Genomic DNA, 59,727 nt, shown 5'->3' on the forward strand with positions numbered 1-59,727 from the left:
AGAGATTAATGTAATTTGGTGCGAAAAGTGCAAATCAATCCCAGAACAACAGCAAAGGACCTTGTGAAGATGCTGTAGGAAACAGGTACAAAGGTATCTTAGTTTAAATGTATTTGGCTAAGGTGTAAGTAAACTTCCGACTTCAACTGTATATAGTTATATTTATATTGTTGTTGTTGTTTTTTCACTTAGTCCTGCATGTTAGAGCTCAAAGCCTAAGATTTTCACTGTACCCTGCAATCACACCTGCAACCCTGTACATGTGACTATTAAACACGGTACCCTACAGTCACACCTGCAACCCTGTACATGTGACTATTAAACACGGTACCCTACAGTCACACCTGCAACCCTGTACATGTGACTATTAAACACGGTACCCTACAGTCACACCTGCAACCCTGTACATGTGACTATTAAACACGGTACCCTACAGTCACACCTGCAACCCTGTACATGTGACTATTAAACACGGTACCCTACAGTCACACCTGCAACCCTGTACATGTGACTATTAAACACGGTACCCTACAGTCACACCTGCAACCCTGTACATGTGACTATTAAACACGGTACCCTACAGTCACACCTGCAACCCTGTACATGTGACTATTAAACACGGTACCCTACAGTCACACCTGCAACCCTGTACATGTGACTATTAAACACGGTACCCTACAGTCACACCTGCAACCCTGTACATGTGACTATTAAACACGGTACGGTACCCTACAGTCACAGTCATGTGACTATTAAACACGGTACCCTACAGTCACCTGCAACCCTGTACATGTGACTATTAAACACGGTACCCTACAGTCACACCTGCAACCCTGTACATGTGACTATTAAACACGGTACCCTACAGTCACACCTGCAACCCTGTACATGTGACTATTAAACACGGTACCCTACAGTCACACCTGCAACCCTGTACATGTGACTATTAAACACGGTACCCTACAGTCACACCTGCAACCCTGTACATGTGACTATTAAACACGGTACCCACCTACAGTCACACCTGCAACCCTGTACATGTGACTATTAAACACGGTACCCTACAGTCACACCTGCAACCCTGTACATGTGACTATTAAACACGGTACCCTACAGTCACACCTGCAACCCTGTACATGTGACTATTAAACACGGTACCCTACAGTCACACCTGCAACCCTGTACATGTGACTATTAAACACGGTACCCTACAGTCACACCTGCAACCCTGTACATGTGACTATTAAACACGGTACCCTACAGTCACACCTGCAACCCTGTACATGTGACTATTAAACACGGTACCCTACAGTCACACCTGCAACCCTGTACATGTGACTATTAAACACGGTACCCTACAGTCACACCTGCAACCCTGTACATGTGACTATTAAACACGGTACCCTACAGTCACACCTGCAACCCTGTACATGTGACTATTAAACACGGTACCCTACAGTCACACCTGCAACCCTGTACATGTGACTATTAAACACGGTACCCTACAGTCACACCTGCAACCCTGTACATGTGACTATTAAACACGGTACCCTACAGTCACACCTGCAACCCTGTACATGTGACTATTAAACACGGTACCCTACAGTCACACCTGCAACCCTGTACATGTGACTATTAAACACGGTACCCTACAGTCACACCTGCAACCCTGTACATGTGACTATTAAACACGGTACCCTACAGTCACACCTGCAACCCTGTACATGTGACTATTAAACACGGTACCCTACAGTCACACCTGCAACCCTGTACATGTGACTATTAAACACGGTACCCTACAGTCACACCTGCAACCCTGTACATGTGACTATTAAACACGGTACCCTACAGTCACACCTGCAACCCTGTACATGTGACTATTAAACACGGTACCCTACAGTCACACCTGCAACCCTGTACATGTGACTATTAAACACGGTACCCTACAGTCACACCTGCAACCCTGTACATGTGACTATTAAACACGGTACCCTACAGTCACACCTGCAACCCTGTACATGTGACTATTAAACACGGTACCCTACAGTCACACCTGCAACCCTGTACATGTGACTATTAAACACGGTACCCTACAGTCACACCTGCAACCCTGTACATGTGACTATTAAACACGGTCACCCTGCACAGTCACACCTGCAACCCTGTACATGTGACTATTAAACACGGTACCCTACAGTCACACCTGCAACCCTGTACATGTGACTATTAAACACGGTACCCTACAGTCACACCTGCAACCCTGTACATGTGACTATTAAACACGGTACCCTACAGTCACACCTGCAACCCTGTACATGTGACTATTAAACACGGTACCCTACAGTCACACCTGCAACCCTGTACATGTGACTATTAAACACGGTACCCTACAGTCACACCTGCAACCCTGTACATGTGACTATTAAACACGGTACCCTACAGTCACACCTGCAACCCTGTACATGTGACTATTAAACACGGTACCCTACAGTCACACCTGCAACCCTGTACATGTGACTATTAAACACGGTACCCTACAGTCACACCTGCAACCCTGTACATGTGACTATTAAACACGGTACCCTACAGTCACACCTGCAACCCTGTACATGTGACTATTAAACACGTCACACCTGTGTACATGTGACCACGGTACAGTCACACCTGCAACCCTGTACATGTGACTATTAAACACGGTACCCTACAGTCACACCTGCAACCCTGTACATGTGACTATTAAACACGGTGTCACACCTGCAACCCTGTACATGTGACTATTAAACACGGTACCCTACAGTCACACCTGCAACCCTGTACATGTGACTGAACACGGTACCCTACAGTCACACCTGCAACCCTGTACATGTGACTATTAAACACGGTACCCTACAGTCACACCTGCAACCCTGTACATGTGACTATTAAACACGGTACCCTACAGTCACACCTGCAACCCTGTACATGTGACTATTAAACACGGTACCCTACAGTCACACCTGCAACCCTGTACATGTGACTATTAAACACGGTACCCTACAGTCACACCTGCAACCCTGTACATGTGACTATTAAACACGGTACCCTACAGTCACACCTGCAACCCTGTACATGTGACTATTAAACACGGTACCCTACAGTCACACCTGCAACCCTGTACATGTGACTATTAAACACGGTACCCTACAGTCACACCTGCAACCCTGTACATGTGACTAGTCACACACACCTGCAACCCTGTACATGTGACTATTAAACACGGTCACCCTGCAACAGTCACACCTGCAACCCTGTACATGTGACTATTAAACACGGTACCCTACAGTCACACCTGCAACCCTGTACATGTGACTATTAAACACTCTGAATCTCTGAATCTGAAATCTATGGAAATTCCATATATTCAGGTTATAGTACGTGACTTTCCAGATTTTTTTTGCACTTTGCTGCATGTATGTGGTACATTTTCACAACTCTTAGTACAAAACTTGGTAAAACTTTATTTGGATAGTCCACCCATGTAGAAGCGCCACAGACTATCAGTAACATTTCAACTAACTAGCTCCTAACCCTAGTCCTAACCTGCTACTAACCCTAGCCCTAACCTGCTACTAACCCTAACCTAACCTGCTACTAACCCTAGCCCTAACCTGCTACTAACCCTAGCCCTAACCTGCTACTAACCCTAGCCCTAACCTGCTACTAACCCTAGCCTAACCTGCTACTAACCCTAGCCTAACCTGCTACTAACCCTAGCCCTAACCTGCAGCTAACCCTAACCCTAGCCCTAACCTGCTCCTAACCCTAACCTAACCTGCTACTAACCCTAGCCCTAACCTGCTACTAACCCTAGCCTAACCTGCTACTAACCTAGCCCTAACCTGCAGCTAACCCTAGTCCTAACCTGCTACTAACCCTAGCCTAACCTGCTACTAACCCTAGCCCTAACCTGCTACTAACCCTAGCCCTAACCTGCTACTAACCCTAGCCCTAACCTGCTACTAACCCTAGCCCCTAACCTGCTACTAACCCTAGCCGAACCTGCTCCTAACCCTAGCCCTAACCTGCTCCTAACCCTAGCCCTAACCTGCTACTAACCCTAGCCTAACCTGCCCTCCTAACCCTAGCCCTAACCTGCTACTAACCCTAGCCCTAACCTGCTACTAACCCTAGCCCTAACCTGCTACTAACCCTAGCCTAACCTGCTACTAACCCTAGCCCTAACCTGCATCCTAACCCTAACCCTAGCCTAACCTGCTACTAACCCTAGCCCTAACCTGCTACTAACCCTAGCCCTAACCTGCTACTAACCCTAACCTAACCTGCTACTAACCCTAGCCCTAACCTGCAGCTAACCCTAACCCTAGCCTAACCTGCTCCTAACCCTAACCTAACCTGCTACTAACCCTAGCCCCTAACCTGCAGCTAACCCTAACCCTAGCCTAACCTGCTCCTAACCCTAGCCGAACCTGCTCCTAACCCTAGCCCTAACCTGCTCCTAACCCTAGCCCTAACCTGCTACTAACCCTAGCCTAACCTGCTCCTAACCCTAGCCCTAACCTGCTACTAACCCTAGCCCTAACCTGCTACTAACCCTAGCCCTAACCTGCTACTAACCCTAGCCTAACCTGCTACTAACCCTAGCCCTAACCTGCTCCTAACCCTAACCCTAGCCTAACCTGCTACTAACCCTAGCCCTAACCTGCTACTAACCCTAGCCCTAACCTGCTACTAACCCTAACCTAACCTGCTACTAACCCTAGCCCTAACCTGCAGCTAACCCTAACCCTAGCCTAACCTGCTACTAACCCTAGCCCTAACCTGCTCCTAACCCTAACCTGCAACCCTGTACATGTGACTATTAAACACGGTACCCTACAGTCACACCTGCAACCCTGTACATGTGACTATTAAACACTCTGAATCTCTGAATCTGAAATCTATGGAAATTCCATATATTCAGGTTATAGTACGCTTTCCAGATTTTTTTTGCACTTTGCTGCATGTATGTGGTACATTTTCACAACTCTTAGTACAAAACTTGGTAAAACTTTATTTGGATAGTCCACCCATGTAGAAGCGCCACAGACTATCAGTAACATTTCAACTAACTAGCTCCTAACCCTAACCTAACCTGCTACTAACCCTAGCCCTAACCTGCTACTAACCCTAACCTAACCTGCTACTAACCCTAGCCCTAACCTGCTACTAACCCTAGCCCTAACCTGCTACTAACCCTAGCCCTAACCTGCTACTAACCCTAGCCCTAACCTGCTACTAACCCTAGCCTAACCCTAGCCCTAACCTGCAGCTAACCCTAACCCTAGCCCTAACCTGCTCCTAACCCTAACCTAACCTGCTACTAACCCTAGCCCTAATCTGCTACTAACCCTAGCCTAACCTGCTACTAACCCTAGCCCTAACCTGCAGCTAACCCTAGTCCTAACCTGCTACTAACCCTAGCCTAACCTGCTACTAACCCTAGCCCTAACCTGCTACTAACCCTAGCCCTAACCTGCTACTAACCCTAGCCCTAACCTGCTACTAACCCTAGCCCTAACCTGCTACTAACCCTAGCCGAACCTGCTCCTAACCCTAGCCCTAACCTGCTCCTAACCCTAGCCCTAACCTGCTACTAACCCTAGCCTAACCTGCTCCTAACCCTAGCCCTAACCTGCTACTAACCCTAGCCCTAACCTGCTACTAACCCTAGCCCTAACCTGCTACTAACCCTAGCCTAACCTGCTACTAACCCTAGCCCTAACCTGCTCCTAACCCTAACCCTAGCCTAACCTGCTACTAACCCTAGCCCTAACCTGCTACTAACCCTAGCCCTAACCTGCTACTAACCCTAACCTAACCTGCTACTAACCCCACTAACCTAACCTGCTACTAACCCTAGCCCTAACCTGCTACTAACCCTAGCCCTAACCTGCTCCTAACCCTAACCTGCTACTACCCCTAGCCTAACCTGCTCCTAACCCTAACCTGCTACTAACCCTAGCCTAACCTGCTACTAACCCTAACCTGCTACTAACCCTAACCCTAACCCTAACCTAACCTGCAGTACTGAAACTGCATTGACCAATGCAGTAACATAATACCAAATATGTTTTGCCCAATGGATTAACTGCTAGCTATTAAAATAGCTAAATTGAGAAGATTTCATCATGTTGTGTTTTGGTGATTAAACCAATGTACTCATTATATTTCACAGGCCATGTATATTTTGGATGAAATGGTTGTGTGGTGGACTGATGTCTACAAACAAACAAAATGAATGCACAATCAAAGGTTTTGAATGTAAGACTAGCTGCGTTACAAGTTTGGAGTTTCGAAATTTCATCACATACTTGTGAAAATAGTTCCAATGTGATGAAAAAAGCCCTGTATTTCACAGTCCACTACACACCAGAAATGACATGGTAAACAGGTAGTTAGATCAATATCAACTAAATGAATACCATGTTACAATAAACAATCTGATGATGAAATCAATGCAACCAGTGTATGTGTGTGTGTGTGTGTGTGTGACTGTGAGAGTGTGTGTACAGTGACGGTTCTAGCTTGCAGCCCCACTCGTAAATATCAAAAATAAATAACAAAGGACCTCCCGGGTGGCGCAGTGGTCTAGGACACTGCATTGCAGCGCTAGCTGTGCCACCAGAGACTCTGGGTTCGCGCCCAGGCTCTGTCGCAGCCGGCCGCGACCAGGAGGTTCGTGGGGAGATGCACAATTGGCCTAGCGTCGTCCGGGTTAGGGAGGGTTTGGCCGGTAGGGATATCCTTGTCTTGTCGTGCACCAGCGACTCCTGTGTTGGGCCGGGTGCAGTGCATGCTAACCAAGTGTTTCCTCCGACACATTGGTGCGGCTGGCTTCCGGGTTGGATGCGCACTGTGTTAAGAAGCAGTGCGGCTTAGTTGGGTTGTGTTTCGGAGGACGCATGGCTTTCAACCTTCGTCTCTCCCGAGCCCATATGGCAGTTGTAGGGATGAGACAAGATAGTAATTACTAACAATTGCATAACACGAAATTGGGGAGAAAAGGGAGTTCAATTTTTTTTTTAAAGAAGTAACAAAGACAAATAGAAACAAATTGTAGTATATAAATAAAGAGGATCAAACTATAACACTATTACTCTACTGCTAACAAAAAACACACAAATAAAACTAAATTGCACAATTCGTTTATCACACAAATAGAAGAACACACTTATAAAGAAGAGACCCTGAATAGTACACTATTGCATTTCAAACAAGAAACACACAAACTAAATTGCACAAATATTTGGTAGGTTCCCCCGCCCGCTCCCCCTACCACGGGCTTCCAGTAGGGAGACCTGAGGTCAACTTTCCCCCCCGCCCCCCTCCCCGTCTCGTACTTCTGACTGGGGGACCTGAGGTCAACCCCCTGCCCCCTCCCCGTCTTCATACTTCTGACTGGGAGACCTGAGGTCAACTTCCCCCCGCCCCCCCTCCCCGTCTTCATACTTCTGACTGGGAGACCTGAGGTCAACTCCCCCCCGCCCCCTCCCCGTCTTGTACTTCTGACTGGGAGACCTGAGGTCAACTTTCCCCCCGCCCCCCTCCCCGTCTCGTACTTCTGACTGGGAGACCTGAGGTCAACTTTCCCACCCGCCCCCTCCCCGTCTCGTACTTCTGACTGGGAGACCTTCCCAGGCAGTAGCCTGTCTAGCTCACAAACTAGAATCAGGGCCACCACTCCGACAAGGTTAATTGACCCACAGTACCACAAGGTGACATGATATCATTGACGTGACATGCAATAGAAAACCGACCGCGCAAATGTCACCATTCCGAATGTATTTTTCTATTATTATCATTATAATTTTTTAATGCGGGCACCCTGTGCCGCCCTGGGTGGCTGTCCTCGGCAAGATGCCGCCCCGGGTGGCCGCCCTCGGCAAGATGCCGCCCCGGGTGGCCGCCCTCGGCAAGATGCCGCCCCGGGTGGCCGCCCTCGGCAAGATGCCGCCCCGGGTGGCCGCCCTCGGCAAGATGCCGCCCCGGGTGGCCGCCCTCGGCAAGATGCCGCCCCGGGTGGCCGCCCTCGGCAAGATGCCGCCCCGGGTGGCCGCCCTCGGCAAGATGCCGCCCCGGGTGGCCGCCCTCGGCAAGATGCCGCCCCGGGTGGCCGCCCTCGGCAAGATGCCGCCCCGGGTGGCCGCCCGGCAAGATGCCGCCCCGGGTGGCCGCCCTCGGCAAGATGCCGCCCCGGGTGGCCGCCCTCGGCAAGATGCCGCCCCGGGTGGCCGCCCTCGGCAAGATGCCGCCCCGGGTGGCCGCCCTCGGCAAGATGCCGCCCCGGGTGGCCGCCCTCGGCAAGATGCCGCCCCGGGTGGCCGCCCTCGGCAAGATGCCGCCCCGGGTGGCCGCCCTCGGCAAGATGCCGCCCCGGGTGGCCGCCCTCGGCAAGATGCCGCCCTGGGTGGCTGCCCATGTCGCCTTTACCTAAATCCGCCACTGCGTTTGTGTTAATATGTTGGCATGTTTCAAACGAAGGGAGGGAACTGTTTACTTTAGCTCTAGACTTCCTGGAGCTGCGGAGGGCTGATGAAGTATGAGGAAATTTCATCACACACACAGTTTAAACACACCTCTCACATTTCCAACTGATTAGAGACATGCTTTTGACTCAACACCATCAACATCCTCACCTCATCCCCCTCTACTCTGTAGGACTAAGATGCTTATCGTGTGTGAAGCACCTCACTCACAAGAGCGGTATATCCGTCAATGACTAAATGTATCGTTGTGTTGCAATGCACATACCGGTAGCTCTGGCAAGGGTTCCCTCAATCTGACTTCTGTCTCAGCAATGATCCAACTTGTCGGCTGTATTTGAGGCGTAGTGCACCACACCCACATCCTCTCAAAGGCAACAGTTGTTTCAAATCCCTTTTAATTTACACACCGACTTGTCACATCAGGGAAAGTGGATCGATGTCTGATTACTCTCAAACAATTGCCTTCCTTCACTTTTGAGTATGACCACTGACATGAGAATATGGTAGCAGGGGTGACCAATTAATTAATGGCAAACCAATTCAGGGACTGAAAAGTGTTTCTGTTCGCAAGAGATGCACATTTTTTGTTCCAGCCCAGCATGAACACGTTCAACTAATCAATTGATTATCAAGCCCTCTGTTTATCAAGCCCTCTGACTGAATTGACCCCGACCCTGTTTGAGGGGGTTGAAGGCAGTTCATTCAGCAAGTGATGATGAAATAATGAAATTTTGACATAAATAGCTTCTCGTTTTCAGCTGATTGAGAACGTATTCATTTTTAAATTAAAGTCCTGAATTGACTACCTTCAATTCAAATTGACCATGATCCTGACCCCAAGTCAGTTTTCCATCATATTGCTTTCACCTACTGAAAAAGGGCAGTGAATTGGACTGAACAGGGAGATAAACTCACAGATGATGAAAGGCAGTAACATGCTTGTTCCCAGAGAAAGGTCCTTTAACTTGTTATTATTGGCTCAGGGAATGGAGCAAGGCTCCATGACTCACCCCTAAGATTCAACATACCACACACATAAATAAGGAAACGTGTGCATTGCATGAAATTAGATCTGCCTTGCCAATGTCAACTCCTACAAATGAGGACAAGAGTTATCATGCTGGAACCTCAGCCTGGAATGTGAAGACTGTTGTCATCAGTGCTTGACTTGAAATACATGTTTGTACTCATTTTGGGTGGTGGAACAGTTCATATTTAGGTGCTATCTCATTGATAGAAATCTGAATGCATTACCAGCACATTGAAAAGTTGATGTAATACTTTCCTGTGAATATATTGTCTACTGCCAAAAGGACCAACAGCATGAACAAGTGGTAAAGTACAGTAAAATGTCATTTTATTCAACCTTCTGGCTTGTAGAGGTTGTGCGAGGAAACTTTCCTTATTCAAACTAATTTCTGCCTGATGTAGAATTCTGTGCAATTCAATGTTGGGTTTCCAGGCAAAGCCCTGGTGAGCTCCTGCCCAAGTCAAGCAATGGTTGTCATGGTTACCCTGTTGACGTTCTGTTTTCCAGGATGCACCAGTTCCCAGCCATCAAACTCTGATAGATGACTAATTCATTAATTCATTAATTAGGCCATTCCACTGTCACAGACACAGACCTGCATGCCCCCTCTCTCACACAGCCTCTAACACTCTCTCTCATACACACACTTACAAAATGGCCTGAAACTCATGACAAAACCTCATGTTCCTTCCAAGGGACAACATCCTTGCCATGTCTGTCATGTCAAGGTTTAGCCAACATATAATGATACAAAATTGTAGTACTTTAAATGATTGGCCAATAGGCTCAGGAGAGTATAAGAAAAAATTGGAAATAGCGAGATATTTGACTAACTTTTCATGCAAATATGCTGGTTTCTTCACTCCAGCTGGTTTCTGATTGCAGAAGTTGCAGGTGTTGCAATCGACTCCCCTTACTTTGCCCCAGTCTCCCCCCAGTGTGGGACGTCCCGATGGGCGGATTTCAGGAGGGTTTGACAAGTAAAACTCCCAGTGTCGATTCTCTCGTCAAGTGTTGTCGCGCGTGTTTATCACTTGGCTGGAGTATGAGCGGACCGAAGCTACAGGTAGGTCGACTGCATTGGTGTTTCCGGTGATATCATGCGCAGCGTCAGCGACGCACTCACAGCGCGTTTGGGGCTTGGTACGCGTGGATGGGGAGACGGGAGTAGGAATAGTTGTAATGCGCGCCATGTAAACATTTTATACGTTCCCATCGGTTTTTAATTGGACATTGAAGAGAAAACGTTTAATTTGATGATATAGCCTACTCCAGTATTTTGGATTTGAGAGAAAATGTGTTTTATAGGAAGCTATAGTATAGTACAGAATGTCACATTTTATTCGAAGGTATCTGTTTTACCGTTTAGAAATGAAAGCACTGTATCTAGTTCCCCATTTGAAGGTGTCATATCATACGTATTTGGACAAATTCACTTAGTGTTTTAAAGTGATCAAAAGTTTAATATGTGGTCCCAAATAGAGCCCCACAGCGGTAAAGCTGCAATAGCGTACCACAGTATGAGTCATAATACCCATAAAGCATAGCGGTCAAACAGTGAAACGTTTCCAATCGTTTTTCCACCTTTCATTTTTTCCACGGGGGATGTTAGAAACACTTAAAATAAGGGGTGTGTGACTTATACAATTTTCTCTCTGGTCCCTAAAAGAAACAGACACATTTAAAAGTGTTAACTAGATGTGTTAACTAGAATTGGTGTTAACTAGAACCACTAATGGGGTGGCAGGTAGTCTAGTGGTTAGGGCATTGGGCCAGCAAGAGAAAAGTTGGTAGATCAAATCCCTGAGCTGACAAGGTAAACATCTGAACAAGGCAGTTCCCAGATAGGCCGTCATTGTAAATAGGAATTTGTTCTTAACTGACTTGCGAAGAATGAACAAATTATTTTACCATCACCCCTTTTCTGGTGAGCACTACATTATTTAGTCTTCTGGGGCAACAAGTTATGACAGAAGAGAGGCTGCTTATATCTAACTATAGTTGGCAAACAATGGCCTCCCAAATGTCACAAATTATAAGCAGAAAGTTGTCTAAATTTGGGGTGAAAATAGCAAGTAGGCTATACGGTCCAGTACGGTGTATCAGCTAAATAAATGATTGTGGAATTATTATGGTGGATCAAACTGCTTGAGTAGTCTACTTTTTGAAGTGATTTGTTTGACAGTCAGATGAAAACATGATCACACAACACCCATGATACGAGAAACTGAGCCTGCGCAGACCGTAAAAACAACAGTAAACGGGATAAGATAGTTACATGCCGCTGTATCCCGTCTAAGATCAGTATATACCATGCATCTTATCTGGGTTTCTCATAACCGGGTTACAAGCTTTTTCGGGTTATTGTAAATGGGATATGATGTTTATATGTGCCGACTCAAAAACAAAATACTTGAGTATCCCGAATAATAAAAGGATATTGGCATGTATGTAAACATGGTCTTTGACATTCTGATTGAATCTATTCCGTTTGTGTTGGAAAGAGTTAATACTGTGGGGGGAAAAAAGATCCAATCTTTTTCTTTGGTGGTCTCTGGAGAAAGAAATCTAGCAAGCTAGGGACATTTCCATCTAAAAGGACCCATGAGCAACAACATGTGAAGTTCATAGAAGCATGGTAAATTGGGTGTCAAATCAAAGCTATTAGTCTATAAAAACAATGTTTTAAATGAAGACATATACAAAATTAGGTGGAAACCCCTACAAAAAGGGTGGCTACTTTGAAGAATCTCAGATACAGCGGGGCAAAAAAGTATTTAGTCAGCCACCAATTGTGCAAGTTCTCCCACTTAAAAAGATGAGAGAGGCCTATAATATTTATCATAGGTACACTTCAACTATGACAGACAAAATGAGGGGAAAAAATCCAGAAAATCACATTGTAGGATTTTTTATGAATTTATTTGCAAATTATGGTGGAAAATAAGTATTTGGTCAGTAACAAAAGTTTATCTCAATACTTTGTTATATACCCTTTGTTGGCAATGACAGAGGTCAAACGTTTTCTGTAAGTCTTCACGAGGTTTTCACACACTATTGATGGTATTTTGGCCCATTCCTCCATGCAGATCTACTCTAGAGCAGTGATGTTTTGGGGCTGTTGCTGGGCAATACGGACTTTCACCTCCCTCCAAAGATTTTCTATGGGGTTGAGATCTGGAGACTGGCTAGGCCACTCCAGGACCTTGAAATGCTTCTTACGAAGCCACTCCTTCATTGCCCGGGCGGTGTGTTTGAGATCATTGTCATGCTGAAAGACCCAGCCACGTTTTATCTTCAATGCCCTTGCTGATGGAAGGAGGTTTTCACTCAAAATCTCACGACACATGGCCCCATTCATTCTTTCCTTTACACGGATCAGTCGTCCTGGTCCCTTTGCAGAACAACAGCCCCAATGCATGATGTTTCCACCCCCATACTTCACATTAGGTATGGTGTTCTTTGGATGCAACTCAGCATTCTTTGTCCTCCAAAAACGACGAGTTGAGTTTTTACCAAAAAGTTATATTTGGTTTCGTCTGACCGTATGACATTCTCCGAATCTTCTTCTGGATCATCCAAATGCTCTCTAGCAAACTTCCGACGGGCCTGGACATGTACTGGCCTAAGCAGGGGGACACGTCTGGCACTGCAGGATTTGAGTCCCTGGCGAGTAGGATGTTACTGATTGTAAGCTTTGTTACTTTGGTCCCAGCTCTCTGCAGGTCATTCACTAGGTCCCCCCGTGTGGTTCTGGGATTTTTGCTCACCGTTCTTGTGATCATTTTGACCCCACAGGGTGAGATCTTGCGTGGAGCCCCAGATCGAGGGATTTTATAAGTGATCTTTTATGTCTTCCATTTCCTAATAATTGCTCCCACAGTTGATTTCTTCAAACCAAGCTGCTTACCTATTGCAGATTCAGTCTTCCCAGCCTGGTGCAGGTCTACAATTTTGTTTCTGGTGTCCTTTGACAGCTCTTTGGTCTTGGCCATAGTGGAGTTTGGAGTGTGACTGTTTGAGGTTGTGGACAGGTGTCTTTTATACTGATAACAAGTTCAAACAGGTGCCATTAATACAGGTAACGAGTGGAAGACAGAGGAGCCTCTTAAAGAAGAGGTTACAGGTCTGTGAGAGCCAGAAATCTTGCTTGTTTGTAGGTGACCAAATACTTATTTTCCACCATAATTTGCAAATAAATTAATTAAAAATACTACAATGTGAATTTCTGCATTTTCTTTTCTCATTTTGTCTGTCATAGTTGAATTGTACCTATGATGAAAATTACAGGCCTCATCTTTTTAAGTGGGAGAACTTGCACAATTGGTGGCTGACTAAATACTTTTTTGCCCCGCTGTATATACAGTCGAAGATGGAAGTTTACATACACTTAGGTTGGAGTTCTTGTTAACAAACAATAGTTTTGGCAAGTTGGTTAGCACATCTATTTTGTGCATGACACAGTAATTTTTGTTTACAGACAGATTATTTAACTTATAATTCACTGTATCACAATTCCAGTGGGTCAGAAGTATACACACACTAAGTTGACTGTGCCTTTAAACAGCTTGGAAAATTCCAGAAAATTATGTCATGGCTTTAGGAGCTTCTGATAGGCTAATTGAGGGCATTTGAGTCATTTGGAGGTATACCTGTGGATGTATTTCAAGGCCTACCTTCAAACTCAGTGCCTCTTTGCTTGACATCATGGGAAAATCAAAAGAAATCAGCCAAGACCTCAGGACAAAATTGTAGACCCCCACAAGTCTGGTTCATCCTTGGGAAAAATGTCCAAACACCTGAAGGTACCATGTTCATCAGTACAAACAATTGTACGCAAGAATAAACACCATGGGACCACACAGCCATCATACCGCTCAGGAAGGAAACACGTTCTGTCTCCTAGAGATGAACGTACTTTGGTGCGAGAAGTGCAAATCAATCCCAGAACAGCAGCAAAGGACCTTGTGAAGATGCTTGAGGAAACAGGTACAAAAGTATCTTTATCCACAGTAAAATGAGTCCTATTTTGACATAACCTGAAAGGCTGCTCAGCAAGGAAGAAGCTACTGCTCCAAAACCGCAATAAGAAAGCCAGACTACGGTTTGCAACTGCACATGGGGACAAAGATCATACTTTTGGAAGAAATGTACTCTGGTCTGATGAAACAAAAATAAAACTGTTTGGCCATAATGACCATCGTTATGTTTGGAGGGAAAAGGGGGAGGCTTGCAAGCTGAAGAACACCATCCCAACCGTGAAGCGCCGGGGTGACAGCATCATGTTGTGGGGGTGCTTTGCTGCAGGAGGGACTGGTGCACTTCACAAAGTAGATGGCATCATGAGGGAGGAAAACTATGTGGATATATTAAAGCAACATCTCAAGACATCAGTCAGGAAGTTAAAGCTTGGGTCTTCCAAATGGACAATGACCCAAGCATACTTCCAAAGTTGTGGCAAAATGGCTTGAGGACAACAAAGTAAAGGTATTGGAGTGGCCATCACAAAGCCCTGACCTCAGTCCCATAGAAAATGTGTGGGCAGAACTGAAGACGTGTGTGTGAGCAAGGAGGCCTACAAAATCTGACACCAGCTCTGTCAGGAGGAATGGTCCAAAATTCACCCAACTTATTGTTGGAAGCTTGTGGAAGGCTACCTGAAACATTTGATCAAAGTTAAACAATTTAAAGGCAATGCTACCAAATATTAATTGAGTGTATGTAAACTTCTGACCCACTGGGAATGTGATGAAATAAATTAAAGCTGAAATAAATCATTCTCTCTCCTATTATTCTGACATTTCACATTCTTAAAATAAAGTGGTGATCCTAACTGGCATAAAACAGGGAATTTTTAGGATTAAAGGAGTTGTGAAAAATTGAGTTTAAATGCATTTGCCTAAGGTGAATAAACTTCCGACTTCAACTGTATATATATATTTATATCTATATCACATCGTGGCCAAAAGTTTTGAGAATGACACAAATATTAATTTCCACAAAGTTTGCTGCTTCAGTGTCTTTAGATATTTTTGGAATTCGGAAAGTATAATAACAAATATTTCGTAAGTGTCAAAGGCTTTTATTGACAATTACATGAAGTTGATACAAGGAGTCAATATTTGCAGTGTTGACCCTTCTTTTTCAAGACATCTGCAATCCGCCCTGGCATGCTGTCAATTAACTTCTGGGCCACATCCTGACTGATGGCAGCCCTTTCTTGCATAATCAATGCTTGGAGTTTGTCAGAATTTGCGGGGTTTTGTTTGTCCACCTGCCTCTTGAGGATTGACCACAAGTTCTCAATGGGATTAAGGTCTGGGGAGATTCCTGGCCATGGACCCACAATATCGATGTTTTGTTCCCCGAGCCACTTAGTTATCACTTTTGCCTTATGGCAAGGTGCTCCATCATGCTGGAAAAGGCATTGTTCGTCACCAAACTGTTCCTGGGTGGTTGGGAGAAGTTGCTCTCAAGGATGTGTTGGTACCATTCTTTATTCATGGCTGTGTTCTTTGGCAAAATTGTGAGTGAGCCCACTCCCTTGGCTGAGAAGCAACCCCACACATGAATGGTCTCAGGATGCTTTACTGTTGACATGACACAGGACTGATGGTAGCGCTCACCTTGTCTTCTCCGGACAAGCTTTTTTTCCGGATGCCCCAAACAATCGGGAAAGTGGATTCATCAGAGAAAATGACTTTACCCCAGTCCTCAGCAGTCCAATCCCTGTACCTTTTGCAGAATATCAGTCTGTCCCTGATGTTTTTCCTGGAGAGAAGTGGCTTCTTTACTGCCCTTCTTGACACCAGGCCACCCTCCAAAAGTCTTCGCCTTACTGTGCGTGCACATGCACTCACACCTGCCTGCTGCCATTCCTTAGCAAGCTCTGCACTGTTGGTGCCCCGATCTCGCAACTGAATCAACTTTAGAGGACGGTCCTGGCTCTTGCTGGACTTTCTTGAGTGCCCTGAAGCCTTCATAACATTTGAACCGCTCTCCTTGAAGTTCTTGATGATCCGATAAATGGTTGATTTAGGTGCAATCTTACTGGCAGCAATATACTAGCCTGTGAAGCCCTTTTTATTCAAAGCAATGATGACGGCACGTGTTTCCTTGCAGGTAACAATGGTTGACAGAGGAAGAACAATGATTCCAAGCACCACCCTCCTTTTGAAGCTTCCAGTCTGTTATTCAAACTCAATCAGCATGACCGAGTGATCTCCAGCCTTGTCCTCGTCAACACTCACACCTGTGTTAACGAGAGAATCACTGGCATGATGTCAGCTGGTCCTTTTTTGGCAGGGCTGAAATGCGGTGGAAATGTGTTTTGGGGGATTCAGTTCATTTGCATGGCAAAGAGGGACGTTGCAATGAATTGCAATTCATCTGATCACTCTTCATAACATTCTGGAGTATATGCAAATTGCCGTCATACAGACTGAGGCAGCAGACTTTGAAAAGTCATATTTGTGCCATTCTCAAAACTTTTGGCCACGACTGTATATATATATTGAACAAAAATATAAACACATGTAAAGTGTTGGTCCCATGGAAAAAGCTGAAAAAAACGATCCCAGAAGTTTTCCATATGCTGAAAATTCTTATTTCTCTTGAATTTTGTGCACAAATTTGTTTACATCCCTGTTAGTGCACATTTCTCCTTTGCCAAAATAATTCATTTAATTAATTTAATTAATGAAAGTTAATCTTAAGTGAATCATTGTTTATTGTCAGCGCGCTGGAGAGGTTCCAACCAACTAATCCCGGAGCAGACCCAGCAGTTGTCTTATATACAGCTATACACAGACAAGTTATATTTGCATGATTTAGCAAAATTAATGAATCATTACCATTTTGTTTCATTCATGTGACCAACCAATACTGTTTCATAACATGTGACAGACCAACACCGCGAGGCTTCTCCTCTCTAAGTTGAGATCTTGAAACTGAGATATCTTTTGTTTGTTCTCAAAACAAGGTCTGTGCGTACTGCCAAATTGCATCTACTGAAAAGAGGAGGATTTATTCAGTCAACCACTTGCATGAACACAGAAATTGGTTTATAGAACAACACATGAAAAGAACACAGAAATGAGTTATAAGAAATGCACAAACATGAAAATTCCCATTACAATAGGCTATCTGTTTTACCGTTTAGAAATGAATGCACTTTATGTAAATCTTTGGGGCAAACAAAAGCAGAAATGTGGGATGCATGCCAGCAAAGCCACTACACAACACAACACTAATCAATACAATAATTGCACTAATGGTGAAAAAGTGTGCCCACAAACTGTTAGGGCCTACATGAAGCTGTCCCAACAGCAGAGTCCCAACAGCAGTCCCAACACCTTACCACTGCTATACCTGGCTATCAGCAGAGCCTTGTCTGGCAGCTAAACAGTTCATTCAGCCTCATTTACTGCCTTTTAAAAAATATAGCTGATATGGCTGACTTGCTTAAACAAATGGGGATTCTACTGGAAATTGAGATGTACAAACTATGGCATAAGGGAACGACAAGCGGATAAGAGGCAATCTGTAATTTCAATTAAGACATTAATGAGCGAGCTAGGACGGACATAGTCAGTATAACTATTTGGTCAGCACTTTTGAAATGTACGGTGACAGAATTCAGAACATGGGCCATTCTTATAGCGTTCTCCCTGTATACCAAGTCAGAACCGTAGGATAAATAAAGGGAGCATATAAGCAGACAATGAAAGCTCTTACAATATTTGATGATTACATTTCTCTAAAACAGGTTTATAGGCTACACGTACACCATCAAGTCAGAACAGAAGGCAAAATTAAGAGGAGAAAATAGACCAAATTATTAGCGTGAGGCACACGGGCTACTAACAGCTTAATACACAACATACAGTACCAGTCTAAAGTTTGGACACACTTACTCATTCAATGGTTCTTATTGTCTTTATTGTTATTGTTATTGTCTTTATTTTTACTATAATAGTGAAGACATCAAAACTATGAAATAACACATATGAAATCATGTAGTAACCAAAAAAGTGTTAAACAAATCAAAATATATTTTAGATTTTAGATACTTCAAAGTAGCCACCCTTTGTTTTGATGACAGCTTTGTACACTCTTGGCATTCTCTCAACCAGCTTCATGAGGTAGTCACTTGGAATGCATTTCAATTAACAGGTGTGCCTTGTTAAAAGTTAATTTGTGGAAGTTATTTCCTTCTTAATAGGTGGTAGGTGTGTCCTTGACTGGTACTGTACACAGTTTTACTTTCCTAGCTACAATATATCTTTGCCTTGCATATTACATCATTTATGCAGCAGCATACAAGACCATTTTGGACTCACCTTGTCGTGCTCTACTCACTTGAACAGGAGAGTGGTGCGGCAGTCCTTTGTGGGCAAATTTAGTCATTCAACTTTGTCATCAAAGTCTGGCATTCTTTGGATTTATGGTGCTTTCAAGACAACTGGGAGCTCTGGGAAAAAACAAGGTCGAATCATGATGACATCAGTGATCTTCAGGTCGTAGCTCTAGAAAGACGCCCGAGTTCCAGATGTACAATTCTGAGTTGGATGACCGTTCAAAACATATTTTTCCCCAGTTCCCAGTTGTCTTGAACTCAATGAAGTCAGATTTCGCTGTTCCGAGTTAACAGTTGTTTTGAGCGTGGTACAAATCAGCATAGCCAATGTTGAAAGTTTATCATCATGATTATGCTTGGAAAAGAGACCCTTAATCCCAGACTTGGGACCACACAGCCACTCCACGGAATAGCAGGATAGGGACTGCTTTGCAATGCTTGTAGTTAGCCAAATATTGCTTCCAATCCACTCATTGTTGAATTTGCGATTTCCAACTTGTTGTGTAATGTTTATGTCCAATGGCCGATGACCCCAGATACGTTTTATCTAAAATTTCTCTTCATTATTTTTGTCTTCATATGACAAGGATTAAAAAGGATTTGCCAGTAGATTGTCAACTTGATTCATGATGATGACTGCTAACTAAGAATTTGAAAGTAGTCCAATCAAAGCTACAGTAGATGTGATTTGACGTAATTTTATCTGTGGCCAATGACCTTGAGTCTTCTTGGATGGGCACTTCTAATGTAACTTTATGGCAGCACGCAATGGGATTGAATTTTCGAGCTCTACCCTTAAACTTGGCGGTGACGTAGTGTCCCCATAAGTGACAAAACACTGAGCCAATCACGGCGCAGCTAGGAGAACATTACCAATCCCTCCGTATTGCTGACCCATCACCACAGAAAGCACTGAGCCAGGCTGAAACACCTGCATTTTGGAGCTTATTTACTCCAGAAAGAGACCATGTTTGTATGCGGTTTTATTAACTCAATTTTTTTTCAACATTGTTTGCAAACTGATATGTGATGCGTATTAATGCCGAAATAAAGTGCAAAACAGGCAAGCCAAAAGTACTTTGTATTTTTCTCCGCTCATACAGGAGTAATATAGACCTAGTGCACTAATTTGGTGGGGATTTGTTATTTATTTATTTATTTCAGAGCAACACCTCAGCACCCCTACTTCCCGTTGCTATGCTTATCTGACAGGGGAGGTGCTAGCGGATGGAAACTGTGTGCCTCCCAAAACTATCTCCTTTAGCCTGAAGTGTAGGTCTACCCTTGTGCACTAGACTACATCCCACAAATCGAGAAGCATTGGTGAATCGGAGGCATGGGACAGTGGGAGTTTCCTCCATATTTCTTATACCAGTCATTTCCTTTCAAATCAGAGAAGTGAAGGGAACAAGTGCACACATTGGGAGGATGGAGATAATTGGGACATAGCCCCTAGTTAGCGAGTCCACAAGGCTACTGCAGCGCTTTCTGTAATCCACAGGATGGAGAGTGAAAGCTATTGGAGTCAGTTAAAGGTCCAATGCAGCTGTTTTTATCTCAATATCAAATTATTTCTGGATAACAAGAATGTACCTCACTGTAATTGTAAAATGGTCAAAAGTTAACAAAAATAGCTTCTTAGCTAAGAGCCATTTCTCAAGCTAGAAGTGGGAAACTGAAAACCATTGCTGTTATTGGCAGAGCGGTTTGGAACTAGGGCTGGGCGGTCTCTAAATAATTCAAATTAATATTTTAGCACGATGTTCCAAATGCCTTTATCGTAAGAATATATTTTTTTAATTAGCGTTTTTTGTTGTTCTTCGTCTTGTCTCTTTTGCTCCTTCTGTACTGTGTGCACCTTCCCACTCCACAGACACCAAGCCCCTCCTCCTTCTGTACTGTGTGCACCTTCCCGATCCACAGACACCAAGCCCCTCCTCCTTCTGTACTGTGTGCACCTTCCCGATCCACAGACACCAAGCCCCTCCTCCTTCTGTACTGTGTGCACCTTCCCACTCCACAGACACCAAGCCCCTCCCCCTTCTGTACTGTGTGCACCTTCCCACTCCACAGACACCAAGCCCCTCCTCCTTCTATACTGTGTGCACCTTCCCACTCCACAGACACCAAGTCCCTCCTCCTTCTGTACTGTGTGCACCTTCCCACCCACAGACACCAAGCCCCTCCCCCTTCCCACCCACAGACACCAAGCCCCTTCTGTGCTGTGTGCACTGTGCACCTTCCCACTCCACAGACACCAAGCCCCTCCTCCTTCTGTGCTGTGTGCACTGTGCACCTTCCCACTCCACAGACACCAAGCCCCTCCTCCTTCTGTGCTGTGTGCACTGTGCACCTTCCCACTCCACAGACACCAAGCCCCTCCTCCTTCTGTGCTGTGTTCACTGTGCACCTTCCCACTCCACAGACACCAAGCCCCTCCTCCTTCTGTACTGTGTGGACTGTGCACCTTCCCACACACACACAAACAAAGCCCCTCCCCCTGCCAGTCACACCAACAACAGCGAAAGATAGCTTCTTCCTCTCTGACAGACAACAAGCAGTTGGAACTCGCTATTTGCATTTAAGGTTTGGTCCTACAGAATCGGTTATATGGTAGGTGTGACAATATTTAGACAATATTTTACTGTAATAGATGAGAGCACAACCTTTCTAGAAATACCCTTTTTATATATCTCAACTCCCAAAATGTAGAACAGAGCAGACCCTACAAAAACAAGAGTATCAATTAACATGATTGTGGAAGATTAAGGCTAAGTTTCTGTCACGTGCGGCACTGAGGTACCGCTAGCAGCATTTTCGCCACAGACTGTCATGTGCCAGATGTCTAGTCTGTGATTTAGAAATGTGCAATGAGCATACAAAGACTAATTTATGTCAGGAATTGGCAACTTGTTCTTATTCTGTAAAATAAGCATCTTGATGATCATTACTCAGGTGCACCTTGGGAAAATTAAAGGCCACTCTAAAATGTGCAGTTTTGTCACAGAACACAATGCCACAGATTCAAGTTTCGAGGGAGCGTGCAACTGGCATGCTGACTGCAGGAATGTCACCAGAGCTGTTGCCAGAGAATTTAATGTTAATTTCTCTACAATAAGCCACCTCCAAAGTCACTTCAGAGAATTTGGCAGTATGTCCAATCGGCCACATAACCGTAGACCATGTGTATGGCTTCGTCTGGGTGAGTGGTTTGCTGATGTCAACGTTGTGAAAGCAGTGCCCCATGGTGGCAGTGGGGCTATGGTATGAACAGGCATAAGCTACAGACAATGAACACAATTGCATTTTATCGATGGCAATTTAAATGGACAGAGAAACCGTGACGAGATCCTGAGGCCCATTGGCGCGCCATTCATCTGCCACTATCACTTCATGTTTCAGCACAATAATGCACGGCTCCATGTCACAAATATCTGTACACAGTTCCTGGAAGCTGAAAACTTCTTCCATGACCTGCATACTCACCAGACATGTCTCCCATTGAGCATGTTTGGGATGCTCTTGATCAACGTGTACGACAGCGTGTTCCAGTTCCAGCCAATATACAGCAAATTCTCACAGCCATTGAAGAGGGACAACATTCCACAGGCCACAATCAACAGCCTGATCAACTCTATGTGAAGGAGATGTGTTGCTCTACAATTGGAAACGGGTGGTCACACCAGATACTGACTGTTTGTCTGATCCACGCACCCTAGCCTTATTTTCTAAGGTATCTGTGACCAACAGATGCATATCTGTATTCCCTGTCATGTGAAATTCATAGAATCAGGCCTAATGAATTTATTTAAATTGACTGATTTCCTTATATGAAATGTAACTCAGTAAAATCTTTTAAATTGTTGCATGTTGCATTTTTATATTTTTATTCAGAATAGATCCAAGTAGACTTTATATTTAAAGATGAGCTGGCTACTCACTAGCACTTTGGCTTGAGAGATCGTTTGAGAGCTGTGTTCATTTTCTATACGCCTGCTACAAGAAGTTGGTCATTGTTTTGAGCCGATCTGCGTTGTGCATCGTTCTGGTTAAATTGTTGTCAAACATTGCATTTTCATAGACAGTTTTGAAAGCCAGATCAGTGATTCATTTTAAAAAGCAGGTTAAAACTATTTTGATAATTAAACATTTTTACCTTATGGTTCTGGAAGGCTTATATATATATATATATATATATATATATATCTATATAACAATATATAATTTTACATTCAGTGTATTGACCTTTTTTATCGTGCAACAAAGCTTACTTAGAGAAAACGTTAAAACAACATCTATATATTGTGAATCGCCCGTGTAAAAATGTTTGATGATTGTCAGGCCATATCGCCCAGCCCTATTTGGAACTCTTTCTTATTGGCCTATTAAGTAATTGATCACCTGGTGATGTCACCAGGCAGGCCAAAACTCCATCCCACAAAACAGGCTGAAATTTCAGGTCTTTTCAAACAGTTCTTACACTAAAAGAGCATCATAATTTTCACAATTTCACATTATTATTCCAACCTCATCATGTGGACACTGTGGATACACTGCTCAAAAATTACAGGGAACACTTAAACAACACAATGTAACTCTAAGTCAATCACACTTCTGTGAAATCAAACTGTCCACTTAGGAAGCAACACTGACAATAAATTTCACATGCTGTTGTGCAAATGGAATAGACAACAGGTGGAAATTATAGGCAATTAGCAAGACACCCCCAATAAAGGAGTGGTTCTGCAGGTGGTGACCACAGACCACTTCTCAGTTCCTATGCTTCCTGGCTGATGTTTTGGTCACTTTTGAATGCTGGCGGTGCTTTCACTCTAGTGGTAGCATGAGACGGAGTCTACAACCCACACAAGTGGCTCAGGTAGTGCAGCTCATCCAGGATGGGACATCAATGCGAGCTGTGGCAAGAAGGTTTGCTGTGTCTGTCAGCGTAGTGTCCAGAGCATGGAGGCGCTACCAGGAGACAGGACAGTACATCAGGAGATGTGGAGGAGGCCGTAGGAGGGCAACAACCCAGCAGCAGGACCGCTACCTCCGCCTTTGTGCAAGGAGGAGCAGGAAGAGCCCTGAAAATGACCTCCAGCAGGCCACAAATGTGCATGTGTCTGCTCAAACGGTCAGAAACAGACTCCATGAGGGTGGTATGAGGGCCCGAAGTCCACAGGTGGGAGTTGTGTCCCCAACACCGGTGGGGAGAACACCAAGATTGTGCCACTGGCGCCCTGTGCTCTTCACAGATGAAAGCAGGTTCCACTGACACCTCTGTGCCTGTGACTGGATGTTTTGGAGACTTTTATCTTGCTATCTGAGAGAACACCAAGATTGGCCCACCCATTTTCACCTACCTCATCCCCACTGTTTTTATTTATTTACTTTTCTGCGCCACCAATATCTCTACCTGTACATGACCATCTGATCATATATCAGAATCTGAAAGCAGGCCTTTTGCACACATTGTACATTGTATATAGACACTGTGTTATTGACTTGTTAATTTGTTTATTCCAGTGTAACTCTGTGACAGCTAGTCTGGAAATGAGAACTTGTTCGCCTGGTTAAATAAAGGTGAAATAAAAAATAAAATGTGACAGACGTGACAGATTCTGCGCTGCGTTGCAACATCCTCCAGCATGACCGGTTTGGCGGTGGGTCAGTCATGGTGTGGGGTGGCATTTCTTTGGGGGGCCGCACAGCCCTCCATGTGCTTGCCAGAGGTAGCCTGACTGCCATTAGGTACCGAGATGAGATCCTCAGACCCCTTGTGTGACCATATGCTGGTGCGGTTGGCCCTGGGTTCCTCCTAATGCAAGACAATGCTAGGCCTCATGTGGTTGGAGTGTGTCAGCAGTTCCTGCAAGAGGAAGGCATTGATGCTATGGACTGGCCCGTCCGTTCCCCAGACCTGAATCCAATTGAGCACATCTGGGACATCATGTCTCGCTCCATGCACCACAGACTGTCCAGGAGTTGGCAGATGCTTTAGTCCAGGTCTGGGAGGAGATCCCTCAGGAGACCATCCACCACCTCATCAGGAGCATGCCCAGGCGTTGTAGGGAGGTCATACAGGCACGTGGAGGCCACACACACTACTGAGCCTCATTTTGACTTGTTTTAAGGACATTACATCAGCCTTTAGTGTGGTTTTCCACTTTAATTTTGAGTGTGACTCCAAATCCAGACCTCCATGGGTTGATAAATTTGATTTCCATTGATAATTTTTGTGTGGTTTTGTTGTCAGCACATTCAACTATGTAAAGAAAAAAGTATTTAATAAGAATATTTCATTCATTCAGATCTAGGATGTGTTATTTTAGTGTTCCCTTTATTTTTTGGAGCAGTGTATATATAAAACACACACACACACACACATACACATATATATATATATATATATATATATATATATATATATATATATATATATATATATATATATATATATATATATAATATATATATATATATAAAATATATATAAAATATCTATATATATAATATATATATATATAAAACACAGGATATTACCTTTTTTGACTGCACTGGGCCTTTAAAGGTTATATCTTGCTGTCCGCCAGCCATGCAGGGAGATTGATAGAGAAACAAGGCTGGGGAATTTTAGGCTTGTAGCTAAGAATGTACAGAAGGGGTTTCAGTGAGAAACACTACAACTTATGACAACTGTTGTAAATGTGGTGGGAGTGGCATCTTTTTGGGAATATGAACCAAGTAGCCTACATACAAATGGTAGGGTTAGAAACAATAGACAACTGCATATCTACCCAAAGTTCAGTTATGACGTACAGAATTATAAACACCATAATATAATCAATGCTGATTGGCTGACATTCGTAGTATATCAGCGCGTATACCACGGGTATGATAAAACATTTATTTTTACTGCTCTAATTACATTGGTTACCACTTTATAATAGCAATAAGGCACCTCGGGGGTTTATGATATATGGCCAATATACCACGGCTCTGCGCTACGTCGTGCATAAGACCCTTCCTTGGCCTTGGTATATTGGCCATATGGATAAGAGCTTCTGCTAAATGACTCAAATGTAAATGATTTACATATTTTCAGTAAAAACTTTATTTTGATTAATTTATTCATACTATTTCATCCTTCCACAAGATATAGTCCTGACCCAAATCTAGGGTTACTGCCCAAGCCGGCTCGTTGTTCGTTCTATTGGTTCGGTTGCCAGAGACGTGACCCAGTTGTTGTCAATTTAATCTGTATCTATGGACACAATCCAATTGTTCATTCTAAATGCTCTATTGCCAGACTGGCTGGCAACGTTCTTATCCTTTGCTGCCTAGCTAGCCAACTATGGCTAACTTACAGTCATGTCTAACAGTGCAGCCAGAATAACAACAAAGTTGCTGCATTTGCATTTGTTTAAGCTGTTTTCTAGTGATATTTATTTGGATACATCCATAACAAAGAGCTAATGATGTGAGATTTCAACTGGCATAGAAAATGTGCTCTCTTGTCAGGACAGTGTTGTTCAGAGGAGCTAGCCAACAACACAGCTAACACAATAACTTCAAACTGAAGCTGGAAACAAAGGTGTTGTCATGAGGTTGGCCTGGGGGTAGGTTTATGACAGTCATAAATACCTCTTCCCCACTTTTTCCTCTCTCTACCCTACTGATGTTACATTTGCAAAACCCTTGGTTAACATAGAGATTCTGGAAACATCAGAAGGTGGGGGGAAATTAACTATATTCTGGATATCCGACCAATTGAACATATGCGGTGGTACTTAATGAATATGATGTCAGTTCGGTTGTCATCTGAGACATTCTCATCAATGATAAGATGACATAAACTCTACAGTGGAAAGTCTATACATAAGAGTTATCAGATTCACATGGAATTGTTGTTCAATTTAAATGTTTGAATATGAAATTATTTGTGATGGGATGAAATGTGATTTTAGCTTCTAAAATGTGAGATTTGGGTTTTCATAAGGTTAGGGCCCTGCTCAATCAGTGGCCCGCCTCTGTGAAGGGACATGGGCTATAAAACTTTTCAAACACGCCCTCCTCTCCCTTCCTATATAAAGCCTTGACGACAATGTAATCTCCTGTTCCGGGGACGTGAGGACGACGGTCCGATGTCAGGATGGTTCAGATAATGATTCAGATAACTACAGAACGAAGCCAACATCAGTGTGAGCTTTGGTTGCGAATGGTATGAACTTTGAACTCTTATTCACAACAGAAGTGATACCTCCTAGCCGTTGAGTTAGCAACAGCAGATGCAAACGCAGGTTTGGAAGGAACAGACAGAGTATCCCGTCTATCACACAACGACGTTACTACAACGTATCCAATTGACAACCAGAGACATTCTTCAAAGGACTCAGTTGGGCAACACAGCCTACAACCAACCTACCGAAGCGCAGCTCAGAGTAAATATTTATTGCATTTTCCTTTTCCAAATGGGCGGTAATTTAGAATGCATAAGATACTGTATTTATGATAGCACAGCTTCACCCTTTGTTCCTCATTCTTCCCGCTCTTTCACTCAAACCCAGCCCCTTTTCTTTTGTGTAACCAGCTGTCATATCTGTTCCGCCCGCTAGGGACGTTTTCCTTTATGACGGAATTTGTAATCAAGTTGATTAATTATCTGTATGTGTAATTCTGTGTGATTAGTTAGGTATTTAGTAAATAAATATTTAAACCCAATTTTGTATTGCTGATTCAACTTGTTAGCCAGGGTTCTTGCAGATAACCAAGAATTTACAACTTTCAGATGAGACTGAATTAAGATGATTAATATTGACTGCTATTGATGTAAAATATTACTAGGTCTTTAAGAGTTTATTCGGAAGATAACAGCTCTATAAATATTATTTTGTGGCGCCCTGACTCTCTAGTTAATTACATTTACATGATTAGCTCAATCAGGTAATATTAATTACGGAGAAATTATTTTATAGAATAGCATGTCATTTTTTTATAATTCAGAAAACATGAATTCATAAAACATGCGACCATCCGTCTGTAGTTCCACAGTAGGCTAGGCTACTGCCAGACCAGAGATCCCTTGTAAAAAAAAATAACTCAATGGCACTCACCTGGATTGGTAAAGTATGAATAGGTCAAGACAAAAACGTCTTATTTTAACTGGTGTGAATAATGCTACAAGACTGATTTTTGTACACCTTTCTGTCTCTCTCTGTATGTCTCTCTCTCTCTCTGTATGTCTCTCTCTCTCACACCCACACACACACACACACACACACAGCATCTTCTTGGCACCTCTGTCTTTTCTCTCATGCTGCTACCTCTGGTGTTGTCTTGTGACAGCAACCGGACTATGAGAGAGATCGCTGAGGACTACGAGTCTGTCATCTCCCTGCTCCTTCAGAACCTTGTAAGTAACATGATGGACAATGAGTTTTCATTTTGCCATTGAGATAAATAGAGTTTATGGATTTTAAACTGTGATCTCTTCTCTCACTCCTAGGAGAACAACATCACTGAATCATTAAAAGTGTCTCATAAAAGCTGCACAGGTGAAATGCCTGAATGTGAGAAGGATAACGTGAGTATTTACAATATTCTGAACAATCCACCGTTTCTTCGAAAAATCTACTCTTGACTTCCTTCCATCTAAATCATTGCTCTGGTCACATTGTTTTTGTAGGAAAGACAGTTTATTTACAACATGATGTGTAGCCATACCAGACTCATTAGGCTCTTTAAGCTAGAGAGGCTCAAGAGAGAAATCCTGTGCTCACTGGGCCGCTACTGTCCTAGAAAACAGGTGAGATCCATTCATTAGTAGAACTAACGTTACCAACTATTAAACCAACTACACTTACAGAATGTCTTTCTTATGCATGTTGAGATTCTCTCCTTTACATCTAATCACTGTATTATTCCTGACCATAGATATTGATTGACCATATTATTATTGTGTTGTCAATGGTCTGGTTTCTCAACGTCCAGAGGAGTTCACAAGGACAGCACACAACCCATCGGCATCAGAGGCGAAAGAAGAAGAAGCCAGGAGGGGAAACGGTGGAGGAGAAAGAGAGAACGGAGGAGAACAGAGGGACCACGGAGGGAGGGGAGAGGTTGAACAGTTGGAAACAGCAGGGACGAGAGAGAAAGGAGAGAAGCAGGAGCACAGAGGCCATGAAAAGTAGGCGGAGACAGTGTGGACTGAAGGTGTTTGTGGACAGCCTGAAGGAGTGCTACATGTCTCTGGCTGAAAGACATGGAGACCTGAAGTGAGAGGAGAGATGCGGCCGAGCTAACCCCACCAAGCATTTATTTACCACTTTCTTGCAGGTATACCCCTTTATACATATCAGTGGGTAACTGGCAAAATCCGAGGTGTGGAGAGTGTTTTTAAACCATGGGGGCTGTTTGCATTTCAAATTAGGGAGGAGTTAAATAATTAAGTGTTAATTAATTTACCTGCAAAAGAGCAAAGAGAAACATTCACACAGATTCCTGTCTTTTGTTTACAGGCTCTGTTAAAATGCAGGAACCATGACTAGGTGTTTAGGTGTTTTTTTATTTTCCATGCTTTCTACACCTTTCATAAGCTAGGTTTCCATTCAACTGGAGACAGACGTGAATAGTCTAAAATGCACGTAACAAAATATGCACATTTTCCCACCTGACATATTCCCATCAAATTGACTTGTTGCTGATAAAAGGCTGTGCGTTAGGATGGAAGGCACATAAAAATTACTTTTGTAGTTAAATTACCATGTACAAAATAAAACATACAATTAAATGGGTTTCGATTGCATTTTCAACTCTACTGATGGTTTTGTCACTAAACATGTTGAGTTATATAACGAATGTACCCACTCAGGTATTGGCATGTACGCTCTATTGCAGTTACAGTGTCTACATGATGAAATTCTTATTGACAAAAGAGCATTTTTGTTTGTCAAACGGCATCCAAGCATTGATCATCATGTCACCAGTATAAGACCCTTGATATTTATTGGAAAAGAACATGAATCTCATCACCTTACACTTTCACAACCCTGTAAAGTTCATCATAACTTATTTCATCTGTAGCCTAATAAACTACATGCTTTTTTGAGTCGTAGGAGGAGGACCAAACACCATGTCATCACGTGACTCCAAGTTTACTTCCCTATGATGGTTATTATATCAATATTTGCACATAAGAGTTTCCACTACCATTTCTCACATAATTAATTTGACAAACAACGATCCCATCTTGTCTAGAGTATTTTGTTTTGTTGACATTTGGAAAGTTTACCGACAAATTAACTGTTTCCATCAAGCCTGTCTTGACATTTTTTGTCCGACATGTGCTTTACTCGCATAAAAATGTTACCTGGTTAGAAAAACTAAAAGTGGTATAAGAATGCAGGCATGGTAAATTAGTGGGATTTTGGTATGTGTATGAAAGGGATATTACTGTAAAATGTATACAGTTACTGTAAAAAGAAAGTGTATAGTAAACGTCCTGTAAGGTAGTGTAGTCTGTATACAGTTACTGTAAAAAGAAAGTGTATAGTAAACATCCATGTCTAGTGATGAATTCCATGTGTCTTTTCTGCTGACAATATGTTTTTACTGTCATCTAATGGTCAACTATGTTTATCTAGCTCTGTCCATTTATCTGAGCTCAGCAGATATTCTATTCTGATATTCTGTCTCTTGGGGAATGTCTCTATAAGCTTGGCACATTTCACCACTGGGATTTTTGCCCATTCTTCAAGGCAAAACTGCTCCAGCTCCTTCAAGTTGGATGGGTTCCGCTGGAAGAGAGACTTGCAGCTGTAATTCTGTCTTATTCATTATATATGTTTTTCTGTCTCAACGCTTCAAAGTGGTCAGTCTGAATACTGGAAATGTAATCATTGGCATGAGTTTCGCTCCTACAGTTACAGCCTTATTCTAAATTATCCCCCCCCCCTCATCAATCTGCATACCCAATAATGACAAAGGAAAAACAAGTTTGTAGACATTTTTGCAAATGTATAAAAAAATTCAAGTGAAATATCACATTTACATAAGTATTTAGACCCAATATTCAGTACTTTGTTGATGCAACATTGGCAGCGATTACAGGCTCGAGTCTTCTTGGCTATGACGCTACAAGCTTGGCACACCTGTATTTGGTGAGTTTCTCCCATTCTTCTCTGCAGATCCTCTCAAGCTCTGTCAGGTTGGATGGGGAGCGTTGCTGCACAGCTATTTTCAGGTCTCTTCAGAGATGTTCAATCAGGTTAAAGTCCGGGCTCTGGCTGGAACACTCAAGGACATTCAGAGACGTGTCCCAAAGCCACTCCTGCAATGTCTTGGCTGTGTGCTCAGGGTCGTTGTCCTGTGGAAGGTGAACCTTCGCTCCAGTCTGAGTTCATGAGCGCTCTGGAGCAGGTTTTCATCAAGGATCTCTCTGTACTTTGCTCCGTTGATCTTTGCCTCGATCCTGACTAGTCTCCCTGTCCCTAAAAAACATCCCCAAAGCATGACGCTGCCACCACCACCATGCTTCACCGTAGGGATGTGCCAGGTTTCCTGCAGACGTGACACTTGGCATTCAGGCCAAAGAGTTTACTTTTGGCTTCATCAGACTAGATAATCATTTTTCTCATGGTCTGAGAGTCTTTAGGTGCCATTTGGCAAACTCCAAGCAGGCTGTCATGTGCCTTTTACTGAGGAGTGGCTTCCGTCTGACCAGTCTACCTTAAAGGCCTGATTGGTGGAGTGCTGCAGAGATGGTTGTCCTTCTGGAAGGTTCTCTCATCTCCACAGAGGAACTCTGGAGCTCTGTTAGAGTAACCATCAGGTTCTTGGTTATCTCCCTGACCAAGACCCTTCTCCCCTGATTGCTCAGTTTGGCCGGGCGGCCAGCTCTAGGAAGAGTCTTGGTGGTTCCAAAATTCCTCCATTTAAGAATGATGAATGCCACCGTGTTCATGGGGACCTTCAATGCTGCAGACATTTTTTGGTACGCTTCCTCAGATCTGTGCCTTGACACAATCCTGTCTCGGAGCTCTACAGACAAGTCCTTCGACCCCATGGCTTGGTTTTTGCTTTGACATGCACTGTCAAATGTGGGACCTTATTTGGATACAGTGCCTTACAAAAGTATTGCTGTGGGGATGTTTTTCATCGGCAGGGACTGGGAAACTGGTCAGAATTGAAGGAATGATGGATGGCTAAATACAGGGAACTTCTTGAGGGAAACCTGTTTCAGTCTTCCAGAGATATGCGACTGGGACGGAGGTTCACCTTCCAGAAGGAAAATGAACATAAGCATACTGCTAAAGCAACACTCGGGTGGTTTAAGGGGAAACATTTAAATGTCTTGGAATGGCATTGTCAAAGACCAGACCTCAATCCAGTTGAGAATCTGTGGTATGACTTAAAGATTGCTGTACACCAGCGGAACCCATCCAACTTGATGGAGCTGGAGCAGTTTTGCCTTGAAGAATGGGCAAAAATCCCAGTGGCGAAATGTGCCAAGCTTATAGAGACATTCCCCAAGAGACTTGCAGCTGTAATTGATGCAAAAGGTGGCTCTACAAAGTACTGGCTTTGGGGGGTGAATAGTTATGCAAGCTCAAGATAACTGTTTTTTTTGTGTCTTATTTCTTATTTGTTTCACAATAAAAAATATTTAGCATCTTCAAAGTGGTAGGCATGTTGTGTAATTCAAATGATACAAACCCCCCCCCAAAAAATCTATTTGAAGTCCAGGTTGTAAGGCAACAAAATAGGAAAAATGTCAAGGGGGTGAATACTTTCACAAGCCACTCTAGGTGTGTTTCTTTCCAAATCGTGTCCAATCAATTACAGGACTCTAATTGAATGTAATTGAATTTACCACAGGTGGACTCCAATCAAGTTGTAGAACCATCTCAAGGACTATCAATGGAAACACGATGCACCTGAGCTCAATTTCGAGTCTCAGACCAAAGGGTATGAATTCTTATGTAAATGAGGTATCTGTTTTTATTTTTTATGAATTTCCAAACATGTCTAAAAACCTGTTTTCGATTTGTCATTATGGGGTTTTGTGTGTAGATTGCTGAGGATAATGATATATTTAAGTCAAGGGATCTGCAAACTTTCCAAGGGGACTGTATAGTTCATAGTCCTGGAAGGTAGTGTAATCCTGTAAGGTAGTATAGTCTATATATAGTATATATTCCTGTAAGGTAGTATAGTACTGTAAGGTAGTGTAGTCTATATATAGTATATAGTCCTGTAAGGTAGCATAGTCTATGTGTAGTTCTGTTAGGTAGTATAGTATATATATAGTATATAGTCATGTTAGGTAGTGTAGTCTATATATAGTATATAGCCCTGTAAGTTAGTATAGTCATGTAAGGTAGCATAGTCTACATAGAGTCCTGTAAGGTAGTAGAGTCCTGTAAGGTAGCATAGTCTAAATGTAGTTCTGTTAGGTAGTATAGTATATATATAGTATATAGTCATGTTAGGTAGTGTAGTCTATATATAGTATATAGCCCTGTAAGTTAGTATAGTCATGTAAGGTAGCATAGTCTACATAGAGTCCTGTAAGGTAGTAGAGTCCTGTAAGGTAGTGTAGTCTAAATATAGTCTATGTTCCTGTACAGTAGAATAGTTTATACACAATATATAGTCCTGTAAGGTAGCATAGTCTATATATAGTCCTGTAAGGTAGCATAGTCTATATATATATATATATAGTCCTGTAAGGTAGCATAGTCTATATATAGTCCTGTAAGGTAGTATAGTCTATATATATATATATATAGTCCTGTAAGGTAGCATAGTCTATATATAGTCCTGTAAGGTAGTATAGTCTATATATAGTCCTGTAAGGTAGCATAGTCTACATATAGTCCTGTAAGGTAGCATAGTCTACATATAGTCCTGTAAGGTAGTATAGTCTACATATAGTCCTGTAAGGTAGTATAGTCTACATATAGTCCTGTAAGGTAGTATAGTCTACATATAGTCCTGTAAGGTAGTATAGTCTACATATAGTCCTGTAAGGTAGTATAGTCTATATATAGTCCTGTAAGGTAGTATAGTCTATATATAGTCCTGTAAGGTAGCATAGTCTACATATAGTCCTGTAAGGTAGCATAGTCTACATATAGTCCTGTAAGGTAGCATAGTCTATATATATATATATATAGTCCTGTAAGGTAGCATAGTCTATATATATATATATATATAGTCCTGTAAGGTAGAATAGTCTATATATAGTCCTGTAAGGTAGTATAGTCTATATATAGTCCTGTAAGGTAGTATAGTCTATATATAGTCCTGTAAGGTAGTATAGTCTACATATAGTCCTGTAAGTTAGTATAGTCTACATATAGTCCTGTAAGGTAGCATAGTCTACATATAGTCCTGTAAGGTAGCATAGTCTATATATAAATATATAGTCCTGTAAGGTAGCATAGTCTACATATAGTCCTGTAAGGTAGCATAGTCTACATATAGTCCTGTAAGGTAGCATAGTCTACATATATATATATATAGTCCTGTAAGGTAGCATAGTCTATATATAGTCCTGTAAGGTAGCATAGTCTACATATATATGTATATAGTCCTGTAAGGTAGCATAGTCTATATATAGTCCTGTAAGGTAGCATAGTCTATATATATATATATATATAGTCCTGTAAGGTAGCATAGTCTACATATAGTCCTGTAAGGTAGCATAGTCTATATATATATATAGTCCTGTAAGGTAGCATAGTCTATATATAGTCCTGTAAGGTAGCATAGTCTATATATATATATATATAGTCCTGTAAGGTAGCATAGTCTATATATATATATAGTCCTGTAAGGTAGCATAGTCTACATATAGTCCTGTAAGGTAGTGTAGTCTATATATAGTCCTGTAAGGTAGCATAGTCTACATATATAGTCCTGTAAGGTAGTGTAGTCTATATATAGTCCTGTAAGGTAGCATAGTCTACATATAGTCCTGTAAGGTAGCATAGTCTACATATAGTCCTGTAAGGTAGTATAGTCCTGTAAGGTAGCATAGTCTACATATATATATATATAGTCCTGTAAGGTAGTATAGTCTATATATATATAGTCCTGTAAGGTAGCATAGTCTATATATATATAGTCCTGTAAGTTAGTATAGTCTACATATAGTCCTGTAAGGTAGTATAGTCTATATATAGTCCTGTAAGGTAGTATAGTCCTGTAAGGTAGCATAGTCTACATATAGTCCTGTAAGGTAGCATAGTCTACATATAGTCCTGTAAGGTAGCATAGTCTATATATATATATAGTCCTGTAAGGTAGCATAGTCTATATATATATATAGTCCTGTAAGGTAGCATAGTCTATATATATATATAGTCCTGTAAGGTAGCATAGTCTACATATAGTCCTGTAAGGTAGCATAGTCTATATATATATATAGTCCTGTAAGGTAGCATAGTCTACATATAGTCCTGTAAGGTAGCATAGTCTATATATATATAGTCCTGTAAGGTAGAATAGTCTACATATATATATATAGTCCTGTAAGGTAGTATAGTCTATATATATAGTCCTGTAAGGTAGCATAGTCTATATATATATATAGTCCTGTAAGGTAGCATAGTCTACATATAGTCCTGTAAGGTAGCATAGTCTATATATATATAGTCCTGTAAGGTAGCATAGTCTATATATATATAGTCCTTTAAGGTAGCATAGTCTATATATATATATAGTCCTGTAAGGTAGCATAGTCTATATATATATAGTCCTGTAAGGTAGCATAGTCTATATACAGTGCCTTGCGAAAGTATTCGGCCCCCTTGAACTTTGCGACCTTTTGCCACATTTCAGGCTTCAAACATAAAGATATAAAACTGTATTTTTTTGTGAAGAATCAACAACAAGTGGGACACAATCATGAAGTGGAACAACATTTATTGGATATTTCAAACTTTTTTAACAAATCAAAAACTGAAAATTGGGCGTGCAAAATTATTCAGCCCCCTTAAGTTAATACTTTGTAGCGCCACCTTTTGCTGCGATTACAGCTGTAAGTCGCTTGGGGTATGTCTCGGTGTTACTACAACCCAAAGATTCCTAGATGCCTTTCCAGACTCCCTCCACCTACCCAAGGACATCAGGTGGTTAACCGATTTTTGTACTCTAACTGAGGAACTCAATGTAACCTTGCGTAATACCCTAGATGCAGTCACACCCCTAAAAACAAAAAACATTTGTCATAAGAAACTAGCTCCCTGGTATTCAGAAAATACCCAAGCCCTGAAGCAAGCTTCCAGAAAGTTGGAACAGAACTGGCGCAACACCAAACTGGAAGTCTTCCGACTAGTACCGTGCAGTATCGAAGAGCCCTCACTGCTGCTCAATCATCCTATTTTTCCAACTTAATTGAGGAGAATAAGAACAATCCAAAATTAAATTTGTATACTGTCGCAAAGCTAACTAAAAAGCAGCATTCCCCAAGAGAGGATGGCTTTCACTTCAGCAGTGATAAATTCACAAACTTCTTTGACGAAAAGAACATGATCACTAGAAAGTAAATTACGGAATCCTATTTAAATCTGCGTATTTCTCCAAAGCTCAGTTGTCCTGAGTCTGCACAACACTGCCAGGACCTAGGATCAAGGGAGACACTAAAGTTTTTTAATACTATATCTCTTGGCACATTGATGAAAATAGTCTTGGCCTCTAAACAATCAAGCAGCATACTGGACCCTATTCCAACTAAACTACTGAAAGAGCTGCTTCCTGTGCTTGGCCCTCCTATGTTGAACATAATATAAGGCTCCCTATCCACCGGAACTCACTAAAAGTGGCATTAATAAAGCCTCGCTTGAAAAAGCCAAAACTTGACCCAGAAAATATATGCATATCGAATCTTCCATTCCTGCTTTTGATACCATCGAACACCACATTCTTTTGGAGAGATTGGAAACCCAAATTGGTCTACATGGACAAGTTCTGGCCTGGTTTAGATCTTATCTGTTGGAAAGATATCAGTTTGTCTCGGTGAATGGTTTGTCTTCTGACAAATCAACTGTACATTTTGGTGTTCCTCAAGGTTCCGTTTTAGGACCACTATTGTTTTCACTATATATTTCACCTCTTGGTGATGTCATTCGGAAACATAATGTTAACTTTCAATGCTATGCGGATAATACACAGCTGTACATTTCGATGAAACATGGTGAAGCCCCAAAATTGCCCTCCCTGGAAGCCTGTGTTTCAGACATAAGGAAGTGGATGGAAATGTTTGAAAATGTTTTACGTTTAAACTCGGACAAAACAGAGATGCTAGTTCTAGGTCCCAAGAAACAAAGAGATTTTCTGTTGGATCTGACAATTAATCTTGATGGTTGTACAATCATCTCAAATAAAACTGTGAAGGACATTGGTGTAACTCTGGACCCTGATCTCTCTGGACCCTGATCAAGGACAGCTTTTTCCAAACATTGCAAAAATCAGAAACTTTCTATCCAAAAATGATGCAGAAAAATGTATTCATGCTTTTGTCACTTTTAGATTAGACTACTGCAATGCTCTACTTTCCGCCTACCCGGATAAAGCACTAAATAAACTTTAGTTAGTGCTAAACACGGCTGCTAGAATCTTGACTAGAACCAAAAAAAAATTATTATACTTCTCCAGGGCTAGCCCCCCTACACTGGCTTCCTGTTAAGGCTAGGGCTGATTTCAAGGTTTCACAGCTAACCTACAAAGCATTACATGGGCTTGCTCCTACCTATCTTTCCGATTGGGTCCTGCCGTACATACTTACACGTACGCTACGGTCACAAGACACAGGCCTCCTTACTGCCTAGAATTTCTCAGCAAACAGCTGGAGGCAGGGCTTTCTCCTATAGAGCTCTATTTTTATGGAATGGTCTGCCTATCCATGTGAGAGACGCAGACTCGGTCTCAACCTTTAAGTCTTTATTGAAGGCTCATCTCATCAGTAGGTCCTATGATTGAGGGTAATCTGGCCCATGGGAGTGAAGGTGAATGGAAAGGCACTGGAGGGACGAACGGCCCTTGCTGTTTCTGTGCGGCCGGTTCCCCTCTCTCCACTGGGATTCTCTGCCTCTAACCCTATTATGGGGGCTGAGTCACTGACGTGATCTTCCTGTCCGGGTTGGTGCCCCCCTCGGGTTTGTGCCGTGGGGGAGACATTTATGGGCTATACTCGGCCTTGTCTCAGTGTAATAGGTTGGTGGTTGAAGATATCCCTCTAGTGGGTGGGGTTATATCCTGCCTGGTTGGCCCTGTTCGGGGGTATCATCGGACAGGGCCACAGTGTTTCCCGACCTCTCCTGTCTCAGCCTCCAGTATTTATACTGCAATAGTTTGTGTCAGTCTAATACCTGGAGTATTTCTCCTGTCTTATCAGGTGTCCTGTGTGAATTTAAGTATGCTCCCTCTAATTCTCTCTCGCTTTTTCTCTTTCCCTTTCCCTCTCTCTCTCGCTCTCTAGGACCACCTGGTCTGATGACTCCTTGCTGTCCCCAGTCCACCTGGTCATGCTGCTGCTCCAGTTTCAACTGTTCTGCCTGCGGCTATAGAACCCTGACCTGTTCACTGGACATGCTACCTTGTCCCGGACCTGCTATTTTGGACTCTCTCTCTAACGCACCTGCTGTCTCTAACGCTGAATGATCGGCTATAAAAAGCAAACTGACATTTACTCCTGAGGTGCTGACCTGTTGCACCCTCTACAACCACTGTGATTATTATTATCTGACCCTGCTGGTCATCTATGAACATTTGAACACCTTGGCCATATTCTGTTATCTCCACCCGGCACAGCCAGAAGAGGACTGGCCACCCCTCAGAGCCTGGTTCCTCTGTAGGTTTCTGCCTAGGTTCCGGTCTTTCTAGGGAGTTTTTCCTAGCCACCGTGCTTCTACATCTACATTGCTTGCTATTTGGGGTTGGGGTTTCAGGGTGGGTTTCTGTACAGCACTTTGTGACATCGGCTGATGTAAAAAGGGCTTTATAAATACATTTGATTGATTGATTGATATATAGTCCTGTAAGGTAGTATAGTTTATATATAGTATGTAGTCATGCAAGGTAGTATAGTCCTGTAAGGTAGGATAGTTTATATATAGTCCTGTAAGGTAGAATAGTCCTGTGAGGTAGTATAGTCTACATATAGTATATAGTCCTGTAAGGTAGTAAAAAAAATGGTGTTTGACCAGATGCATTGCTATTTCACAGTAAACTACAGAACAGAATTTCAGCACGCTTATAGGGAAGGACATTCAACAAGCACAGCACATTCACAAATGACTGATGATTGGCTGAGAGAAATTGATGATAAAATGATTGGGGACTTTTTAGACTTCAGTGCAGCTTTTGACATTATCGATCATAGTCTGCTGCTGGAAAAACATATGTGTTATGGCTTTACACCACCTGCTATAATGTGGTTAAAGAGTTACTTGTCAAACAGAACACAGACGGTGTTCTTTAATGGAAGCATTTCAAACATAATCCAGTTAGAATCAGGAATTCCCCAGGGTAGCGGTTTAGGCCCCTTGCTTTTTTCAATTATTACTAACGACATGCCACTGACTTTGAGTAAAGCCAGAGTGTCTATGTATGAGGATGACTCAACACTATACACATCAGCTACAACAGCAACTGAAATGACTGCAACACTTAACAAAGAGCTGCAGTTAGTTTCAGAGTGGGTGACAAGGAATAGGTTAGCCCTAAATATTCCTAAAACTAAAAGCATTGTATTTGGAACTAAACACTCACTAAACCTCAACTAAATCTTGTTATAAATAATGTGGAAATTGAGCAAGTTGAGATGACTCAATTTATTGGAATAACCCTAGATTGTGATCTTTCATGGTCAAAACATATTGATGCAGTAGTAGCAAAGATGGGGAGAAGTCTGTCCATAATAAAGCGATGATCTGCCTTCTTAACAACACTATCAACAAGGCAGGTCCTACAGGCCCGAGTTTTGTCACACCTTGACTACTGTTCAGTTGTGTGGTCAGGTGCCACAAAAAAGGACTTAGGAAAATTGCAGTTGGCTCAGAACAGGGCAGCACGGCTGGTCCTTGGATGTACACAGAGAACTAACATTAAAAATATGCATGTGCAATATGCATGCTCTCCTGGCTCAAAGTGGGAGAGATTTACTTCATCACTACTTTTATTTATGAGTTTTTGACATGTTGAATGCACCAAGCTGTCTGTCTAAACTAGCTGCACACAGCTCGGACACCCATACATACCCCACAAGACATGACACAAGAGGTCTCTTCACAGTCCCCAAGTCCAGAACAGACTATGGGAGGCACACAGTACTACAAAGAGCCATGACTACATGGAACTCTATTCCACATCAAGTAACTGAAGCAAGCGATACAATTAGATTTAAAAACAGATTGAAAAGACACATTATGGAACAGCGGGGACTGTGAACCAACACAAACATTGGCACAGACACATGCATACATACACACACACGATAACATATGCATTATACATACACATTGATTAAGTACTGGGGGCACACAGTGTGTGGTGAAATCTGTGAATGTATTGTTAGGTTTTTAAAATTGTATAAACAGCCTTAATATTGCTGGAGTCCAGGAAGAGTAGCTGCTAATGGGTAATGGGATCAATAATAAATACAAATATATAGCATATAGTCCTGTAAGGTATGTTGTGTCTTTGCTATGCCAGATTAAGTGATATGACATGCTATTTTATAAAATCATTTCTCTGTAATTAACATTACCTGATTAAACGAATCATGTAAATGTAATTAACTATAAAGTCATGGCACCAGGAAATACTGTTTATAGAGCTGTTATCTTCCAAATAAACTCTTATCTTCACGAACCTTGGCTAACAAGTTGAATCAGCAATACACAATTTGGTTTAATTATTTATTTACTAAATACCTAAATAATCACACAGAATTACATATACACAGGATGGATCATACACTGATTACTAATTATGTCATACACGAAAACGTCCCTTGCGGATGGAACAGATATGACTGCTGCTTACACAAAGAAATGGGGTTGGGTGAAATGAAGGTGCGGGAAGACTGAGGCACAAAAGGTTTGGGTCTCTATTGGACCCAATGCAGCTATGCTATCGTAAATACAGAATCTTATGCATTCTAAATAACAGCCTATTTGGAAAAGGAAAACGCAGGAAATAATTACTCTGAGTTGCGCTTCAACAGGTTGGTCGTTGATCTCTTGTCCTCTGAAGAATGTCTGGTGGTAGAGTGGATACGTTGTAGTACCGTCGTCATGTGGAGGAACAGATACTTTGTCCGTCCTTTCCTAGTCCACGTTTACAGCTGCTGCTGCTAACTCAATGGCTAGGAGGTATCACTTCTTTAGTGAATAAGAGTTCAAAGTTCATACCAAGTTGCCATACTATAAGCTCATGCTATATTCTGGCTGGTATAGTCAAAATTCACCCCTCCAGTGTGTCGATCGTCACCTCCACGTTGATATTAGCCCTTTTAACGTATGGACAGCAGTCCTCACATCCTTGGGAACACAAATGTTATATTTTCATAAAGGGGTATGTAGTAGGGAAGAGAATGTCGTGTTTCATAGTTCACCACCAATGTCTGTTCACTTGGGCGGGGCCACTGAGTGAACAGAGTTTACCTTATGGAAACAATTCAATTCTCTCATTTAGAAGCTAAAATAACATGTAACCTTTTCAAAGATAGTTTCATATTTAAACATTTAAATTGCACAACAATTCATTGTGAATATTAAGTTCTGCTTTTCTGATGTATCAAATACTTATGTGATGCAATAAAATGCAAATGAATTACTTAAAAATCATACAATGTGATTTTCTGGATTTTTCTTTTAGATTCCGTCTCTCACAGTTGAAGTGTACCTATGATTAAAAAAATTACAGACCTCTACATGCTTTGTAAGTAGGAAAACCTGCAAAATCGGTAGTGTATCAAATACTCTCCCCACTGTACATATGAGATGAGTAATGTAGGGTATGTAAACAAAATGGCATAGTTTAAAGTGGCTAGTGATACATGTATTACATAAAGATGCAGTAGATGATATAGAGTACAGTATATACATATAGATATGAGATGAGTAATGTAGGGTATGTAAACGTTATATTAAGTAGCATTGTTTAAAGTGGCTAGTGATATATTTTTACATCAATTTCCATCATTAAAGTGGCTGGAGTTGAGTCAGTGTGTTGGCAGCAGCCACTCAATGTTAGTGGTGGCTGTTTAACAGTCTGATGGCCTTGAGATAGAAGCTGTTTTTCAGTCTCTCGGCCCCTGCTTTGATGCACCTGTACTGACCTCGCCTTCTGGATGATAGCGGGGTGAACAGGCAGTGGCTCGGGTGGTTGTTGTCCTTGATGATCTTTATGGCCTTCCTGTGACATCAGGTGGTGTAGGTGTCCTGGAGGGCAGGTCGTTTGCCCCCGGTGATGTGTTGTGTAGACCTCACTACCCTCTGGAGAGCCTTGCGGTTGTGGGCGGAGCAGTTGCCGTACCAGGCGGTGATACAGCGCGACAGGATGCTCTCGATTGTGTAACTGTAGACGTTTGTGAGTGCTTTTGGTGACAAGCTAAATTTCTTCAGCCTCCTGAGGTTGAAGAGGCGCTGCTGCGCCTTCTTCACGACACTGTCTGTGTGGGTATATTGTATATAGTCCTGTAACATAGTATAGTCTACGTATATTAATAGTCCTGCAAGTTAGTATAGTCTATATATAGTATATAGTCCTGTAAGTTAGTATAGTCTATATATAGTATATATTCCTATAAGGTAGTATAGTCTATATATAGTATATATTCCTATAAGGTAGTATAGTCTATATATAGTATATATTCCTATAAGGTAGTATAGGCCATATGTAGTATATAGGCCTGTAAGGCAGTAGAATCCTGTAAGGTGGTATAGTCTACACGTTGTGTATATTCCTTAAAGGTTGTATGGTCTTGTGAGGTAGGAGTCTATGTACAGTATACTATATCATCCTGTAAGGTAGTATAGTCTATATATAGTCCTTTGAGGTCGTATAATCCTGCCAAAAATTTAGCAAAAATGCTAAATTCTATGGAATTTACTATATTGAACAAAAATAAAAACCCAACATGTTGGTGCCATGTTTCATAAGCTAAAATAATTGATCCCAGAAATGTTCCATTGGCACAAAAACCTTATATCTCACAAATATGTTTCCATCCCAGTTAGTGAGCATTTCTACTTTGCCAAGATAATTCATCCACCTGGCAGGTGTGCCATATCAAGAAGCTGAATAAACATCATGATCATTACACAGGTGCACCTTGTGCTGAGGACAATAAAAGGCCACTCTAAAATGTGCAGTTTTGTCACACAACACAATGCCACAGATGTCTCAAGTTGAGAGAGCGTGCAATTGGAATATTGACTGCAGGAATGTCCACCAGAGCTGTTGACAGATAATTGAATGTTCATTTCTCTACCATAAGTCACCTCCAACGTCATTTTAGAGAATTTGGCACTAGGTGCAACAGGCATCACAACCGCAGAGGTATCAGTCAGTGACTAACAGATCTGTATTTCCAGTCGTGAAATCCATAGATTAGGGCTGAATTAATTTATTTCAATTGTCTGACTTCCTCATTTAAACTGTAATTTAAACAAATATTTGAAACTGTTGCATGTTGCGTTTATATTTTTGTTCAATAGATAATTTACAAAAGGGGAAAATATGTATGTGGCAAATAATATTAAAGACAATGTGGGAGTCGTTCTGTTGCAATGGTAAGCATGTGGCACAGGGCAATTACCCCAAAGCAAACCTACAAGGCTGAATACTTTCAACTCTGGTTTCTAAAATGAAATCCAAGTTACTAAAGCCTTCCAAAAAAATGTAAATCCTACTTAGATCTTGTGAAATTCAGCCATAGCCTTCATGCAGGTCTTCTCCCCTTATTTGATGAACGATGCTTATCTTGATTTCAAGCTTTGTAAGGTAGTGTGGGGGTAAAATGGTTTCGTTAGCCTAAAATGCTATGAAATGCTTGAGTTGAATAGTAATTTCCCCTGTAGTCCAATAACCTCTTCATACACCCCAGAAAGGAGTGATTTGTTATTGTCTCGTTAGCAATCAGGCTAAATTCTTGTTCTGTTTGTTTAGACTAAAGATCTTATCACTCCCCTATCTTCGACACAAATGCTGTGAGAACTGGTTAGAACTGGTTCTTGTTTGTGCTATTCTTCTAAGGATGTGGAACCTCAGGATGTTATCCATTCTCCTTTGTAAGATTACCTCTCCCAGAAGTGAGTATAGCTCTTTTTGTACATGAACTACACTAAATGACCAAAAGTATGTGGACACCTGCTCTTCGAACATCTCATTCCAAAAATCATGGCCATTAATATGGAGTTAGTCCCCCCTTTGCTGCCACGACAGCCTACACTCTTCTGGGAAGGCTTTCCACTAGATGTTTAAGAATTGCTTCGGGGCTGGGCACTGATGTTGGGCGATTAGGCCTGGCTAATCAGTGTTCGATGGGGTTGAAGTCAGGGATCTGTGCAGGACAGTCAAGTTGTTCCACACCAATCTCGACAAACCATTTCTGTATGGACTTCACTTTTGTGCCTTCCCCAAACTGTTGCCACAAAGTTGGAAGCACATAATCATCTAGAATGTCATTGTATGCTGTAGTGTTAAGATTTCCTTTCACTGGAACTAAGGGGCCTGAACCATGAAAAACAGCCCCAGACCATTATTCCTCCTCCACCAAACCTTACAGTTGGCACTATGCAGTCAGGCAGATAGCGTTCTCCTGGCATCTGCCAAACCTAGATTTGGCCGTTGGACTGCCAGATGGTGAAGCGTGATTCCTCATTCCAGATAATGTGTTTCCACTGCTCCAGAGTCCAATGGCAGTGAGCTTTACACCACTCCAGCCGACGCTTGGCATTGCGCATGGTGATCTTAGGCTTGTGTGAGGCTGCTCGGCCATGGAAACCCATTTCATGAAGCTCCCGACAAACTGTTTTGGTGCTGACGTTGCTTCCAGAGGCAGTTTGGAACTCGGTAGTGAGTGTTGCAACCGAGGACAGACGATTTTTACGCGCTACGTGCTTCAGCACTCGGCAGTCCCGTTCTGTGAGCTTGTGTGGCCTACCACTTCGCAACTGAACTGTTGTTGCTCCTAGACGTTTCCACTTCACAATAACATCACTTACAGTTGACCGGGGCAGCTCTAGCAGGGCAGCAATTTGACGAACTGACGTGTTGGAAAGGTGGCATCCTTTGATGGTGCGACGTTGAAAGTCACTGAGTTCTTCAGTAAGGCCATTCTAGTGCTAGTTTGTTTGTGGAGATTGCATAGCTGTGTACTCGGTTTTATACACCTGTCAGCAACGCTTGTGGCTGAAATAGCCGAATCCACTCATTTAAAAGGGGTGTCCACATACTTTTGTGTATATACAGTATATAAAGACTAACATGTAAATAATCAAGTTCCTCCCCGGTATATCAAGAGAGAGAACTTCCTTGTAATTGCTTGAATAAACTCGATTGGAAAATGAGCTCTGCTTGATCCTTGGAACAAGTTTTCACTATACATCTTGCGTTTATATATTTGTTCAGTGTATATTTTTATATTCAACAGCAAATACCTTCTACGGTATATTTTTACAGTAATAATGCCTGCATCAGGTATCATTTTACAGTAATAATCTCTGCATCATTTACTCTGCAATCCCTGCATCAGTGCGAATTTACAGTAATAATGCCTGCATCAGGGAGTCACTGAACATTTTTAAAATGACACATTAAGATGTTTTGATACAGCTATACTAAAGATGACAACAATAACGTTAGTGATGAAATTTGCTAAATTTAATGTAAAATTATCATTACAATGAGCTGGGTAGCAGGCAGATACTGTACGTCTTAGTTTACTTCCAGATAGAAACTGACAGATGTGGTTGGAAGTGATTGTAGTGAACATGTTCTTCATCCCTGGTCCTGGCTGGCTGTAGTGTGTGCAGGATATGAATTACGGTCCTTACCCAGGTATGTGGAAATAGCAGGATATGAATTACGGTCCTTACCCAGGTATGTGGAAATAGCAGGATATGAATTACGGTCCTTACCCAGGTATACGGTCCTTACCCAGGTATGTGGAAATAGCAGGATATGAATTACGGTCCTTACCCAGGTATGTGGAAATAGCAGGATATGAATTACGGTCCTTACCCAGGTATGTGGAAATAGCAGGATATGAATTAGGTATGTGGAAATAGCAGGATCCTTACCCAGGTATGTGGAAATAGCAGGATATGAATTACGGTCCTTACCCAGGTATGTGGAAATAGCAGGATATGAATTACGGTCCTTACCCAGGTATGTGGAAATAGCAGGATATGAATTACGGTCCTTACCCAGGTATGTGGAAATAGCAGGATATGAATTAATTACGGTCCTTACCCAGGTATGTGGAAATAGCAGGATATGAATTACGGTCCTTACCCAGGTATGTGGAAATAGCAGGATATGAATTACGGTCCTTACCCAGGTATGTGGAAATAGCAGGATATGAATTACGTTACCCAGGTATGTGGAAATAGCAGGATATGAATTACGGTCCTTACCCAGGTATGTGGAAATAGCAGGATATGAATTACGGTCCTTACCCAGGTATGTGGAAATAGCAGGATATGAATTACGGTCCTTACCCAGGTATGTGGAAATAGCAGGATATGAATTACGGTCCTTACCCAGGTATGTGGAAATAGCAGGATATGAATTACGGTCCTTACCCTTGTACAGTTGAAGTCGGAAGTTTACATACACCTTAGTCAAATAAATTTAAACTCAGTTTTTCACAATTCATGACATTTAATCCTAGTAAAAAAAATCCCTGTTTTAGGTCAGTTAGGATCACCACTTTATTTTAAGAATGTGAAAGGTCAGAATAATAGTAGAGAATATTATTTATTTCAGCTTTTTATTTCTTTCATCACATTCCCAGTAGGTCAGAAGTTCACATACACTCAATTAGTATTTGGTAGCGTTGCCTTTAAATTGTTTAACTTGGGTCAAACGTTTCCACAAGCTTCCCACAACAAGTTTGTAGGCCTCCTTGCGCTTTTTCAGTTCTGCCCACACAATGTATATAGGGTTGAGGTCAGGGCTTTGTGATGGCCACTCCAATACCTGGACTTTGTTGTCCTTAAGCCATTTTGCCACAACTTTGGAAGTATGCTTGGAAGACCCATTTGCGACCAAGCTTTAACTTCCTGACTGATGTCTTGAGATGTTGCTTCAATATATCCACAATTTTCCTCCCTCATGTTGCCATCTATTTTGTGAAGTGCACCAGTCCCTCCTGCAGCAAAGAATCCTCACAACATGATGCTGCCACCCCGTGCTTCACGGTTGGGACGGTGTTCTTAGGCTTGCAAGCCTCCCCTTTTCCTCCAAACATAACCATGGTCATTATGGCCAAACAGTTCTATTTCTGTTTCATCAGAGGACATTTCTCCAAAAAGTACGATCTTTGTCCCCACGTGCAGTTGCAATCAGTAGTCTGTTTTTTTATGGCGGTTTTGGAGCAGTGGCTTCTTCCTTGCTGAGCGGACTTTCAGGTTATGTCGATATACGACTCGATTTACTGTGGATATAGATACTTTTGTACCTGTTTCCTCCAGCATCTTCACAAGATCTTTTGCTGTTGTTCTAGGATTGGATTTGCACTTTTCGCACCAAAGTACGTTCATCTCTAGGAGACTGAACACGTCTCCTTCCTGAGTGGTATGACGGCTGCGTGGTCCCATGGTGTTTATACTTGTATACTATTGTTTATACAGATGAACGTGGTACCTTCAGGCATTGGGAAATTGCTCCTAAGGATGAACAAGACTTGTGGAGGTCTACAAATAATTTTGAGGTCTTGGCTGATTTCTTTAGATTTTTCCATGATGTCAAGCAAAGAGGCACTGAGTTTGAAGGTAGGCCTTGAAATACATCCACAGGGACACCTCAAAATAACTCAAATTATGAAGCTTCTAAAGCCATGACATCATTTTCTGTAATTTTTCAAGCTGTTTAAAGGCGCAGTCAACTTAATGTATGTAAACTTCTGACCCACTGGAATTGTGATACAGTGAATTATAGGGGAATAATCTGTCTGTAAAGAATTGTTGGAAAAAAATTACTTGTGTCATGCACAAAGTAGATGTCCTAACCGACTTGCAAAAATTATAGTTTGTTAACAAGAAATTTGTGGAGTGGTTGAAAAACTAGTTTTAATGACTCCAACCTAAGTGTATGTAAACTTCCGACTTCAACTGTATGTGGAAATATTAGGGTTTGAATTACGGTCCATTTCAAAGCTTTGTATTGCATATGTTGTATGGTGTATTGAAATGGTGGACTTTAAATCCCTGACCTGTACCACAACTATTTAACAGCAATGGCCTCACATTGGTCCCAGTGAAAATAATGTATTTGGCAAATACGTAACATTTCATTCTACTCATGACCCAATGAAAATAATGCATCCCCTTAGCACAAATGACACATTCCATTCAGCTTCATTATAAAATAATGAAACGCTTTAAAAAATCAGTAGTCAATCATATTGCACTTCAATAGTAAGACACTGAATAAGTAATGCAGAAGAGAAACGGTAGGGAGTGGATGGGATGAGAGTGTGACTTCCACTGGAGAGGGTTTATAGACCATGGTTCATAGAGACTGGATGGACTCATGTATATAGTGGAAATTAAGCCAACATAACCCTGTCCTAATAATGTCATAAAAAGTTATGGCAACTGATGCCAAATTGACTGTGATGTTAGGACCCCCCCGCCCCCAAAAAAATGTCTGGCTGGCCTTGTGCTATTTTAGCTAGGTAACAGTATTATGTGTCATAACACCAATATAGCCCAGGGTTCCAGTAAACTGCCCCCCCCCTTCAATTTCATTTCCTATTTTTCTCCTCCCCACTTCTCTTTTCTCCTATCCTCCTCCTCCCTTCTATCTCTCCTCTCATCAGAACTTGGCCCAGTCTACAGGGTACTTGGATCCACATTCACAACAGAACTTGGCCCAGTCTACAGGGTACTTGGATCCACATTCACAACAGAACTTGGCCCAGTCTACAGGGTACTTGGATCCACATTCACAAAAGAACTTGGCCCAGTCTACAGGGTACTTGGATCCACATTCACAACAGAACTTGGCCCAGTCTACAGGGTACTTGCATCCACACTCACAACAGAACAAGGCCCAGTCTACAGGGTACTTGGATCCACATTCACAACAGAACTTGGCCCAGTCTACAGGGCACTTGGATCCACACTCACAACAGAACTTGGCCCAGTCTACAGGGTACTTGGATCCACACTCACAACAGAACTTGGCCCAGTCTACAGGGTACTTGGATCCACACTCACAACAGAACTTGGCCCAGTCTACAGGGTACTTGGATCCACATTCACAACAGAACTTGGCCCAGTCTACAGGGTACTTGGATCCACATTCACAACAGAACTTGGCCCAGTCTACAGGGTACTTGGATCCACATTCACAACAGAACTTGGCCCAGTCTACAGGGTACTTGGATCCACATTCACAACAGAACTTGGCCCAGTCTACAGGGTACTTGGATCCACATTCACAACAGAACTTGGCCCAGTCTACAGGGCACTTGGATCCACACTCACAACAGAACTTGGCCCAGTCTACAGGGTACTTGGATCCACACTCACAACAGAACTTGGCCCAGTCTACAGGGTACTTGGATCCACACTCACAACAGAACTTGGCCCAGTCTACAGGGTACTTGGATCCACACTCACAACAGAACTTGGCCCAGTCTACAGGGTACTTGGATCCACACTCACAACAGAACTTGGCCCAGTCTACAGGGTACTTGGATCCACACTCACAACAGAATTTGGCCCAGTCTACAGGGTACTTGGATCCACACTCACAACATAACTTGGCCCAGTCTACAGGGTACTTGGATCCACACTCATGGCAGAACATTGTCATCATTCCACCATTATCCACATCGTTGTCACGTTTAGCATCGTTCCTGAAGGGGAGAAAGGCAAAGAGAGCGAGAGAGAGGGCAACCACTGCAGAGGTTTAATTATGCTGAGCAATACCACAAGACATCAGTATTCATTCTCCCGACTTGGAGTTGCCTAACACTTCATCACAATCATCACACACACAATACACTCCCAGTCACTCAGACAGGCCCTTTCCTACCTGGAGTTGGAGTTGTCTGCTTTCCTGTTTTGTTGAGTCCCCCTGCTGACAGACAGTTCTACACAGAGCCGAAGGAACCTTCTGGACGGGGCTTACCTCCAACACTGAGAGGAGGAGTAAGGAGGAGAGACAGAATGAGAGGAGAAGGAATGAAAGGAGAAGGAATGAGGGAAATAAGGAAGAACAGGGAATAGTTGTTGCTGGTGGTCTTACATTTATAGTGTGTTACATATTGAGAGGATTTATTGACGTGTGCGTGTATGTTGTAACCCTAAAGGAGGACTAGTCAGGCCAGACGCAGCAGTGAGATTAGGAGAGTAACCAGAAGGGGCGCTCCTCACACTGATCCTGCAGAGGTAACCTTAATGGATGTGATCCCTATAGGGAGGAGAGAGAAAAGGAGAATAGAGGAGAGGGGGGATGAGGACAGGAAAGAAGGAGCGAGGTAGGAGGTGAGGAGATGAGGGGAGAGAGAAGGTGAGGGGAGAGAGGAGGAGTGGAGAGAGGAGGTGCAGAGATGAGGGGAGAGAGAAGGTGAGGGGAGAGAGGAGGAGTGGAGGAGGTGCAGAGATGAGGGGAGAGCGTAGAGAGGACGAGATATGAGGAGAGCGGAGAGGGGAATTGAGATGAGGAGAGTGGAAGGGAGATGAGAGGAGAGCGGAGAGAGGAAGGGAGATGAGAGGAGAGCGGAGAGAGGAAGGGAGATGAGAGGAGAGCGGAGAGAGGAAGGGAGATGAGAGAGAAGGAGATGAGCGGAGAGCGGAGAGAGGAAGGGAGATGAGAGGAGAGCAGAGAGAGGAAGGGAGATGAGAGGAGAGCGGAGAGAGAAGGGAGATGAGAGGAGAGACGGAGAGGAGGAAGAGGAGATGAGAGGAGAGCGGAGAGCAGAGAGAGGAAGGGAGATGAGAGGAGAGCAGAGAGAGGAAGGGAGATGAGAGGAGAGCGGAGAGAGGAAGGGAGATGAGAGGGAGAGCGGAGAGAGGAAGGGAGATGAGAGGAGAGCGGAGAAAGGAAGGGAGATGAGCGGAGAGAGGAAGGGAGATGAGAGGAGAGCGGAGAGAGGAAGGGGGATGAGAGGAGAGCGGAGAGAGGAAGGGAGATGAGAGGAGAGTGGAGAGAGGAAGGGAGATGAGAGCGGAGAGAGAAAGGGAGATGAGAGGAGAGCAGAAGGGAGATGAGAGGAGAGCAGAGAGAGGAAGGGAGATGAGAGGAGAGCGGAGAGAGGAGAGCGGAAGGGAGATGAGAGGAGAGCGGAGAGAGGAAGGGAGAGCGGAGAGAGGAAGGGAGAGCGGAGAGAGGAAGGGAGATGAGAGGAGAGCGGGAGAGCGGAGTAAGGAAGGGGGATGAGATGGAGAGGAGAGAGGAAGGGGGATGAGAGGAGAGCGGAGAGAGGAAGGGGGATGAGAGGAGAGCGGAGAGAGGGAAGGAACCAGATGAGAGGAGAGCGGAGAGAGGAAGGAGATGGAGAGGAGAGCTGAGAGAGGAAGGGAGATGAGAGGAGAGGGAGAGAGAGGAGAGTGAGAGAGGAAGATGAGATGAGAGGAGAGCTGGAGAGAGGAAGGGAGATGGTGTTGAGGAGAGCGGAGAGAGGAAGGGAGATGAGAGGAGAGCGGAGAGAGGAAGGAGATGAGAGGTGTTGAGCGGAGAGAGGAAGGGAGATGAGAGGAGAGTCTGAGAGAGGAAGGGGATGAGAGGAGAGAGAGAGGAAGGAGATGAGAGGAGAGCTGAGAGAGGAGAGAAGGGAAGATGAGAGGGAGAGCGGAGAGAGGAAGGAAGATGGAGAAGGTGTTGAGCTGGAGAGAAGAATTAAGATGGAGAGGAGAGCTGAGAGAGGAAGGGAGATGAGAGGAGTGAGAGAGGGAGGGAGATGTAGAGAGGAATTAAGATGAGAGGTCTGTACTGAGTGAATTAAGATGGAGAGAGTGAGCGGAGAGAGGAAGGAGATGAGAGGAGAGCTGAGAGAGGAAGGAGATGAGTGGAGAGCGGTCTGAGAGGAAGGAGATGAAGAGAGGAAGGGAGAGCGGAGAGAGGAAGGGAGAGATGAGAGGAGAGCGGAGAGAGGAAGGGAGATGAGAGGAGAGCGGAGAGAGGAATTAAGGGGGATGAGAGGGAAGAGCGGAGATGGAAGGAGATGAGAGGTGTTGAGCGGAGAGAGGAAGGGGAGATGAGAGGAGAGCGTACTGAGAGAGGAGAGGGAGTGAGAGGAGAGCGAAGGATGGTGTTGAGAGGAGAGCGGAGAGAGGAAGGGAGATGAGAGGAGAGCGGAGAGAGGAAGGGAGATGAGAGGAGAGCTGGAGAGGAAGGGAGATGAGAGGTGTTGAGCGGAGAGAGGAAGGGAGATGAGAGTGAGAGGGAGAGGGAAGAGGAGATGGAGAGAGCGGAGAGAGGAAGGGAGATGAGAGGAGAGCTGGAGAGAGGAAGGAGAGAGAGGAGAGCGAGGAGAGAGGAATGGGAGAGCCGAGAGAGGAAGGGAGATGGAGAGAGGAGAGGGGGAGATGAGAGGAGAGCGGAGAGAGGAAGGGAGATGAGAGGAGCGGAGAGGGAGATGAGAGGAGAGCGGAGAGAGGGAAGGGAGAGGGAGATTCTCTCTCTCTAAACAGAGATGACCCCCTTTTCCTCGGAGAGAGGAAAGAGCGGAGATGAGAGGAGAGCTTAGAGAGGAAGGGAGATGAGAGGAGAGCGGAGAGAGGGAAGGGGGATGAGAGGAGAGCTCTCTTTCTGAGAGAGGAAGGGAGATCCCGTGTCCTCCCCTCCTCTCCTCTCTTCCTGAGAGGAGAGCGGAGAGAGGGAAGGGAGAGAGAGGAGAGCTCCTTCTTTCCTCCCCTTCGGAGAGAGGAGAGATGAGAGGAGAGCGGAGAGGGAAGATGAGAGGAGAGCGGAGAGAGGAAGGAGATGAGAGGAGAGCGGAGAGAGGAAGGGAGATGAGAGGAGAGCGGAGAGAGGAAGGGAGATGAGAGGAGAGCGGAGAGGAAGGAGATGAGAAGAGCGGAGGGAAGGGAGATGAGAGGATTCTCGGAGAGAGGAGAGGGAGAGGAGAGCCATCCTAGATGGAGAGATGGAGAGAGGAAGGGAGATGAGAGGAGAGCGAGAGAGAAAGGGAGAACGGAGAGGAAGGGAGCCTTCCTCTCCTTCTCTCTGAGAGGATCCTTCGGAGAGAGGAAGGGAGATGAGAGGAAGGGAGATGAGAGGAGCGGAGAGAGGAAGGAGATGAGAGGAGAGCTGAGAGAGGGAGCGGAGGGGGAGATGAGAGGAGAGCGGAGAGAGGAGAGAGGGAAGGGAGATCTCATCTCAGATCATCTCATCTCATTGAGAGAGGAAGGAGATGAGGAGGAGAGCGGAGAGAGGGAAGGAGATGAGAGGAGAGCCGGAGAGAAGGAGATGAGATCTCAGCGGAGAGAGGAAGGAAGGGGAGAGCGGAGAGAGGAAGGGGAGATAAGAGGTCTTTCGGAGAGAGGAAGGGGGATGAGAGGAGAGCTAGAGAGGGGGAGATGAGGGGAGAGCCCGGGTGTGTGAGTGTCTAGAGGAGAGCTGGAGAGCAGGCACCTTTATCACAGCAGTCTGCATTAGAGAGAGACAGCATATGGCTGCTCAGGAGAGGAAGAGAGATGAGGTGGAGGAGAGGAGGAGAGAGGGAGAGTTGATGATGTGGAGGAGAGGAGGAGAGAGGGAGAGTTGATGAGGTGGAGGAGAGGAGGAGAAAGGAAGACAGATGAGGTGGAGGAGAAGAGGAGAGAGGGAGAGGGAGAGGTGATGAGGTGGAGGAGAGGAAGAGGAAGGAGATGAGTGGAGAGGGAGAGATGGAGGGTGAGAGGAGAGGAGAGAGGAAGGGAGAGAGAAGAGAGCGGAGAGAGGAAGGGAGATAGGGAGAGAGGAAGGGAGATGAGGGAGGAGGAGAGATGAAGGTGGAGGAGAGGGGAGAGTTGAGGAGGTGGAGGAAGGAGAGAGGGAAGGAGAGCGGAGGGAGGAAGGGAGATGAGAGGAGATGATGAGGTGAGAGAGGGAGAGAGGGAGAGCCGAGAGAGGTGGAGGGATGGAGGAGAGATGATGAGGTGGAAGGGGGATGAGAGTTGAGAGGGGAGGAAGGGGGATGAGAGGAGAGCGGAGAGGTGGAGATGAGAGGAGCGGAGAGATGAAGGGGGATGAGAGGAGAGAGGAGAGAGGAAGGGGTGAGAGGAGAGGAGGGGAGAGAGGGAGAGCTGAGAGGTGGAGGGAGAGAAGGAGAGAGGGAGAGCGAAGGGAGAGCGGAGAGGAAGGGAGATGTGAAGTTGAGAGAGGATTATTATAGGAGCGGAGAGAGGAGGGCTGGGATGAGGAGGAGAGCTGGAGGAGGGAGGAAGGGAGAGCTGAGAGCGAGATTAGGGAAGGGAAAGCGGAGAGAGCGGATATTTATTATCTTAGAGCGGAGAGGGGAAGGGAGATGAGAGGAGAGGAGGATCTGAGAGAGGAAGGGAGATGAGCGGAGAGAGGAAGGGATTATTATTTAGGAGTTTTGAGAGATTATTATTTATTATTTTATATTGTTTAGAGATATTTAGGCTTAGAGAGGAAGGGAGATGAGAGGAGAACGGAGAGAGGAAGGAGGAGAGAGGTGAGCGGAGAGAGGAGAGAGGGGAGAGCGGAGAGCGAGAGAGAGGGAGAGAGGAAGGAGATGAGAGGAGAGCGGAGAGAGGAAGGGAGATGAGAGGAGAGCGGAGAGAGAAGAGAGATGAGAGGAGAGCGGAGAGAGGGGAAGGGGGATGAGTGGAGAGCGGAGAGAGGAAGGAGAGAGAGGAGAGCGGAGAGGGGGGAGATGAGAGGAGAGCTTAGAGAGGAAGGGAGATGAGCGGAGAGAGGAAGGGAGATGAGAGTATTAGCGGAGAGAGGAAGGGGAGAGCGGAGAGCTTAGAGAGGGAAGGGAGAGCGGAGAGAGGAAGGGAGATGAGAGGAGAGCGGGAGAGAGGAAGGGAGAGCGGAGACCCATTTAGGGAGATGAGAGGAGAGATGGAGAGAGGAAGGAGATGAGAGAGAGCTTTATTGGCTTACAGAGAGGAGAGCGGAGAGAGGAAGGGGGATGAGAGGACAGACCATTAGATAGGAAGGGAGCTGAGAGGGAAGCTGCGAGATGAAGGGAGATGAGAGGAGAGAGGAAGGAGATGAGAGGGGAGAGCTGAGAGAGGAAGGGAGAGAGGAGAGCGGAGAGAGGGAAGGAGATGAGAGGAGAGAGAAGGGAGAGATGAGAGGAGAGCGGGAGAGGAAGGAGATGAGAGGAGAGCGGAGAGAGGAAGGGGAGCGGAGAGCGGAGAGGGAAGGGAGAGCTGAGAGAGAGGAAGGGAGATGAGAGAGCGGGAGAGAGGAAGGAGATGGAGAGAGGAAGGGAGATGGAGAGGAGAGCGGAGAGAGGAAGGAGATGAGAGGAGTGGAGAGAGGACGGAGATGAGAGGAGAGCGAGAGAGGAAGGGGGATGAGCGGAGAGCGGAGAGAAGGAAGGGGAGAGCGGAGAGAGGAAGGGGAGATGAGAGGAGATGGAGAGAGGAAGGGAGATGAGAGGAGAGCGGAGAGAGGAAGGGGGAGAGCGGAGAGAGGAAGGAGATGAGAGGAGAGCGGAGAGGAAGGGGGATGAGAGGAGAGCGGAGAGAGGAAGGGGGATGAGAGGAGAGCGGAGAGGGAAGGGGGATGAGAGGAGAGCGGAGAGAGGAAGGGAAATGAGAGGAGAGCGGAGAGAGGAAGGGGGATGAGAGGAGAGCGGAGAGAGCAAGGAGATGAGAGGAGAGCCGGAGAGAGGAAGGAGAGAGGTGAGGAGAGGAGAGGAAGGGAAGGGAGATGAGAGGAGAGCGGAGAGAGGAGAGCGGAGATGAGAGGGAGAGTCTTATTAGGAGAGCGGAGAGAGGTGAGCGGAGAGAGGAGAGCGGAGAGAGGAGAGCGGAGAGAGGAAGGGAGATGAGGAAAGCAGAGAGAGGAAGGAGATGAGAGGAGAGCGGATTAGATGAAGGTCTTATTAGAGGAGATCGGAGGAGAGGAATTTGAGGATGATCTTAGAGCGGAGAGAGGAAGGGAGATGAGAGGAGAGAGCGGAGAGAGGAAGGGAGATGAGAGGAGCGAGAGAGGGAAGGGGGATGAGAGGAGAGCGGAGAGGAAGGGGGATGAGAGGAGAGCGGAGAGAGGAAGGCAGAGCGGAGAGAGGAAGGGAGATGAGAGGAGAGCGGAGAGAGGAAGGGAGATGAGAGGAGAGCGGAGAGAGGAAGGGAGAGCGGAGAGCGGAGAGAGGAAGGAGAGCCGGAGAGCGGAAGGGGAAGGAGAGAGAGGAGAGAGGAAGAGGAAGGAGATGAGAGGAGAGCGGAGAGAGGAAGAGAGATGAGAGGAGAGCGGAGAGAGGAAGGGAGAGCGGAGAGCGGATTGAGGAAGGGAGAGCGGAGAGAGGAAGGGAGAGCGGAGAGAGGAAGGGAGATGAGAGGTTTTACTCAGAGAGGAAGGGGGATGAGAGGAGAGCCGGAGAGAGGAAGTGGATTATTAGGAGGAGAGCTGAGAGAGGAAGGGAGATGGGAGAGGATTGTCGGAGAGAGGAAGGGAGATGAGCAGAGAGGTGAGATGAGAGGAGAGCGGAGAGAGGAAGTGGAGATGAGCGGAGAGAGGTATGGCGATGAGAGGAGAGCGGAGAGAGGAAGGGGAGAGCGGGAGAGAGGAAGGGAGATGAGAGGAGAGCGGAGAGAGGAAGGGAGAGTGAGAGAGGGAGAGGGAGAGGAGAGAGGAGAGAGGAGAGGGAGATGAGAGAGGAGAGGGAGAGAGAGAGGAGGGAGAGGAGAGAGGAGGGAGATGAGAGGAGAGCGGAGAGAGGAAGGAGAGAGGAGAGCGGAGAGAGGAAGGGGAGAGCGGAGAGAGGAAGGGAGATGAGAGGAGAGCGGAGAGAGGAAGGGAGATGAGAGGAGAGCGGAGAGAGGAGAGGGGAGAGAGGAGAGCGGAGAGAGGCAGAGAGAGAAGGTAGAGGAGCGGAGAGAGGTGAGAGGAGAGAGAGGAGAGCGGAGAGATGGAGAGCGAGAGAGGGCAGAGAGGAGAAAGAGAGGAGAGGAGAGCGGAGAGAGGAAGGGAGATGAGAGGAGAGCGGAGAGAGGAAGGGAGATGAGAGGAGAGCGGAGAGAGGAAGGGAGATGAGAGGAGAGCGAGAGAGAGGAGGGAGAGAGAGGGAGCGGAGAGGGGAGAGAGGGAGAGCGGAGAGAGGGAGATGAGAGGAGAGCGGAGAGAGGAAGGGGAGATGAGAGGAGAGCGGAGAGAGGAAGGGAGATGAGAGGAGAGCGGAGAGAGGAAGGAGATGAGAGGAGAGCGGAGAGAGGAAGGGAGATGAGAGGAGAGCGGAGAGAGGAAGGGAGAGTGGGAGAGAGGAAGGGAGATGAGGGAGAGCGAGAGAGGAAGGGAGATGAGAGGAGAGCGGAGAGAGGAAGGAGATGAGAGGAGAGCGGAGAGAGGAAGGGAGAGCGGAGAGAGGAAGGGAGATGAGAGGAGAGCGGAGAGAGGAAGGGGAGATGAGAGGAGAGCGGAGAGAGGAAGGGGAGATGAGAGGAGAGCGGAGAGAGGAGAGGGGGGATGAGAGGAGAGCGGAGAGAGGAAGGGGAGATGAGAGGAGAGCGGAGAGAGGAAGGGGGATGAGAGGGAGAGCGGAGAGAGGAAGGGAGATGAGAGGAGAGCAGAGAGAGGAAGGGAGATGAGAGGAGAGAGGAGAGGGAGATGAGAGGAGAGCGGAGAGAGGGAGAGGGAGAGCGGAGAGAGGAAGGGAGATTGGGAGAGAGGAGAGCGGAGAGCGGAGAGAGGAAGGGAGATGAGAGGAGAGCGGAGAGAGGAAGGGGGATGAGAGGAGAGCGGAGAGAGGAAGGGAGATGAGAGGAGAGCGGAGAGAGGAAGGGAGATGAGAGGAGAGCGGAGAGAGGAAGGGAGATGAGAGGAGAGCGGAGAGAGGAAGGGAGATGAGAGGAGAGCGGAGAGAGGAAGGGAGATGAGAGGAGAGCGGAGAGAGGAAGAGGGGAGAGAGGAGAGCGGAGAGAGGAAGGGAGATGAGAGGAGAGCGGAGAGAGGAAGGGAGATGAGAGGAGAGCGGAGAGAGGAAGGGAGAGGAGAGGAGAGAGGAAGGGAGATGAGAGGAGAGCGGAGAGAGGAGAGGGGAGAGAGGAGAGTGAGAGAGGGAGGGAGAGCGGAGAGAGGAAGGGAGATGAGAGGAGAGCGGGAGAGAGGAAGGGAGAGCGGAGAGAGGGAAGGGAGATGAGAGGAGAGCGGAGAGAGGAAGGGAGATGAGAGAGGAGAGCGGAGAGAGGAGAGAGAGGGAGAGCGGAGAGAGGGAGAGGAGAGAGGAGAGAGGGAGAGAGGAAGGGAGATGAGAGGAGAGCGGAGAGAGGAAGGGAGATGAGAGAGGAAGGGAGAGTAGAGAGAGAGGGAGAGCGTGAGAGAGGAAGGGAGATGCGGAGAGCGGAGAGAGGAGAGGGAGAGCTGAGAGAGGAGAGGAGATGAGAGGAGAGCGGAGAGAGGAAGGGAGATGAGAGGAGAGCGGAGAGAGGAAGGGAGATGAGAGGAGAGCGGAGAGAGGAAGGGGAGATGAGAGGAGAGCGGAGAGAGGAGAGGGGAGAGCGGGGAGAGGGAGAGCGGAGAGAGGAGAGAGAGGGAGAGCGAGAGAGAGGGAGATGAGAGGAGAGCGGAGAGAGGAAGGGGAGATGAGAGGAGAGCGGAGAGAGGGAGAGGAGAGCGAGAGAGGAGAGGGAGAGGGGAGAGAGGAGAGGAGGATGAGAGGAGAGCGGAGAGAGGAAGGGAGATGAGAGGAGAGCGGAGAGAGGAAGGGAGATGAGAGGAGAGCGGAGAGAGAGGGAGAGCGGGAGAGATGAGAGAGAGAGGAGAGGGAGAGAGAGAGAGGAGAGGAGAGCGGAGAGAGGAAGGGGAGATGAGAGGAGAGCGGAGAGAGGAAGGGAGATGAGAGGAGAGCGGAGAGAGGAAGGGAGATGAGAGGAGAGCGGAGAGAGGAGAGCGGAGATGAGAGGGAGAGCGGAGAGAGGAAGGGAGATGAGAGGAGAGCGGAGAGAGGAGAGTGGAGAGAGGGAGAGCGGAGAGGGAGAGAGAGGGAGATGAGAGGAGAGCGGAGAGAGGAGGGGAGAGAGGGAGAGCGAGAGAGGAGAGCGAGAGAGAGGAGAGGGAGATGAGAGGAGAGCGAGAGAGAGGAGAGCGGAGAGAGGAGAGGGGGAGAGGAGAGCGGAGAGGAAGGGAGATGAGAGGAGAGCGGGAGAGGGGAGAGGGAGAGCGGAGAGAGGGAAGGGGGAGATGAGAGGAGAGCGGAGAGAGGAAGGGAGATGAGAGGAGAGCGGAGAGAGGAAGGGAGATGAGAGGAGAGCGAGAGAGAGGAAGGAGATGAGAGGAGAGCGGAGAGAGGAAGGGGGATGAGAGGAGAGCGAGAGAGAGGAGAGAGGAGAGCGGAGAGAGGAAGGGAGATGAGAGGAGAGCGGAGAGAGGAAGGGAGATGAGAGGAGAGCTGGAGAGAGGAAGGGAGATGAGAGGAGAGCGGAGAGAGGAAGGGGAGATGAGAGCGG

At 44.7% G+C, this 59,727-nt stretch overlaps 1 protein-coding gene across 4 annotated transcripts; it reads left to right on the forward strand.

Annotated features, from left to right (window-relative positions):
- Positions 1-10,527: 10,527 nt before the first annotated feature.
- On the forward strand, positions 10,528-38,446 carry LOC112234801. 4 transcript variants are annotated; one of them, XR_002950944.2, is made up of 6 exons: positions 10,586-10,621; positions 28,197-28,325; positions 28,419-28,496; positions 28,599-28,718; positions 28,904-29,248; positions 38,397-38,446. XR_002950944.2 is itself a non-coding variant. In XM_024403101.2 (5 exons), the coding sequence occupies exons 1-5, from the start codon at positions 10,601-10,603 to the stop codon at positions 29,189-29,191; spliced, it is 636 nt and encodes a 211-aa protein (XP_024258869.2). In that variant the 5' UTR covers positions 10,528-10,600; the 3' UTR covers positions 29,192-30,484. The 4 variants fall into 4 exon arrangements, 3 of the variants coding, with proteins under 3 accessions (XP_024258869.2, XP_024258872.1, XP_024258871.2); XM_024403101.2 differs by lacking the exon at positions 38,397-38,446 and having other exon boundaries at positions 10,528-10,621; positions 28,904-30,484; XM_024403104.2 differs by lacking the exon at positions 38,397-38,446 and having other exon boundaries at positions 10,536-10,621; positions 28,259-28,325; positions 28,904-30,484.
- The last annotated feature ends 21,281 nt before the right edge of the window (positions 38,447-59,727 follow it).

The sequence above is a fragment of the Oncorhynchus tshawytscha genome, linkage group LG29 (genome assembly GCF_018296145.1).
Source record: "Oncorhynchus tshawytscha isolate Ot180627B linkage group LG29, Otsh_v2.0, whole genome shotgun sequence".
NCBI lineage: Eukaryota > Metazoa > Chordata > Actinopteri > Salmoniformes > Salmonidae > Oncorhynchus > Oncorhynchus tshawytscha.

Excerpts from the sequence above, each read along its gene's own strand:
- LOC112234801 (XM_024403101.2), top strand. The coding sequence starts at position 10,601 with ATGAGCGGACCGAAGCTACAG. Across the intron at positions 28,326-28,418 it reads CCCTGCTCCTTCAGAACCTT|GAGAACAACATCACTGAATC; the intron begins GTAAGTAACATG and ends TCTCACTCCTAG. Across the intron at positions 28,719-28,903 it reads GCTACTGTCCTAGAAAACAG|AGGAGTTCACAAGGACAGCA; the intron begins GTGAGATCCATT and ends CTCAACGTCCAG.